The sequence below is a fragment of the Nansenia antarctica genome (assembly GCF_963989245.1).
Source record: "Nansenia antarctica genome assembly, chromosome: 5".
Taxonomy (NCBI): Eukaryota; Metazoa; Chordata; class Actinopteri; order Argentiniformes; family Microstomatidae; genus Nansenia; species Nansenia antarctica.
The window spans coordinates 56,733,784-56,805,872 of NC_137690.1; the positions used below are offsets into that span (position 1 = coordinate 56,733,784).

The 72,089-nt window shown below is 45.5% G+C and overlaps 2 protein-coding genes across 2 annotated transcripts in view; both read left to right on the plus strand.

Annotated features, from left to right (window-relative positions):
- Positions 1–2,552: 2,552 nt before the first annotated feature.
- arid1ab (AT-rich interactive domain 1Ab) lies at positions 2,553–55,674 on the plus strand (the record flags this gene model as incomplete). The annotated part of the gene is made up of 20 exons (XM_080532435.1): positions 2,553–3,530; positions 22,269–22,484; positions 23,314–24,009; positions 24,361–24,477; positions 42,274–42,514; positions 42,692–42,781; positions 42,945–43,112; positions 43,855–44,155; positions 44,842–44,981; positions 45,581–45,693; positions 45,812–46,021; positions 47,232–47,436; positions 49,335–49,467; positions 49,664–49,836; positions 49,950–50,091; positions 50,304–50,423; positions 50,787–50,883; positions 51,130–51,946; positions 52,070–52,200; positions 52,396–55,674. 20 exons carry the CDS (start codon positions 2,553–2,555, stop codon positions 54,298–54,300), a joined length of 6,993 nt encoding a protein of 2,330 aa, XP_080388561.1. The 3' UTR covers positions 54,301–55,674.
- An 11,737-nt stretch (positions 55,675–67,411) lies between these two features.
- The window catches only part of zdhhc18b (zDHHC palmitoyltransferase 18b), a gene marked incomplete at both ends in the record, with an annotated part of 8,830 nt that continues 4,152 nt past the window's right edge, over positions 67,412–72,089 (plus strand). Inside the window, 8 exons of the mRNA XM_080531768.1 lie at positions 67,412–67,668; positions 68,186–68,346; positions 69,505–69,654; positions 70,174–70,311; positions 71,276–71,340; positions 71,551–71,643; positions 71,763–71,875; positions 71,969–72,071. Coding sequence (XP_080387894.1) covers positions 67,412–67,668; positions 68,186–68,346; positions 69,505–69,654; positions 70,174–70,311; positions 71,276–71,340; positions 71,551–71,643; positions 71,763–71,875; positions 71,969–72,071 — 1,080 coding nt within the window. The remainder of the gene's footprint in view (positions 67,669–68,185; positions 68,347–69,504; positions 69,655–70,173; positions 70,312–71,275; positions 71,341–71,550; positions 71,644–71,762; positions 71,876–71,968; positions 72,072–72,089) is intronic.

Consider the following 72,089-nt stretch of genomic DNA (forward strand, 5'->3'; position numbering starts at 1 on the left):
TGCTTTGTTTATTGTTTCGTTTTTTTATCGAAGGCCCCCAATCAATCCTTCATATCAGGTAAAAAAAATAAAAGGTTACTGGCTGTATTCCTCTGGCATGGTTCCAGGGCTACTGCCGTGAAGATTGTGGAAAACCCACGGCACCAGGTTGAGGGTGATGCATCATGGTCAGTTTCGCAGGGAGGTGGCTGTGGTGTACAAAGTAAATACTCTTAAATCATCACCCTGGGACAGATGGCTATGTCACATGACCCACACAAAATAAGAGGTAATGTGACCAGAGAAGTCAAGCTGACAGAAAAGCATTTTCATAAGGTGACCAAAAGTAATTCTGACACTTTGAGTTCTGCATATACATGGAAGGAAATGTGACAGAAGACCTGAAGATGGCATTACAATGAGTTGTCTTCTTTTTGGCACAAATCTGCGATAACACCTTTGTCTGATTCAACCAGTGTTATTTTAGGGGGGTTGGTGGTTTGAGAGCCTATAGGAAGGTTCTAGAATTCATCCAAAGCAGAGTCATACCAAGGTGATCATACCAAAGCCTTCCTCTGCCTCATGTTAGTTGAGTCGTTCTTTGAATCAAACTCTCAATACTCCATAATGCTGCATCCTGGACAACAACCAGTATATGACTTTTGGAGGCTGATGATTTATTTTAAACAACAATCAAACGATCTATGAGGGATTGTATGTGATGTTTATGATTTTGTCTTAAATTCTTCCTGAATATGGATCTGACAAACTTGTTTTAGTCATTTCACTAAGGAGAAACTAAAGAAATGTTATTGAAAAAAACAAAAGGGTGCAGACAAAAGATATATATAATCAGGTTAAACAGGCAAGAACTCTGCTGAAATGGGGGAGGGTGGAAAATAGGAAAGGAGGAAAGGAGACAGGACCCCTTCCTTCATAATAAACACCAAGTTTATGCAGCTAAAGAGAAAGAAAGACCCCAACCCCCTCCCCTGTCTGCCTCAGCCTATATTCTGCCAGCACAGTACACTCCTCCCTTAGCCAATATATAGTCAACCGCTGACCCCCCACCCCCACACCTCTCTTTAAACATTCACAAGCTGTCCTTCCAACCTTCATACATGTTGGAAAAAAACTAAACTAAACTAAAACCAAGGGGATCCCTTTTCCATGCACTGAGAAATGTCAGCTTGGCCGCACCAGAAAGCTGCATTGCAAAGGGAAAAAGGGCTGTGCTGAGCTCTGTGCTGCGCTGTGCCCATCCCCCACGTTCAGATAGCAAAGTTCTGCTGCTTTTGCAAGCAGTGAGGCTGCTGCTGCTGCTGGGAGAGTACGAGAGGCAGGCAGGCAGGCAGGGAGAATGAGGAGAGGGGGTGGGGAGGGAGAGAGAGAGAGAGAGAGAGAGCAGCAGAGTGGGGGAGAGCCTGGTGTTCTCATTTTATTATTTACTTTCTACTTTCTCAAAATCTCCCTGGCTTCATACTAGGCTTTTCTATTGAACCACAAGCATCTTTTTAGGTTAATTTTGTTTTAGATATAGCATTCTATGTTGGATTTAAGTGGCCTACACTGTTTTTTTTCTCTCACTCTGCGTTTCTCTTTTTTTCTATCTTCACTTCCTGCTCTCTGACTGGCTCAGTCCATCCCCCATCCTTCTTCCTTTTCTATCCTCTCTCTCGCTCTCTCTCTCTCTGTCTCTCTCTCTCACACACACACACACACACACACACACACACACACACACACACACACACACACACACACACACACACACACACACACACACACACACACAGGCTATAATTTCATGCTTTCCCCTCCACAGATCAAGCCCTCTGCTGCTGTTTCTCCTCTCATTTGCTCTCAACACATGGAAGGAATCACTCCCACTCTCTGTACTCTCTGACTTTATGAATACAGTCACAGCACAATAAGCTGCACAATGAAATAAGTGTCTTCAATCCATCCTTACAAAAAATGTAAGAATAAGTATCTGAACATCTTGTAATATAAATGTATGGCCCCTCACAATAGGACGATTACAAGTTAGGTGGTCGTACAAAAGGCCCAGCATTTTAAATGTTATGAATCATATGCAATACAATATTTCTAATGTTATGTTTCAAGACTTATCAACTTCTAAATGAATCGTTCATCACAAAAAACGAGTTGCATACCACTGTTATAGTCCGCTCCCAGTGATGTCCCACTCCGGTCCGTCTTTTGCGTTCGACTGCGGGCTTCAGTAAAATGGCTGTGTCTCGCGGAGCCTCGTGCTGGTTCGGTCGGTTTCTTGCTCATACTCTCGTTCTGTAACAGAAAGCCCCCCCACATTTTGTGTCGGTTAATTTAATTCCCTGGAACCCGTATTTATATCCTTCCAGTACAACTTTTCAGTCAAATCGGAGTCGGGAGTGGATGCCGGATTAGGTCCGGAGGTAGGGGTAATGAACCGGGACACGGGTAGTACATTGTTATAAAGGAATTGTATTTAATGTGCAATGCTGTTCAGAGCTTGATTGTGGAGTGACTCGCTACTGTGAGAGAGAGAGAGGGAGAGAGAGAGGGATATCATGGCCGCTCAGGTCGCGGGTAGCGTCGCCACTCTCAACACTAGCCCGCCGTCCGAACTTAAAAAGCCGGACCGGGGGGAGACACAGGAGGAGTCGGTGTCGGTACCACCGGGAGGAGAGAAACAACATGAAAATAAGGAACCGGGATCTGACAGCGGCTCCCCGGGACAGAAGGAGCTGCCGGACGGGGCCGAGGCTGGGAATGTAGGGGGAGGTGGTGGAGGGGACCCTGACATGAAGAACGGGAACGGCAACTCGTCCAGGGTGAATAATAATAATAACAACAACCAGAATGATTCGGCGGGGGGACAAGAGGGGAATAATAGCCACCCCGGGATGGGCCACCACCACCACTCGGGGCCCTTCCCTCCACCTCCTTACGGTTACAACCAGCACTACAGCCGGGGCCCTTTTCATCAACATGGCGGACAACAAAGCCCTGGCATGGCAGCAGCTGCAGCGGCAGCGGGGCCGGCAGTGATGGACCCCGGCTACCCGCCCAACAACTCGCACGAACACGGCTTCCCCAATCATTTTAACAATTACAGCCCCTTCCCCAATCGGACTTCTTCTTCTTATCAGGGCCAAGGAGGGTACGCCGCCATGAACTCCCCGCGTAATACTAATAACCAGCCCCCGGCGGCTGGGGGGCAGCCAGGCAAGAGCCAACAGCCAGCGGGAGGAACCACAGCTAGTATGGCTGCCTCGTACAATAACCAGAGGTATAACATGGGAAACCCACAACCCACGTCTACCCCGACTTTAAACCAGCTCCTCACGTCTCCCAGCTCCACCAGGAGCTACCAGAACTACCCACAGGGAGACTATAGTAACCAGGAAGGGGCTAGCAGCAAGGGACCGGCAGCAGACATGGGCAGCAGCGGCCAGTATGGTGGGGGCCATCCGGGTTGGCAACAAAGGAGCCACCATCCTCCTATGAGCCCGGGAAACACTGGACAACCTCTGAACAGAAATCAGGTAAACTTTTCTGCTACTGTGTCTACTTTTGAAGAGAGTTGGAACCACGAAACAAGCTCTGGGGTAATGGTAGAGTCAGTGTTGCCTATTGCAATGGACCTGCCTGCCATTGTCTATCTGGCTCTCTAAAATGGCTGCCTCTCTGTTTCTCTCCTCCTACAAACCTCCTATAAGAGCATTTAAATAGTAACACAAACTGTGCTGGTATCCAAAGACTGAACTGTCAACATCCCCGGGTAAGATGTGTGAAACATTGCTTGGTTAAGGAGCGAAGGGGACAAGAGTTTGTGAGGAGGAATAAGGGGGTGAAATGTGATTTTTTTTCTTTGCAAAGCTTCTTGTGATGCTTCAGCCCCCAGACAGTACGAAGCGCAACGATACTGTTCATTCTTGAGCAATAAAACGAATCCCTGTTGTTGGAATAGTTTCTGTTGTTATTCACTTGATGTGATGTAGTAAGTCTCGCGTTTTGTTGGAGACTGTAATGCCAATTTGATTACCAACATGTACATAGCAAGATGTTAACGATAGAAGATGATGTTCGATTAAATCGGAATATTTGGTAAACAAGCGAATTGTATGGAAAAAGTACGACTCTTGACAGCAGTGAGTGACCATGGCCGATGTTTGTAAATGTAGCAAATAAGTAGAAACATTTGTATCGTCTGATAATGATTCCGATTGTTCGCTACATTGTAATGAAGAGGACTGTTTAATGTTGCCATGTAATTGGCAAAAGAGTTCTTCCCTGTGCCGCTTATAAACAGGGCCAGTGATTTGAGTAAAGTGCAGATTGCTTTGCTTTGGGATTTGAATTATGGAGGTAAAATCCTTCTGTCAAAGCCAGGAGACAGTTGGTCTTAGGTTGACATGCTAGCTGAGATCTGATTGGCTCCCCATCCTCTGCTCCTGGCCGTTTATAATTACATCTAATGTAAGGCTGCAGAAATCCCTGATTAGCTTCGCTAGTGTCAAAATGACAAATCATATTTTTCTTATCCACTTATCCATTTTCGGGGTGTACTGCATGCGATCCAAACACAATATTGATTTGGATTGTTATCGACACTCTGAACTATTACATTTCACTTGACTTGAGTGATGTTATTTGACATTTAAGATAAAGTCAACGAATGTGTGAGCAAATTATATTTGGGGGTTTCTTTTTTATTGAACACATCTTGTTGTATAAGTCCACCTGTCCTGCAGTCATTTGCATGATGTCTGTATGACTTGTTTCTCATTCTTATACACTGAATGGCTAACTAGCATCTTAGCAGTACGTTACATGTTGGTTCACAAACATAGGACCAAAGGCTGAACATCTTGCTAAACTGAGTACCACACTTCATGCTGATTCTGTTACAGCAGAGGGAGTAGTAGGTGTGGCCGTTTTCCCCTTGACCAGAATGCTGTTCCTCACTGATTCTGGAACAGTAGTTGTGGAAGTCAGAATGTCTTGAGTTCGGTGAGAGAATCAGACTGGCTGCAGTTGTTTACAAGCAGCCAAGGTGTCAGCCAAGTGTCACTGCTTTGTTCACTGGGTTACAATGATTAGGCCTCCTTTCTCATTGCAGAGTGGGTAACCATGTCAACAGTGGTACCCTGTATCCCTCTCTCTGAATATTAGCCATATGTATGCCTAGGTGTAGAGTTGTCCTGACACACCTGAAAAGTGATATATCCTTTGAAGTGTAGATGTGAAGTTTATACCTTTGAAGTGTAGATACATTTTCCAACATCATGAAGTCTGACAACGGTGTATCGTAGCCTAATTCTGAAGATTGTTTTGATTTGTTGGTCATTTTAAACAGGTTTTTATTTGTTGCTAACTGTCACTGCTCAATTTTGCATTCATGGGCCCCTGGATGTCTGTTCAATGTGTATTATTCTTCTCCAGGTGAGTTCACGCCACTGGAAATAACTGTTAACAATGTTATTCTTTCTCAGAGGTATTTCTAGACTGCCAATTCTTCTATAGATGTGGCCTGTCTAGTGGACTGGACAATTTAAAACTCAGGACTGCAATTTGCGATGAATTCAAGCACGGGTCTGCATGTGGAGAGAGGGCAAATAAATTGAAATTAGCCTATGCTGTGGCAATCTACTATGGAGAGCCTTGTGCAAATCAAGTTATTGTTAAATCCATTCAGTGATTTACATATTATTTTGGGAGATGTGTGCACACACTCATGTTCTTACACTGCTTACATTGGAATAATTGAACAAAATGCACACTCCTCAGCCTGTACATGCCCATACTCTGCTGTGCCTGCAATGCCACTATGTCACTCACCTGTATGTGGGCTCCCCGTCCGTGCTATGTTTTGACTTCCTATCAGAGAAAGGAAGCTTACACTGGTAAATTCTTTGGAAAATGTCTCAATCCCAAAATGTTTATTGTTATTTATATATTAATTTTTTTTACATTACTTGCCCTATACCTTTGCCCCTGCATGTTGTACAGAGCAGTATCTATAGCAATTAGTCTACTTTGTAATAATAACACAGATGTTTGTGTTAGGCTATAGGCCTAACTCAAGTCAAGTAGCCTATAATAAGGCCTGCTCCTTACTTCACCTGTCCATATAGCCTAGGCCTACCATGTAATTTCCTTTAGGCCTGCTAGTTAACATGTTAAGGTTAGTTACTATAGCTTAGTAATTACAGTGGTATTACACAGGTAAAGGGACCACTTAATGTGAAGTGTTACTGAAATGTTTTCGGTAGACTCATATCTGCCTGATCTGTGTGCATTTTCCTGTTCTCTGGCCAGGTTGTCAGAAGGTAGGCCTAGTTGTGAAGTGGTGTAGAGTTGAATGAGAAAGTGACTTGCCTAAGGTGCTTTAGAACAGACTTTGAGGCAAAGCTGAAGTAGGGAAATGCCTCACTGGGTGAACGTTCTGCTAATTGGCGCTATCTGTTGCAAAGTCTGCCTTTGAGTGTAACCGTTGCTGACAGAAACACTCTTTTCTGTGGGATAGAGAAGTCTGCTTTTGAGGTTGAAATGAAATCTCATTGGTGTCATGGAGATTCAAGTAAAGTGTCAATTTATTTGGTTACATTAGTAAGGAGGACAGATGTGATATTAGGCCATTGTTGTGTGGGCAGACATTTAGCCTAAATCTGGCTTTAGAAATGTTGTGTCTGTGTAGTATTGAAGTTTGACTTGGTGGACCTGATGTGGCAGCCAGCCGTCCAAAGTCCAGTAGAGGTTTTAGTTTGACAGGCGTTTTACTCAGTTTCTTCTTCACTCCAACTGCCCAGAATGGTATCTGTTGCAGTTTGTGTTCTTGTTTACGGCCTAAATCTGTTTTCATGGCATTGCCATGTGTTAAGGACTTGGTTTCCCAAGTCTGTAGTCAATTGTAGTCTGTAGATTACTGTAGAAGTTATATTTGTTAAAGGAGGCGTAATCTATGGATGTTCACCTAATTCTTGTTTGATGTGATGTGATCAGACAGTAAATAGTAGCATATTGGTTAATGATCATTGAATGGCTATTTGACAGTATTTTGGGTATAATTTCCGTCCAGGTGTTTCCCCCTAGCTCTATGTGATGAGTGAGAAAGTATTGACGTACCATAGTGGATGGTGGGAAGAGGTGTGCTGTTCACTCAAGAAAGCGCTCAACTACACTACACAAGAATTAGTCTCGTGACAAATCAGCTGGAGATGTTTTGATCCTTGGTAATTTTTTATGTATGTCTACAACATCCAGTGATCTGAGCGATTTGACAGTTGGGAGACACGATCAGAATCGGAACCAGGCCAGCTCTTTTTCATGTCAACTTTTGCAGAGACTTCAGCGACGTACCAAGAGAAGAATGTCTTGCTAGTTAGCTGCTGGATTGGCTAACATCTAGATTGTGTCTCCTGGTAGGAACGTCTCCAAGTGGAGGCGCAAGACAAGCAATGTCTCGAACTAAAATCGAGACTGGTGTGAATGTACAGTCAATTTGCAATGCTGAGTAATGATTCTCCACACGCTACATGGACAGCGTGCTGCATCACGGAGGTGTGTGTCTATGTGACAGGCTGGTGTGTGTGTGGGAAAGGGAGAGAAAGAGTGTCAGTGATATGGAGGGGGGATATTTTTTGTGAATGATTGTGTGTGCGCGCACTAACATTACTGTCTGTGTGTGTGTGTGTGTGTGTGGGAGGGGGGGGGGGGCGGGGGGTGGTGATGGGTGTGTGTTCCTGGTGGATGCCTCAGGAGCTGCTCTGACCTGCTCATGCTCCACGTGCCACCAGCCACCCGTCTCTTCAGTAACAGCAGGCTTTTCCATCCCTGAGACGACAGGCTATTGGGCAATGCAAAGGAGGACAGTCTCTCGCTCTCTCCATCTCTCTATCTTTCTATATCTCTTTGTCTCCCACCCCCCCACCCACCCAGTCCTGATCGTTACCTGCATTAGTGGATTAGCCTGTCCACTTTCCCCATCTCTTCTCTTCCAACTCACTCACTTCCTTTTTACTAAGCTGCTCTTCCCATAGCTGCATCAGTGGTTTATCTGAATATGGGGCAGGACTTGGAATACACCAGTGGTGTTCTATAGTGGACTGGATGCTGCATAATAGCTAAGAATGCTACCTAGCCCTACATATTCAAAAGTGCAAACACATTCACAAATACACAGAAAATTCTTCTTAACGTATGGACAAATGTCAGACTTGGGCATTTGCAATGAGCCACGTTGGAATGTAAGGGCAATTCATTTCTTTTGACATTTACATTTAAAATGTGCTAGATTAGCATAGTAATATCCCTCTCCAAGCTCATGCTAGACTGCAGACTTCATTTACATGATGTATCATGTGTATTTTATGGGAATAGTGTTTAACCTTTAAATGGGTGCTGCAGAGAGCGACTGAGGGTTCAGTTGTTGATCCTGGTAGGTAGAGATTGATGTTACCTCAAGGCTCTGGTAGGATAGGCTACACTGCTACAGTTTATGCCTATGCACAAACGTGTTTGTGGAGTCGAAGCAGGTAGTAAAGAGCATTGGGTCACTATCCCATCTCAGTGGTGGCACTCCATTAGCAGGCCCAGTGTTCTGACTTCATCCTATGCCAGCAGGAAATCCTTCCTTCCTTCCTTCCCCCTCATCCCAACCCTCACCTCCCTAATGAAGGTGTGGCAGCTCTATCTCATACCATGTGTATGCTTCTCTTTCACCTCAGGATTTGCATGCTTGACGCCTAGGCTAACTGTTTCTTCCATTTGAGGATACGTGCAAATTCACTAGTCCAATGGTTCTATGCCTCCTGAGGCAGTGGTCTGTTAGTAGTTCCTAAACTGTTCCCTGCTATGACCTACCCAACAAACAGTTACTTTTTTGGTACCAAAAAAAGAAAAAAAATATTTTTTCTTTTATCAGTGACCTATCAAGTAAACTAAGTCAATGATGTAGGTAAGACCCTACAAACATTGTTACAGTAACACTTAATGGTGTGAATCTTTCCCTTCAGACCGATTTGATACGCATCTAGATACATGGTCCACGATATGATACAGGAAAGATAGATTAAAACATCTAACGATTTGTTACAGCTCTGATTCGATACGACACAGTTCAATTCAAAATTAAAGTGAAAATATTTATCTTCCAAACAAGTCCCTTTGTTTATTTCCACACAAGTGTTCAGTACATTGCCGTGAACTTGCAAAAGCTTAGTTAGGCTTGGTATCGCCACTGATTTCCCAAAACGGTACGATTCCGATTCACAAGGTTTCGATTCACGATTTGATTCCGATTTGATTATTTAGTTACAATTTTGCTTGAATATGAAAGTGATTCTCAGAACTAATGCCATAAATGGTTCAAGGAGCCCTCTAACATGCATTGTTAAAAATATCAATGTTTACATTAAGAATTGACTCCAAAGCAGTTACATGAATGTAGGCATACTTTTTATTGGAACATAAATGACCATGACCAGCATTGGCCAAGTTGTGCAAAATCAGACGCTACAAAAAGTGCTTTCTTTACTGCAGCCAGTGTAAATAAATGAGCTACAAATATAGCCTACCTGTAAACAAGACATCACTTATCCCTCAGGAAAATTTGCTGTAGTGTGATTGTCGCAAATAGCTTATTTGCATTACAAATTAAAATGTGCAAAACACTGGAAATAGTGCAATAGATGAGGGTAAAAAAACTCTGGACTTTGTAAACCGTTAAGTCCATGAAAGCCCTTCATGACTGCTTTCTCACTTTTTGGAGATGGTAAGATTTTTCTGCAAGAAAAGGAGCTGATCTACATGTTGCAGAGTGATGCAGCTTCCATGTGCAGTAACGATATCGGCAGCGGTTGAGAGAACTCTCAGAAGGGACGCTGGTCCTGGGGACACACAGATACCGCTTTGCTTGGTATTGATATCGCAGGGCTCGACATTAAGCCATGTCCACTTATCCGGGACAAGTATGAGAAGGACTTCATCCCGCAGTTGTCCGACGGACAAGTCAGAACAAAAAAAGAAATCAATATGTATTAATATCTGCAAAAAATGAATTCCTCCTTCCGATCTGAATAGTACAAAATGTATTACAAGCGATGCCGCGCCTCATTCTCGCTGAGGCGATGTTATAGAGTAGAAGTTCATTCATAGTTCGTAAATTCGCTCTGAGAGCGCCAGACCGCACGTCATGCGTTCAACGTCATGAAGGGATCAAGTCATTTGATTGGACGAGGCATTCCATGAGTGCTGATCAGATTCCAGAGCGAGTTTACGAACGCAGCCATAATGTAGCTTACGTTGTGGGTCGCCTATCACTAGTGCCATTTGCATGAACGCGTATTTGCTTCTTCTCAATGCCGCTTATTTTCATGTCGTTCGATGCAGTTGTATATTTTAGGTTTGACGTTTTAAGACGAACACATCGCAATGCGTACTTCATAATGGCACTAATGATGGGCAACCAACAATGTACCAATAACATCCACAATAATGAACTACGAGAGCACTTAAATAGGCCGACATAGTAGTTAACAAGTAATACGAAGGGGGAGTCGGAAAACAGCACAACACCGGCAAAGGCATTATTTGAAGCTAAGAGGATGAGAACGTTTCTATTGAGTTGGACAATTTGTGACAGAAACGGCGGTCTGTAAGTGGTGGATCAGATTGCTTCCATTTGGGGAGGGGGGCGGGGTACTCACCCAAAGCATTTTTTGTAAATATTCGTAAATATTCATCACTTTTTGTGGCCAATCTTAATCTAAAAGAAATCACTGATTACCTCATTGCAGGGCTCGACATGAACGCCGTTTTACTTGTCCGGAGCAAGTAAAACTTTCGCCGGGTTTGTTTGTGCGAGCACGACGATGCTGCTAGATCCTGGATATTTGTACCTGTGTGCAGGAAGAACAACAGCGAAGAACAACGCGCGAGACTAGACTAGATGATCGTGAGTGAAGATATTATCAAAGCGTACGGGTGATCGACAGGCGAGTACGCTTTGATAATATCTTCACTCAAGATCATCTAGTCTAGTCTCGTTGTTCTTCCTGCACACAGGTAAAAATATCCAGGATCTAGCAGTGTCGTCGTGCTCGCGCAAACAAACCCGGCGGAAGTTTTACTTGCTCCGGACAAGTAAAACGGCGTTAATGTCGAGCCCTGCATTGTAATAATTTTTAATAATTACAAAATATTGTTTAATGAATACATTTTTAAATAAAGGATACATTATTATCAAATCAATAGTAGCAAAATGTGTTATTTGCACTAACATACACTCACCGGCCACTTCATTAGGCACACCTTGCTAGTACTGGGTTGGACCCCCTCTTTTGCCTTCAGAACTGCCTTAATTCTTCGTGGCATAGATTCAACAAGGTGCTGGAAACATTCCTCAGAGACTTTGGTCCATTTTGTCATTATAATATCACACAGTTGCTGAAGATTTGTTCCAAGAAAATATCCCCCACACCATTACACCACCACCACCATCATTTCCGCCCAGAGAACTGCTGCTCACTGGATATTTTCTCTTTTTCTGACCATTCTCTGTAAACCCTAGAGATGGTTGTGCAGGAAAATCCGAGTATATCAGCACTTTCAGAAATACTCAAAACAGTCCGCCTGGCACCAACAACCATGCCACGTTAAAAATCACTTAAATCACCTTTCTTTCCCATTCTGATGCTTGGTTTGAACTTCAGCAGATCGTCTTGACCATGTCTACATGCCTAAATACATTGAGTTGCTGCCACTGGCTGATTAGGTATTTGTGTTACCAATAGGGCTGGGTTCAAAAAAATCGATTTCCCGATTCTGAATCGATCTTCATTGAATGAGCGATTATCGATTCATAAATCCCGAGATCGATCTTTCATGCATTTTCCTGCTTGCAGCTTCAACCCGCAACGAGATCTCGTGGCCAGATCTCAAGCTACAAGAATTTATCATATCTCACGCAATGAGAGGTCTCAACACTGTAAAATCTAAAAACATGGCGATGGCAGGGACACTCAAGTCACCACCAGGCTTAAAGGCAGATGTCTGGGTGCATTTTGCATGTACAAATTATGACGATAGAGATGAGCAGGACAAAAGCAAAGCCATATGCAAGCTGTGCGCAGTGGAGGTTACATTTTGTGGAAACATCACAAATCTACGGAACCATTTATTGACGCATCACCCTGACGTGAAACATGAAAAAGCGGATCCGAAACAAGCCTCGCTGATAAAGACGTTTGGTTGCAAATTACAATCAAATTCTCCGCGTGCCCAACAAATTACAGAGGCTGTAGCAAATTGTATTTGCAAGGATATACGCCCGTACAGCGTTGTCGAAAATGCTGGCTTTCGAAGCCTCGTCAGTGTACTAGAACCACGCTACGTGTTACCGACACGCAAACAGTTGAGTGAAGTCCGCGCAGGTGAAACGTGACATCGCAACTTCACTTCAGCCAGCAGAGAGTTGCCATAACGTGTGACAGCTGGACATCCAGAGCAATGGACTCGATCCGTGTATGTTTTTGTCAGTTCGATATTCCTTTTGAAAACGAAAACGGATTGACTTGTCAGCTCGATATTCCTTTTGAAACCGAAGACGGCGTGACTATAATAGCAGTTTATTTTCTATTTCCAGAACACAAACAAGAACATAGATGGTCCCGTGTATGTTTTGTCAGTTCGATATTCCTTTTGAAAACGAAAACGGATTGACTTGTCAGTGACGTCATACGAGAGAATTCTATTTTCTGTTCCTCTTTGAATCGGCACACTCCAGCCAGGTGGCGTCCTAACGATTCCCACCCGAGTTGGGGTAGACCACGCCAACTTCTGGAATATGTAGGGGTGTTATTATTTTTTTTCCTCAAACACAATCACTGACACACAAGAATAGGCGCGCGTTCCAGCGCCGCCGAGTTGCATACAGAGATGGGTAACCTACCGTATTTTCCGGACTATAAGTCGCACCCGAGTATAAGTCGCAGCAGGCCAAAAATGGGTCATGAAGAGGAAAAAAACACATATAAGTCGCACTGGACTATAAGTCGCATGGTTCAAGGGAACGGGCTTGGCGGAATCAGCGGGGAAAGAAGACCCTGTTGAGCTTGACTCTAGTCTGGCACTGTGAAGAGACATGAGAGGATTTGTAAGCCCAGGAAGGACATAATTCACGTTAAAACTTCTTCTGAAAGGTTAGAAATACTTAAATTATCGAGTGTAAAGCCAGGGCTAGCTAGCGCGTTGCTAACGAAGGTTAGCAAAATGGCGTCGCGGGAGCAAGCAAACAGGATGGAACAGCCTCTGAAAGGTAATAAATGACTTTAATATCGTGTATAACGTTCATAATAGCGTGTATAACGTTCATAATATAGTGCTTAATGTCCACATTGTCGAGTGTAACGACTATTTATCGTGTATAAGGCCATGACAAAGATAGCTTGGTGAAAAACGGAAGTAGTTAGGATGAAGGGCGGCCTACAAACAATGCAACATTGAACAGCCTCTGAAAGGTAATAAATGACTTTAATATCGTGTATAACGTTCATAATATCGTGTATAAGGTCCATAATATCATGTTTAATGTCCACATTGTCGTGTGTAATGTCCACATTGTCGAGTATAATGGCTATTCTATCGCGTATGTGGCGCTAGCGGAAGTAGCAAAATAGCCTCGCGGGGGTTACTTAGCAACATAGAACAGTCTCTGGAAGGAATAAATGACTTTAATATCGTTTATAACGTCCATAACATTGTGTATAAGGTCCATAACATCATGTTTAATGTCCACATTGTCGTGTTTAATGTCCACATTGTCAAGTATAATGGCTATTCTATCGTGTATGAGGCGCTAGTGGAAGCTACTCCTTGGTTCATGTCAGTCAGAGATTACCGTATGTCAGTTCATGTCAGTCAGAGATTATGAATTATTGATATATAAGTCGCACCTGACTATAAGTCGCAGGACCAGCCAAAGTATGAAAAAAACCGCGACTTATAGTCCGGAAAATACGGTATATCTAATCGTGCACCCCGTGTTACGTCACAAGCTAAAATCCAATGGGGTTGCGAGGTACAACCCCTGTATTTTAACTTGGAAAAGTCCGAACGAACCCCCCTCCTTGTCAACGCCCACATGGCTGGAGTGTGCCGATTCAAAGAGGTTCTAAGTGGCTTGGAAGCCGAGATATTTGCACTTATAGATTTTACATGGCGGCCACCTTGGAAATCCAAGATGGCTGCCATCGACCATCTTGATGAAGTGGCTCCCACCAAAAATTGAAAGCTATGGTGATGTAGAGCACATGGAAAAAATGTGGTGCTTTTGTCCGGCGCGTCCCCATCATTTTGCTAAGCTGCCGCACTATATCTGCGATACCGATATCAATCCGATATTTGTATTTATTGTTTTACTCCTGAATAATAACAAATACTTCCCCGGTATATAGTTCACAACAACAGTTGGCTATTAAAGGCTGCCAGCCTTTATTCAAGCAACAAAAACAGTACTCTGCAGTACTCAGTGACCAACTGGTTTAAAGTTAAAAACAATTTAAACTGCAGCATTCAGCATTGTAGAAAAATAAAGAGTTACTGTCTGATTTCTAGTTTTAGTGCCTTCATGTTTTTATTCTATTTATCTTCTCTTACAAATGGCAAATCAATTATAGCAGCCTTTTTAAAAGTGTAGCCTAGTGACGCTGCTGGTGAGACCAGAAACCAGTCGCAGAATCAAAGGGGTGTCAACAATATCTGCTTTTCGTTTTTTTCATAACAGGCAACTTGAATGTTTAAAGTACCACTCGATATAATATACAACAGTTTAACGATCACTAAATACTTATAATCTGTGGGTTGGATTCACTGTTGCCAGAGGCTACCGGTAAGTGATACCTGGCTTGTAAACATACTTTCGTTTTAGAACGAAACGTTAGCCGCTAGCTGTTAGCAGCGTTTTTAGCAGTCACCATTCTTGAGCAAAACATTGATACAAACAAACATTCAAATACTCGTGTCGTCTTGAATTCTTTTCCGATTTCAATGTATGACGCATCATTTGAAAGCTTACCATCTGTAGTTTCAGACTATGTAAACAACCGAAAAATTACGTAAGCAAATGGTTTATGATTTCACCAGCTAGCATCATGACATTGTCAGACTCATTACACACAGGTAGCTACTAGCCAACTCTCGTGACCACTGACTACTACTGTTGTATCACGTGAGTGACACGCCGGATCGCGAGCCCCAGATCGCTGCCTATTTTTTCAGGACCAATATCGCGGCGATATCAATATCGGATCGGGACATCCCTAGTATATTGCTACAAAATCTTTATATTTGGACAGGTAACTTGACCTCTCGGACATGTAAAGGTAAGTTCACTTGCCCAAAGGACAAGTACCTGAAAAAGCTTAATGTCAAGCCCTGGATATCGCTATATATGTTGATATCGCTTTGCCTTGAGTGAAGCAGTGAAGCACCACCACCATGCTTTTAGATTTAACCGCGTTGAGACCAATTCTTGTTGCACGAGATCTGTCCACGAGATCTGGCCACGAGATCTGGCCATGAGATCTGGCCAAGAGATCTTGTTGCGGGTTGAAGCTCCAAGCAGGAAAAGGCATAAAAGATCGATCTCAGGATTTATTAATCCATAATCGCTCATTCAAATTAAGATTGATATTGAATCGGGAGATGGATTTTTAACATCTTAAAACAACTGCCAGTCACACACAAATTAATTGGATTGTGTTAGGGATTGGGGGAAATTGAAGATTGTTGGTATAGTAGAGACAGAGTTGCAGACAAATGGGTTGTGGAAAGACTAGGCAATACCTGTGGCCTCGGTCCACATGTTGGCTGAAGTTGAATCTACGCAACAGTGTGTTTCTCGGTTTCACTGACACCATGCTGTCTTTTCAAATGTGTTGAAAGGTTGGTGGTACTAACCCAGTCCAAAGTTTGCAAATCGCAACACTTCTGTCCAGATTGCTTTTTTTTAAAAATAGAATCCGAACTGTTTTCAAATGTTCTACTTCAGACTGGTTGGCACGTTAAACTCACTAACTGTGTCCTCTGACATTTTAGCAAGCTCAAAAGACAGTAGTTGTTTTGTTATTTTGAGTGTGGCTGGTGGGCGTAATGAACCGAACAGATACCGTAAAAGCTCACAATAAACGCCCAGTCTCCAATAACAGCCTGATTCTAAAATGCAAAAAGCCAAAACATGTGGGCTGTTATTGAACGTTCTACGGTTAATAGCAAAGACGTTGAAAGGCCCACTCCTATTTTGGCAAGAAGTAAGAGAATTGGGATGACTCTTCCCAAAATTAAACCAATTACTTTAATAATGCCGTATCAGTTTATGGCCGGTTTGTGACAGCCAAATTCCACCTACATTTGGATCAGTGATTTGCATCGACGTATCGGTGAATCGTTACACCCCTAGTAACACTACATAGGGTTGCCCTATGCTTTTATCTGTCTGATGAAGATGTTATTACTCAGTAACAATGTTTAGTTGTAACATAGTATTTAAGTCATTGCATGATGAAGTTGTGCAGTTTATACAATAACAAGACTTATGTCCTTTTCTAACAGGATGTTACACTTTCTGAGGAGGTTTCTTCACAGATCTATGATTATGAATACATTTGCATTAATATCATATGTTACATAATGTAGCACTTTGATATAATTATTTTTCGTAACATTACATTCCCCAGGCTGTTCAGACTTGCATGAATCACATCAGCAATGGTGGCGGTGCTCTGCGACTGATTGTGGCAGTGAGGCAGTGAACCAGGTCCTTAGGTGGCCTTCCTGCTTCATTCAGCAGCAGGGTATTCTTGGCGTGGTAGAGTGACACACTTATCGTAATGGGTCGTCCAGGGTGCTGGTGGTCAGGCTAAATAAGCATCCTCAGCGCAGCACCGTAGACTTGAGCCTACTCTGGGACATGGTGATTGTTTTGCCTCCACAGCTGGAATCGTGTCTCGGTCCGGTTGAGCTCAGTCAGACCTCACCACCAACTCTCTTCTCAGGATCGGAACTTGAAAACGGTGACCTGGAAGATGAATTTGTCTGACAGGTTGACATTCTGTAGTCAAGGGGAATGTTCAATCTCTTATATCTCTGACCTGACATCACACTTACAATAGTGGCAGCCGTGAGAATGTCCAAGGCAAGTTGCTCTCCTTGGCACTATCAAAGGGAAGATTTTTTTTTGTCACTGAATAATAGCATGCCTGGCAGTTGAGACTTCAACATTGTGAATCATTGTGTTTTCTAACCATATGAGAGAACAGTATTCACAAGGTTGCTGTCAAACTAAGTCATGTGCAAACTAGACAAAGTACAAGAAACAATCTACCTCGCCCTGTAGGGAAAGAGGTGAGCATGCAGAGTGGTCCCTCACTTCTCAGTCTTAACTTGTCTCAAGCCAACACAGTATGCTTATAAGTGCCCTATCTTTTATGTCTTTTTCAAGCTCAATTGGCCTGTTAGCTTAGTCGCATCCCGTAGCTTCCAGGATGCAAATTGAGAGTTTTTCATCGATGTGTGCGAGCTCCTTTATTTCGTCTCCCCCTCTAAATCTTAAGAATTCTTTAGAACAGCTGGGTGAACATCTGGGCGGTGAGTAGTGTGGTGCCTCCTCAGACTGAAAGAGAGATTTCTTTTTCTTTTCTTTTTTTTCTAGTTATGGAGCGGTCAGCTTTGAGTTGTAACCACTGCTTCTGTAAGCATTGCGGTTGATGTGTGAGAAGAGAAACAAATTGCCTAATTGAGAACATGGCATGGATTTAGCTTTTTGTTTAGATTAGCTCTTTACAGCCTACAGATCGTTCCAGCAAAACCCACCTGTGCAATTTACAACTTAGCCTCTAGCCATAATGTATACTTAAAGAAACAAAACAATGTAAAAAACACTTACACTTACTTCCTTACAGTGTGGTATGTGATATTAGTATGTTACATATGTTATTTATCAAAGTTGTCATGAAATGTATTATGAACATGTCATGTGTGTGACAGGAATCTGAGGATGGCCCAGTGTGTGTGAGTGCCGGTGTGCGTGTGGAGGGTTTACTGCAGAACAATGGTCTGTGCAGTGCCTAGGCCATGTGGCCATGTGGCGGATTAAATTAGCAGCAGTTGTTTATCGTCTGTCCCCAGTCCATCTGTTTGACTCGGCAGAGTCGGCGCAATCTCTCCTCAGGCACAACTCCAAGCCCCCCACTCCTCTACACACACACACACACACACACACACACACACACACACACACACACACACACACACACACAGACACCCCGCCCCGAATCAGTCCCCACCCCCTCCACCAGCCCAGCCATGAGACAATATACCCAGTGCAACCTTTTCTGCCAAGAGTGCTTTGGCTTTCCTCTATGCAGATTAGCCATGTGCTAATTGCATTTATTTATTTATTTATTTTCGGGAAAGAGAAAAAAGGGCAGGGGAGGAGTTTCCTCCAGCAATTGATTAGATGACTGGGCAGAAAGATTGCGCTGGATGAGTTGAGAAAGCATGGTTGGGTGTGTGTGTGTCTGCTATCTAATGGTTTTGCTCATAAAACTTTAAGCTTCATTCACTGTAAGTTTATATATTTGTTTTTTGTCTTCTCACCTGTCAGTAAAAAAATGAAAAATGCCATTGCAAGCTCATCTGAATTCTGTTTTTAGAAAAAGGCCTAAAAGCTTGAATGAATTGCCACAATTAGGGAAATTGCAGGATTTTAAAGAGGTGATTCACCAGGAAAAGTACATCTTTCAAAGCCGTGCTTTTAAGTACAGGCGTACATCTAATGATTGCAGGAATCATAATCAGAAGCGAATCCTGATTGAGCTTGTTTGATTACCTCCGAGACTCTTTATTCATAGAAGATGCACTGATCTACTGTACACTTCCACAGCTGAGTTAAGGAGTGGAAAGCCTGCCATAACAATCCTTGACCTCTATCCAGAATATAGACAAGGCAGCTTGCAAAGTGCCTCTGTCTCTGTCTCTCTCTTTTCTCTCACGCCTCGTTTTAGAGCAGCCCTCGGGAGGCTTTCCATGCAGTGTAGTCTGTGTCAGAGATTTGAACAACTTCAGCAAACAGATCAATGGAGACATTGAAGAAAAGCTTAAAAAAACACCTTACTGCTGTTTGATGACTGAATGGATGCTGTTCGACCTTTTGTTATTAATACAACAACACAATGGAACACTTAAATCAGTGGAATTACTAAATAAAATGTCATTCACTCATATATCGTTTTGTAGTAATAGTAGTACTATTCTTCTAATAGTAGAATACTCCCCATGGATACTATGGGTATGGACTAATTGAATCAGAATCAGAGTTCTTTTATTTGGCCATGTATATGAGCACATACAGGAAATTTACGTGGTGAAGTTTATTATGCAATTAGAATACATGCACACACCATTTTTCTCTGCTGGTGGTCTTTTTCATGGGATGATTGTGGCAGGCCAGAGCCTGCCCCCCAGGCACTGGTAGAGTCAAGGTTCTGTACACAAACGAGAGGGTTGTCAGGGGGACGTCAACACAGTGGTACAGTGGGAAAGAACAACAGGTTATACTGATTTAGTGGGTTCCAACAACTTCTAGCTCATTTTGGAGAGGGCTGTATCCTATGGTTGATGAGGTCAGGTAGCTAATGCTGTGCATTAGGGCTGGGCAAACGATAACAATTTCTTTTTCCGATAATCGCAAGAATTAACGATCAATTATCGATTAATCGATAAGCTTTTTTTCCATTTTTTTTCCATTTTTTTTTTTCCCTTGGGGAAAAAACTTTATTTGTGTTGCTATTGCACACATTCATTCATTCACATTCAAACTAGACACTACAGTCAGATAACAATCCTCTTAAACAAGGCAGTGAGTAGCTTAAATTGTTTAACTTAAAAACACATTTTACGTTATCAATAAAAATATAGAAAATAAGTAACTCACCATAGGAGCAGTAAAAAAAACAGTTACTCACAAATAGGAGGATGACTGAAAACGTTAGTGTCCTTAAGAGCGTCCAGCTTAACTTAAATTTAAACTCCAGCGAGAGACTGTAGGCGGCAGGCCTACTGGTTCTTGTTCAGAAAGATGATCATGTTAACATGTTCAGGGGTGAGAGACGAACGCAATCTGGTGACACGTGGACAATCTAATTTCCATTATTATTATATAAAAAAAATAAAAATATTAACGATTATCGAGCAAAATATTTTGTGATCGACCAAGATCCTTATCGATCAATTATCGATCGTCGATCATTGATGCCCACCCCTAATAGAGACAGTAAAGATTGACAAGAAGGATGGGTGAGAGAGAGGAGGGATGACATGCAGGATATGGCCGGAATCGAACTGGAGACCCTGCGATTACATGGCTGACGCCTTGGTGTGCTACGCCACCAAGCGCCCCATAACACTAATGACATTTAGGCTAGCAACATACTGTTACATAGTACATTAGTACGCAACCAAGTTAAGCAGGTAATGTTATTACAGAAAGCGGAATAAGGACCAATAATGCACTCTGCTTCCATGCTTTAACCAGCTCTCTTCAGTAGCTTTAAAGCAGCGTTTTACTATTACGAAGCAGGCTGTAGTGGGAGATGTGAAAGGTGGGGGATATCGTTTGGCTGGCTCTCTACCGTACAGCCACTCAGATGGGGTTAAAAGTGCATGAGAGGTCACAGGAGAATGACTACAGGGGCCTGTTACCTCTTCCCTGCAGCGTGGTCCGTAATGACCCAGGGGACCATAGTAACACCTCCCCTCTCCCCTCCCATTTTCCCATGCACACACAGAACACACACACACACACACACACACACACACACTGTCCATGAACCTGGAGGAGCTCAGGAGAGTGTGGCCTGGGGGAGGCTGTGCTGGAGGTAAATTGTGGAGTGGAATCTGTTATCTGGGATGATGTGACCCCCCTGACTGCCCAGAGGCCCTGTCACACACACACCCTCAGTGTAGTCCCTCAGCCTCCATACTGCCGGTGTCATTCATACCGTGCCAAGACTGCTTTATTAAAACCCAGGAAGAGCCGGGCCTGGCCCAGGTTCAAACAGCAGTGCAGCTGGGACCTGTTACATTTTCGGCAGACTGCCCTCAGTCTCGCAGGCTATAAATAGCTTTACTGGTTGTCTTCCTAAACCAATGAGTGAGCTTTTGTGGCGTGAGGGGAAAAAAAAGAAAAAGCTGATTAATAAATGTGGGAAAGAATGAAAGCTTTGTTGTCTACTGTCTATGCCCCCTGGTTGAGGATGCTTTAGGTGTTGGTGGTGCTTCAAAGAATTCATTGTAGGTAGCATCCGCTTTCACATTGTGCAGTGATGGCCTGGCATTTATGTACAAAGGTAGACACTGAGATGGAACAATATGAGATTGCCCTCGCTGATCTGTGTCTGAGTATCCCATCAACACTCTCTGTGTGTGTGTGTTTATGTTGGAAAGGCCCAGGTGGGATTTCTTCCTGCTCACTTCCTCATTCGCACACAGCCATTGGAGCTCTATGACCTTGGCTCCAGCTGTGGAACCGTCATACAAACCTGTGGGTTTGTCCCCTTACCTCCTGCTCCCCCTACCTCCCCTCTTCACCCTGCCCCAGCCATACCCTGCCCCAGCCAGCTGTATGACTGTGACACCAACCCAGCCATGTGGAGCTCCCCTTCCCCCCGCCCAGCCAGGCTCAGCCAAGGTCAGGCCTTTCCCCTGACAAGCCTCCAGCTGAGGGGTGGGCTCCACTCCAGCCACCGCAGACACTTCCAGTTCCTTGAGCTTATTTTCATAGAAACACTCCCAAACGTCTCCACGTAACAGTATCCACCCACTGGCACAATGATCTCCTGGGCAGGAAAACGGTCCTGACGGATATAGTGGGCTCATTCATTCATTCATGGCCAATTGTTTTCCCTTTTTAGTGGGAAACTAATCCAGCATACTGTTTTAAATGTAAATTTTTATTGTAGTATTTCTTAGGTGTATTTTCTTATTATTTTACGTCATTGGTTACACAGGAGTTTGCCGTGATATCCCATAAATTGTTCTTAGCTTTGATTCATGTTTTAAGTGTCTCCTAGGGTGACAATGTTCTGACAGTTGGTTTAAAAAACTGTTCTGACAGTTGGTTTCATCAGGAATAATTGGAAGATGTGCTTCTTTTATGCGTGCGTACCTTTTTGAACGCATCAGTCTATTCGTTTTTGGTTTCTAATGAGCCCTCTATTCTCCAGCCCCCCAGCCCGATGGACCAGGTAGGGAAGATGCGAGGCCAGCCGTATGGTGCTGCCAACCCCTACACCCAGCAGCAGCAGGGGCCCCCACCTGGGGCCCAACAGGGCGCCTCGTATCCAGGCCAGGGCTATGGACCCCCAGGTCCCCAGAGGTACCCCATGGGTATGCAGGGCCGCACCCCTGCCGGCATGGGCAGCATGCAGTATGGACAGCAGGTAAGCGACTCACACTTTCTCTCTCACTTATCAACTGTCGTCGTTTTCTTCAGATCAGATCAATGCAGATGAAGGACAAAGGTAGGAGGAAGCCACTTAAGCTTATAGAGAGGCAGCCTGTTGGCCCCTTCCTGTCCTCCATACCCTCACGTCTAGGCCACGTCGTCCTTATCCTGCTCTCACCTTCCTACTGTTAAGAGTCCCATCAGATCGCACAGAGCATTCCCTAAGTTAAACACTCGCATCAGAAACGTCCATGGAGACACTGCTTCCATGGATGGGTCTCGGGCACACTCAGGGGGAATCCAGACGAGCCTCTCCTGGGTTGGTGGCTCCATGTCCACTGTGTTGTGTGATTATCTCACACAGGCATGTCGCCCCGCTGTGGGCTCGATAAGCACCCCATAGAGAAGCGGCTCTCACAGAACAGAACCACGTCTTCCAGTGATTTTTGATGCATGTCTTTTCCGCTCCCCGTATTTTACTTGGAATTCTTGAGAGGGTAAGTGGTCCGCTAGACAACACACAGCGGTTTTTTTTTTTCCCTCTTCCTGCTGTACTCTCTCTCGCAAGGTCAGCATTTTCTCTTTTCACGCTTCTGGTGAGTAATGAAATGCAAGTACTGTAGAGTGGGAGAGACTTCATGTACACAATTGCAGGATGAAAAATCGGAAAAGCTTAAAATGCCCAGTGGACGGTTCGAGAGCATTTAAGAGGCTGTATTTTCTATTTTGTGTCTATTTAGATTTAATCGTTTATGTTGAAATGAAAATATTTCTGGATTTTTTTTTTGTTCTAACCGCTAGCTCTGATTGTATCCCTTTTGTAGATGGCAGCCTATGGACAGCAGGGGCCAGGGGGCTATGGCCAGCAGAGCCAAGGTTACTACGGCCAGCATGGCCCCCCACCGCATGCCGGCCAGCAGCAGTCACCCTACCCTGGACAGTCCCAGAGCACCCCTGGAGCCCAGGCACCCTACCCACAGCAAGCCCACCCATCCCAGCCCTCCTCTCAGCACGGCCAGGCAGGTGCTCCTTACCCTCAGCCCCAGGGTCCTCCCCAAGGCCAGCCTCCCTACAACCAGCCCCCGCCCGGCCAGCCACCCTACACCTCACCCCAGCCTCAGCAATCACAGCAACAGGGTCCCCAGGCCCAGCAGGGTTCCCAGGCCCAGCCCAGCTATTCTCAGCCTCCAGGCCCAGGACAGCCTCCACAGCAGCCCCCCTCGCAGCAGCAAGGTCCCCCACAGCAGCAACAGCAACAACAACAGCAGCAACAACAGCAACAGCAACAACAACAGCAGCAGCAACAACAGCAACAACAACAGCAGCAGCAGCAACAACAACAGCAACAACAACAACAGCAACAACAGCAGCAGCAGCAGCAAACGGCGGCGACCCCGCCACAGGCCCAGCAACCACCAGGGCATGGGCAGCCTCAGCAGGGCCAACCCTCGCCCTACTCCCAGACCCCTCCGCTGCAACAGCAGCAGTCGCCCTTCCAGCGGTTTCCTCCTCCTCCCCAGGTAAAACACCATCTCTGTCTGTCTCTCACAGCTCTGAGTCGGGTGAGCTTCTCAGGGTTGACTTTTAGGTTTTCAAGACTAGCTAATTCTCTAAACAGGATAGTTGCATTGGATCATGAATGTATTTAACATGACCCGAGGGTCAAAGTTGATTATTTATGTGTTATTTTAGCCAAACAGTATTAGCCGTAATGTGTTAACCGTGCAAGACCGTAGTGTTAGCTATTCCCTACTGTTCCGTATAGAACCATGAAACCTTGACCTAAGGGTGTCTGTTCATCTTGACTGATGCTTGAGTCTTCTTATCTCACACTTCTTGTTTTCCCTCACCCTCGGTCCTCCATCCCTCAGGAGCTATCCCAGGATTCCTTCAGCTCCCAGTCCAGTGCTCCCCCCTCCAACCAGCCCATGGCTTCCAACAAGAGTGGGCCAGAGGACACCATGCAGGGGCGGCCCTCCAGCCTGCCTGTAAGTCCCCCAACACACACTACTACCTTGAAAGACACTCTCTCTCTCTCTCTCTCTCTCTCGGTACCTCCGTGTCACTCAATCAACCACCCATCTTTCCACCACCTTTTGACAGTCTGTCCTCCCACAGGCCTCCTCCTGTGCTGACCTTGACTGTTCCCATGGTAATCAGCTGGAACGTACATGTCATGTTCTTTGTAGCCTCTGTATCTTGAGCGTGGGGAACGTCAGTGTTGTGAAGGTAACCCTCACCCCCGGCCCCTCCAGTTGTTCTGAAGGCAGGCAGGCAGGCAGGCAGGCAGGCAGGCTCCACAGGGGGGCTACAGTGAATCAGGTTTCTGAGGGGGTAGCTTTAATGAAGCTCAGGAAGGCGCTGAGGAGTGGATGGTGAAAGTTACCACATTAAAATCCCTTTTTGAAGAACAGGAGGAAAAGGTTATAAAGGATGCTTCAAAAATTGCCCTTTTTAAAAACAATTTCTTCACTTGAAATGCTTTTAATTCTGCTTATTCTATTTGCAAATGTGTACTGAATCTGTTCCTAAATTGGATGTGTGATGCGATTTGAGATGAGCGAGTTGACGCGTTCAGAACTTTCACTACTCCAGCTGAAAGAGTGTAACACGTTTCTGTTGGTGTGGTTGTGTTTATAGGTCAACGAATGGAGATAACCTCATTCAAGGCTTCAGGGAGCGAGAGTGAGAAATTAGATCATTAATGAGCCAGAATGAAAGTGAGAGAGAGGGGGAAGGATGAGGTGAGGGAGTGTAAGCAAATTACTTAAATAGAGTGAGTGATTGGGATGTGGGGGAGATGCACAAAAAGGGAGGACTGTCAGAGAGTGAGCGAGGCAGAGAGAGAGAGAGAGAGAGAGGCAGAGCTGTCTGTGCCAGTGGGGGATGCCCTCAGGATGTGTTTCCCTCCTCCTCTTTTATTTATTTCTGTTATTTATTTATACATTTCTCTCCAGGCTCAGCCATTGGCCGTTAAGGCTGGCCATGCAGGGTTATTTTTTTTCCCGGGGATTCCCCATCGGCTCTGTGCGATTGGCCGTGAGAGCCATTAATCTGGCTAAGGTCTGGATGAGCAGATTCCACACTGCCAGCCTCACCCCTCCCCCTCCCCCTCCCCCTCCTCCGTTCCCCGTGGAGCGCACATGACACAGTGTGCAGATTAGACCCCGCCAACTTTAGCCATGCTTTCACACACAGCCAGCCAGCCAGACAAACACCTCAGCTAGAGTAGCAGAGAGGCAACACTGGCATGTATTAAAGCCACTGGGCGTCAGAAAGCCTGCCAGCTACTAGCTACATTTGCAGGTTATGTTGGGTAGATAGTCTCAGACCACTTGAGGTTGACTGTCTTTTAGCAAAAGAGCTATGTGGGGGGGAAAAAGCCAGCCAGACGATACCTCAGCTACTGTACTGTAAATGATGACTGTTGTACCTCATTGAGTCTAGGTACTAAAACCAGTCTATGACGTTAAGTGTGCTGTTAGTCATGTGGGAATATAGAAGTCAAACAGCACAGTACAGCATCATCATTTACAGTACAGTAACTGTAGTAAGACTCTGAAAAACAACAGTCAGCTTGAGAAAGGGTATTGGATGAGGGGGGGGGGTGAAACAGCCCGCGAGGCTGAAACCAGCTGGGCGGGTTGAACTGGTTCCGTGTTTGTTTTCACCACGGATACAGGACACACACACTCACTCTCTAACTGTCAAGCTCAGCAAACTGTCTTCCCCTATTACTGCAGTTATGGTGTTCACTTGAATTCATCTTTTAATAACGTTTCCCTTTTCTGTTTGAAATGCGTCAGCCATATTATTCGTTCCCTCGGCGAGGAGAAATGGGCTCACACTCCCTTGTTTCTCATTTTTGGCTCTCCAAATTATGACTTTGAAAGCTTAGGATCTCAGCTCTTTCAAGTTTGTCAGGTCTGAAATTGGTCAGGACAAATCACTGTGATTGCCCGCTTTCTGAGTCTGAGTCAATTTCTTTTGGCTATTGCGACCTCCAGTAATCTAGATAGAGCCAACTAAGTGCACCAAAGTTCATTGTACTATTCGATTATACCCTCTGTTGATGAATTCCTCTGAGAAAGCCTTTGTCAAATCTGAATATATTAGAAAATGGTTAACAACCACCAACTTGTTTTAACCCCTACTGGCCTACTGTTTCTAACAATAAAAAATAAATAAAAAAGACATGTCAATATAGTAAAGACAAAAAAAAAAAAAATCCAGAAGTGCAGGGTGATTTTTATCTTTATCTTTTTATCTATGCCTTTAGCTAACAGCTAAACACAGCGCCGGATTTGGCTGAAACGGCGATGATCGGATATCGTTTGCACCTCACGGCTACACGACTCTCGACGTGACGAGACGATAACGCTTGGAGGGTGTTTTGGAGTCGTGTGGTTGGCGATTGGGTGCGTTTTTCGATAATGATGACGCGGACACCCACAAATGTATTGTGGTTTACTTAATACTGTTTAGCACTAGGTTACATTCGATGCATGACTTGTGCTATATAGGCTAAATAAAATTTGTTGTCGAAAGCGGCAAGTAACAAGTGTGACCATAGAGTTTAGGCATTAGGCACGTAACATCCATATGCTGTATAAATGTGCGCATTGCGTGCGACCCAACCATTCAGCGCAAGTCTTGTGCTATAAATAGCCTACACTTGATAAATCAGTGCTGTGATATTAATTATCGTCTTAGACACATCTTAGCAAGAGGCACGTATAAGAGAGTCTCAACCCTCCGATTCCTGGGGGTGCACATACAGGATGACCTGTCCTGGAAGAACAACACAGCAGCCATCATCATAGCCTTTATTTATGTAAACCAGCTCCTTTCCCTTCTTGTTTTTTTAGTTATTTTTTTTCTTTCCTAGCACCAGGGGAACCACCCCTCCCAAATTTCGTTGTTTGGTACCTGTACTATAGCAATGACAATAAAGACCATTCATTCATTCATTCAAGAAGGCACAACAGCGGCTCTTCTTCCTGAGAGTCCTCAGGAAGGACCACATCGGACAGGAGATGCTAGTGGCCTTCTACCGCTGCGCAGTGGAGAGCATCCTCACCTACTGCATCTGCAACTGGTTCTCCAGCTGCACAGCCGCAGAGAGGAATGCACTACAGAGAGTCGTGAGAACGGCCCAGAAGATCACCGGCGCCCCCCTCCCCTCTCTGGAAGAGCTGTACAACACACGCTGCCTCAGGAAGGCCTCCAAGATCTGCAGAGACCCATCCCACCCTGGGTACGAACACTTTGCTCGGCTGCCCTCGAACAGGCGGTACAGGACCATGTTCGCAAGGACAAACAGACTGAAGCTCAGCTTCTACCCCAGGGACATCCAGGCCCTGAACACAGCAAAGACCTAGGTTCTGGGCCCTGGACAGTCTGGACGGATTGATGGCAGCTGCTGGATTGAAAATCAGGTGTAGTGCTGAGGCACAAATGTGTACATTTCAAGCCTGCAAACTGCGACACTTTAAATGAATGTGCAATAACACTATGTGCAATATGACAACCCTAGGTACATAAGGTTGCAGAGAATAGGAAATGTTAGAATAGGTATAGCATAGCATAGAGTACAGCAATAGGTTAGAATAGGTATAGCATAGCATAGAGTACAGCACAGTGTTTTATTTGTACAGTATAGTATAGTGCAGGGGTCGGCAACCTATGGCACGCGACAGCTTAAACAGTGGCACGCAAGCAATAAGTGCGAGAATGGGAGAATGTTTTTATTTTATTTTTATGTTGGCCGCGTTCGTAAATTCGCGCACACTGGGTTCAACCTCACAATGGGACCAAGTAATTTGATTGGACTAGAGGCGGTCTCAGGGACGCTCCGGCGCTCTCAGGGCGAATTTACGAATGCAGCCCTAGTCTCTCATCCACTCCACGAGAGTCGTATTCTGGCGCCAATTTTCAAAGTAAAATTCTGAATTCGATTCGATACAAGTGTTATGGGGTGTTCACACTTGACGTCTTTTTTTAGAAAAAAGCGCCGTCTTCAGCGCCTTTTCGCCGTCTTTTTACATACAACCCATGGGAAAAAAGCGCAGCCACCGCCTTTTTCCCAGAATGCATTTCGCACCGGCTAGCAGCGGGCAATTTAAATCGTCCATTTTAACCTCCATTGGCTAAAAGCTGTAATTTTGGCAATACAAGTGTTAACATGTCATTTTATGAAGTTTTAATATGTTTTCAGGCGAGAAAGTAACCATATATATTCCCAAAATGTGTCCAGTTTATCAAAATAACCTGTTTATATATCTGATCTGACGGTTTTTTCGTGTTCTGTTCGCTAGCTGCGTTCGTAAATTCGCCCTGGAAATCTGATCAGCACTCATGGAATGCCTCTTGTCCAATCAAATTACCTGGTCCCTTTATGACGTTGAACCCAGTGTGCGGTTAGGTGGCTAAGCTGCGGGAAAGTTTTGGACCGGTTTGTCTTAAAGTGACCAAGTACCACCCCAGATAATGGAGTTGAGCAAAGGAAAACAGGGCCAGGGATCACATTGATTGTTAGGACTGTTTACATGGCTTTGCATACATAGCTCTTTGCAAAAAAACAAAAAAATGTTTGTTGTGGTTGGAATAAAAGAATAAAATGTAAGTAACAACCAAATAGATGTCTACTGTCACCCTTCTTGTTCCTCCTGGTCATAGACTGGATAATGAAGACCATCACAGCGGGCAAGAAGGAAGGCATACAGTGGACCCTCTGGTCACAGCTTGATGACCTTGATTTTGCTGACGACCTGGCACTCCTGTCACACAGCTATAACCACATGCAGGACAAGACCACCCAGCTTTCAATCACATCCCTTGCAGCAGGCCTCAGGATGAACAAGGAAAAGACCAAACTGATGAGGATTAACACCCCGAACACCACCCCCGTCATCATAGACGACAGACCCATCAGCGAAGTCGACTCCTTCACCTACCATGGCAGCGTCATTGACAAGCAGGGTGGCACAGACAGTGATGTCACTGCTAGGGTAGGCAAAGCCAGAGCAGCCTTTATCATCCTGAAGAACATCTGGGCCTCAAGGGAAATAGTTACTCCAACGAAGGTGCGCATCTTTAACTCTAATGTCAAAAGTGTCCTTCTCTATGGCTCAGAAACATGGAGAATGACAAAGAAAACATTGCAGAAAATCCAGACTTTCATCAACATCTGTCTGAGGCGCATCTTCAAAATCAGGTGGCCAGATAAAATCAGTAATAAGGAACTGTGGCAGAGAAGGAGCCTGGAGCCAGTAGAGAGCCAGATCAGGAGACGGAAGTGGGGATGGATTGGTCACACCCTGCGCAAACCAGCAGCTACCATCACACGACAGGCCCTGACATGGAACCCACAGGGAAAGCGGAAAAGAGGAAGGCCCAGAAACAGCTGGAGGCGGGACTCTGAGGCGGAGTTGAAGAGGCAGGGTACCAGCTGGGGAGAGGTGGAAAAGAAAGCCCAGAGCCGTGATGGATGGAGAAGAGTCGTTGATGGCCTTTGCTCTGCAAGAGATTCAACGGCATAAGTCAAGTAAGTCAACAACCAAATAATTATATAAATATAAATTATAATTCATACAAGTAAGACCCTTGTATAATCACCATCCAGCTACTTATTAAAATGATAACCATAGGGAGCGCAGTTAGCAACTTTGTTAGAAATTGAGCGCACCAATTTGCTTAAAGTTGTGCTACGCATCACAACGTTTTAGTTGTCTTAGATGTTATGTTGGTAATTTTGTTCAAGTTTCAGTTAGTTGACTGTTAGGCCTGTTTATTTAGCATACATGGCTTTGCATACATAGCTCTTTGCTGAAAATTGTTGTTCATGTTGTGGAATAAAATTGCAGATCTGTTGGTCTGTTTGGTTTGGTTTGATGTCGAGTCATAATTAATGTTGATATTGTGGTTGGCACACTGACTAACAAGAAAATAAAAAAATGGCACTTCATATAAAAAAGGTTGCCTACCCCTGGTATAGTGGATAGTGTACATAGCCTTTATTTATGTAAACCAGCTCCTTTCCCTTCTTGTTTTTTTCCAGTTTTTTTCTTTCCTAGCACCAGGGGAGCCCCCCCCCCTCCCAAATTTCGTTGTTTGGTACCTGTACTATATCAATGACAATAAAGACCATTCATTCATTCATAACAATTAGCAAAAAGTTTATTATGCATCAGCTCTTTTTAAAAAAACAAATTTTTACACAGATGAAATAAAGTATACATGCCATACCTTGGATGCAGACGTAATGTAAGTGGAGAGGAGATTGATTGGGAGTTGACAATACTACCGAATGAATGAAAATGAATTGATTTCTATTATTTTACGGTATTAAATCATTTTCTGGATTTACCAGTATGCACATGCCCAGTGTACCTGAATACGCGGTTCCATATGACCAGAGATTCTTTTGCGTCACAAAGAGAAAACGCTTGTGTGGCCAGAGATTAAAATTGTGTTTCGTCGTTGTGTAGCTTAGGCCTAAATACCTATCTGGTAAATGAGAAGCAGAGTGAGATCCAACTCATCTGTTGCAAATACCTTCTACCTACTATCTAGAAGAACTTTGGTTTTCCATAATGAGCAGAAGCATGTGGAGTGAAGTGAGCCAAGATTTTGTTCAAGCCCAGGGCAAGGCTGAGGTTTAACCCTACCTACCACGGTTTTCCCCAGGATCATTTGGTCCTCAGATTGGCCTCGGGTGGGTGGGTGGCTGGGTTGGGTGGCTGTGTGGGTTGCTGAGTGTTTGTCTGTGTCTTTGTGGATGGATGGGTGGACGGACCGACAAGGCGGTCAACTCGTAAGGCCATGGAGTCATATGACAGAGCCTTTTCAGAGAAGACCTTCTGCGTTAGTGTGCTTGCATACAGTATATCTCAAAAGTGAGTACACCCTTTAGATTTTTGCAAATATTCTGTTCTATCCTTTCAGGGGATAACATTATCCTACTGAAACTTTGATATAACTTAAAGTAGTCAGTGTGCTGCTTGAATAACAGTATAGATGTATTGTCCTTTGAAAATTACTCAGTACACAGCTGTTAATGTCTAAACAGCTGGCAACAAAAGTGAGTACACCCCATAGTGAACATGTCCTAATTGTGCCTGATGATGTTGTTTTCCCGCCCTGGTGTCATGTGACTCGTTAGTGTTACAAGGATTCAGGTGTAAATTATAAGCAGGGCTGTTAAATTTGGTGTTTTGGGCACAATTCTCTCTGAATGCTGGACAACATGGCACCTCATGGCAAGGAACTCTCTGAGCGGCTGAAAAAAATGATTATTGCGCATCACAAAGATGGCCTTGGCTATAAGAAGATTGCCAACACCCTGAAAATGAGTTGCAGCACAGGCTAAGATCATACAGAGGTTTTCCAGGACAGGTTCCACTCGGAACAGGCCTCACCAGGGTCGACCAAAGAAGTTGAGTCCACGTGCTCAGCGTCATATCCAGAGGTTGGTTTCCAAAAATAGATGTGCGTGTGCTTCCAGCATTGCTGCAGAGGTTGCAGAAGTGGGATGTCAGCCTGTCAGTGCCCAGACCATACGCCGCACACTGCATCAACTCGGTTTGTATGGCCGTCGCCCCAGACAGAAGCCTCTTCTGAAACCGATGCATAAGAAAGCCCGCAAACAGTTTGCTGAAGACAATGAATCCAAGAACTTGAGTTACTGGAACCATGTCCTGTGGTCTGATGAGACCAAAATAAACCTGTTTGGGTCAGATGGTGTCCGGCGTGTGTGGCGGCACCCTGGTGAGGAGTACCAAGACAAATGTGTTTTGCCGACAGTCAAGCATGGTGGTGGCAGCATCATGGTCTGGGGCTGCATGAGTGCTGCCGGCACTGGGAAGCTGCATTTCATTGAGGGACACATGAATTCCAATATATACTGTGACATCCTGCAGCAGAGCATGATCCCCTCTCTTCGGAAACTGGGCCGTAGGGCAGTTTTCCAACATGATAATGACCCTAAACACACCTCCAAGATGACAACGGCCTTGCTGAAGAAGCTGAAGGTTAAGGTGATGGACTGGCCAAGTATGTCTCCAGACCTAAACCCAATTGAGCACATGTGGGGCATCCTCAAGAGGAAGGTGGAGGAGTGCAAGGTGTCCAACATCCGTGGGCTCCGTGATGTCGTCATGGAGGAGTGGAAGAAGATTCCAGAAGCAACCTGTGCAGCTCTGGTGAATTCCATGCCCAGGAGGGTTAAAGCAGTGCTAGATAACAATGGTGGTCACACAAAATATTGACACTTTGGGCGCAATTTAGACATGTTCACTATGGGGTGTACTCACTTTTGTTGCCAGCTGTTTAGACATTAACAGCTGTGTACTGAGTAATTTTCAATGGACAATAAATCTATACTGTTATTCAAGCAGCACACTGACTACTTTAAGTTATATCAAAGTTTCATAAAGATAGTGTTATCCCCTGAAAGGATATGACAGAATATTTGCAAAAATCTAAAGGGTGTACTCACTTTTGAGATATACTGTATACTTCTTGGCTTAAATACCCCGATATGGGTTTCGAGCATGCACACTTCACAATTTCCACAGAAATTGTACCTCTCTAGTTTCATTAGTATTTTCCGATGCACAGATTTGACACTGAGCATTTATATCAAGTGTAGAGGGTGAATATTTTGTGTATAATTACAAATTATTTTAATTTACAAATTGTCTTTTTGTTTTTGTGTTTTGGCTTGTATGACATCCAACCCGGATCAGCCTCCCCTTTTTTAGAAGGGTTTGAGCGAAGGTGTAAGTGTGTCTGTTGTCACTGTGTGTGTGTGTGTGTGTGTGTGTTGGGGGGGGGGGGGGGGGGGGGGGGGGTAGGGCTGGTGCAGAAGGGGGAGGGGAGCAGCCTCTGTAAGTGCCTGTTTTGTCAGTGTCAGGCTTTCACTTTCCCTGGAAGTGACACTTCCTCTCCATGTCAGCCCGTGGGAATGGGAATGTCTGTCCCCCACTCCCCACCCGCTCCCTTTTTTTAATCTTCTCCTTGCCCTCTCAGAGCTCCTTTGTACCCCTTTCCCAATGTGGGGCTAATCCTACTCAGACCCGCCCATTTGGTTGTGGTCCTGTGCACCGCCAAGGATTCTGGGATCCATGAGCAAAGCGCGCTCCCTTTCTTTCTCTCTCTTGCTCTCTCTCCTCCACTGTTGATGTGTGGAGACTGACTGAATGCGCTCCGGACTTGAGAGGAAGGTCACATGTTGGTCACACACTCGCTCTGTTGTCCCCCCCCCCCCCCCCCACCCCTTTCTCTCTCCTTTTTTCCACACCAACAAGGTTTCATCTCAAGTATTTTAATTCAAAACGTTTACATGAGAGGGACTGTGTTGTCCAGTGTGTGTATGAGAATGTATGTGAGAGACTGAAACCCAAATGGGCCCCTCCCTTGGATTCTTTCACACACAAGAACTCCAGTGCCTTGCGTCACTGTGGACCACCCACATCTCCTAAACAGCCCCCCATGACCCATAAGCGTATGTGCCAAGACTCATGACCATGTGCCAAGCCCTCTCCCAGTCGCGCTAGCCAGCCCTCAATCCTCTACCCCCAGCCTGAGCACTGCTCTGCTTTCCTGCTGCAGCTCAGCTTGTTTGTGCGACACAGCTCTGGAGCAATCCCCGCCCCCCCTCCCTGCCCAGCCCCAACCCTTTTGCCTTTCGATATATAGGGTAGAAAACTCTTTCTCTTTTCTGTCTATCTTCTCCTTTTTGGTTTCTCTATCTCTCCTCTTTCTATTTCTTTTCTAATATTCACTTTCCCATGCCTTGTTCTCCCCCCCCCACCTCCTCCCCCTCTCTCTCCCTCTCATTGCCTCTCTGTAAATCAGCTTTCGTAACGCTGCTCGGCTCAACCTTGTTTTGCGAGGCTCTGCTGCTGATGCAGTATTCAGTGTCTGGGGCGTGTTTCCTGTTGCTATTCTGGGGCCTGCGCTTCCTGTGCGTACGTGTCTTATTCAGATTCCAGGGCCTCGGTCTCTCGTTGTCTCTCATTCTCGTTGTCCCCCCCCTCTCTCTCCTCTGCTCCATCTCACTCGCCTTCTCTCTCTCTTTCTTTCTCTCTCTCTCTCTCCCTCCCCCTCTCTATCTTTCCCTTTCCCTGTACGTGATTTTTAATTAACGTAGTTTCAAAAATTCAATCTGCTGACAATGTATTGTTTTGGATTTGCCTCAGTGAATTGTTTTGAGCTGGAAAATCCAGCCCTGCTTTGCTCTTGTGCGCACATACGCACAGCACACATTCTCTCCCTCTCACACACACACACATGCCCCTCCCCTCTCTCCTCCATTTCTGCTGGGCTGAGCTAGTTTTGCAGCACAAAGACCATGGCTGACTGCAGCACTGTCTGTCCTCTGCTCTCTCCTGCTCTGAGGGACTGGATAACTGTGTATGAAAACAGCTCTGTTTTTGGTGAAGTCACCTTTTTATTTTTCTGTTCTCAGAAATTCACTGGGTCAGAGTCTTTGGCAGAGCCCTCTAGATTGGGTTGCTGGGTGTCTCACTGTGGGAGGGGCGTTGCTCTGGTGAGCAGGCAGACTGGCTCTAGGGGTCTGGAGCCTCCCGCCCTGCCCCCAGCCTCCTCAGCTCTCTGTATCCCAGCACCCCTCACCTCGGCCTGGGCAGCTGTCTGCCTCACTTGGGCATCTGTGTGGTGCTCTGGGACTCCCCGCTACCATTGTGATCAGTACAAAAGGCCCCCCACACACACACTATCGCCCCATTATTCACAGCAATCAGACCGCCAACCCCCTCCTCCCTCCGCTCTGCTTTACACACAGACTGCTGCAGTGTGTGTGTGTGTGTGTGTGTGTGTGTGTGTGTGTGTGTGTGTGTGTGTGTGTGTGTGTGTGTGCTACTCAGAGAGCCTCAATTAAGCAAATGTTGAATGTGTATAAGCTACTGATATCCTAGCCACTTTCCTGACAAAAAGAAACCATTATAATGTTCTGCTAAAATAGGAAAATGTCAGCTTCGCAATATTGATTAGTTTGTTAGTATCTTAATAGTTTTTTAAATATATATTTTGTGTGTGTATATATCAATCTCAAATGTTTTTATTACCCCATTACACTTTCCTTCCCCTACTTTGTCCGTTAATTACATTTCCCATGCGCTGTCCTGCTGAAGTGGTGATTGTCTCAGGGGATCTGGGGCAGCTAAGGGATCTGGCCTGTTGAGGGAACAAACCTCTTTAATAGGAGGACTTCATCAGGACGCGGCCTGGTCCAGGAAGGGACACCTTCTTCTTTTTGGGGCCCAGTCAAAGTGTCACGTACCGCTCTGGAGTCGCTGGTATTAATTTGATTGTTTTTTTTCAATGTACTGAAATATCACCCAGCTAATTCGATTTTTTTTGTTGTTGGCGTGTTTTTGATGTCGGTGATCATCTGTCATTATGTGGGTTATAGGGTGTGTGTGTGTGTGTGTGTGTGTGTGTGTGTGTGTGTGTGTGTGTGTTAGACTATACCATTGGTGTCGTGAGTTTCTCATGAGCCTTGTGTTCTGGAACACTGTAATGGCTGCTGCTGTATGAGGCAGGGGCCTGCCTCTCCTCTCTTCTCCTCTCCCTCTCCTCCTCCACTGTGGGATGGGAGTGCCCCCTTATGGTTGAGCTCAGCCCTGCAAACCCAGAGCTGGGGCTGTGCTGCTCTGTCTTAACAGCCCAGAGTGGGCTTCCCAGAGCCCCCTACAGTTGATCCCAGTCCCTGTTTGGAGGGGACACCCCTGACATGATGGAGGGACCAGTACCCTAGTCTGTGCCCCTCACCTCCCCCCTCCACAACACTAGTAATAGGCCCCTGTCAGCAGTGGATGGAGTGACCATGCTCACCCATCGTCCATCTCTGAAAGGTCATGAGAGGAGCCATGTGCCCACTTGATGTAAAAAAGGGTTGTAAAATGTCATGGCATGACGACACGTGACAACTGTGAAATTAAATCTTTTGAAATGGTTGTGACTGCCATCTTTCAGTTCAGGTATTGAAAAAAAACAAAGAAGAAAGAAAGAAATCCCCTGGAAAGGGATACTGTCACATCTTTTCCATGACCCTCTGAATGTGAAAAGCATGCCTCTAACAAAATGACCCCTAACTAGAGCTAACTATGCTGTTCCTTCCTATTCACACTGCAGTCCATTACAACACAGGTAAACATAAATACTTTGATCTATGCAGTGGAGTGGTTAAAGTGTGTGTGTGTGTGTCTCTCAGGCTGCCTCAGCGGGCCCGGCGACTGAGTGTGTAATTAAAGTCACTGCAGAGCTGGGAGGATGGCTTTGGTCTGTCTGTGCTTCCTGTAACAATGACGGGCTCCTCTTTGTAGTAGCTGACTGCACCGTGACCCCGTGAGGCTCACAGGGAGGCCAGGGGAAGAGGAGAGAGAGGGGGGGGGGGGGGAGGGGGAGGGGCGGTGTCTGCACTAATGTGTCAACGCACGTGGAGCATGGTAACCATGGTAGCCCTAGAGACGCGGACAGTTTTTTTTTCCTGCAACCCCATCCCTCCCCCCTCCCATCACCTCTCTGGAGAGGATAAGAGTGCATATTATGTGCATGCGTGCGTATCTCTGTTCCGTAGCCTGTCTGTGTGGAGGGCTGGGAACAGGAAACCTGCCAGGGAGTAGATGAGGCAAGCCTGAGGGGGAGTGAGGGTCAGGGAGAGTCTGTGACTGGGAGCTGAACCCTGGACCCCCCGTTAGTCTCCAGATCCTGTTACACTACTGGCCACCGCTCACGGATTCCAGATAGGTTTCATTATCTCCCTCTTGATACAGCACGCTCACCACCTCTGTGTTCCACTTTCTGTATCTCGTGAAAAAAAAAAAAAACTAAGCTGGGCAGACTAATGGCTCCGGTCTGACTTGATTGATTCAGTGAAGTAATCTGCAAATGGAATACATTAGACGGGAGAGCCTGAGAGAGAAGCAGATGAGTAAAGGACAGCGTGGCACACTTGTGGTTGTAGAGACAAAAACATGCTTACGTTAGGCAATGTGGCAATCACCTTTTAAGATAGCATCTTTTATTCAATTTTTCTTTTATTTTTTAGGGATTTTTGGGTTTTGTTTATTTTGGGGGCATTTTTATTTGTCGAAAAAATGAGTGTTCATAAAAACCTATTTTAGTCTGGCTGTCCTACATTTTTTTCTTAAGGTTTGAATTCAGCTCTATTGAAGTTCCATGTTAGACAGTAGGAAACACAAAATGGCTGCCACATAGGGAAACATAGTGCTGTACAAAGCTGCAGTACTGGCTCTCCCTCGGTCTCTCTACAGTGTTGGGTCTCTGAGTAAGGTACACACTGCCTGGTTAATGCTCTGTGGTATATGTTTTTTGGCTATCTTAAATCTTATTCAAGTATACACTGCTCCCCCATCACACATACACACACACACACACACACACACACACACACAATCCATCCTACTCTCTCTACTCTCTCCCCTTTCCCTCGTTCTCCCCTCTGTCTCTCTCCCTCTGTGATGAGTGGCCAGTATGGTGAATGGCAGAGCCAGTCCAGTATTAAGCTCTCTCTCTGTCCAGCTCTGTGCAGTCAGCAGGAATAGGGCTAGGGCTCGCTGGCGCTGCTGTGCAATATTGAGCTGGGGAAAATCAATGACTGCAGAGTAGGAGTAGGTAAGAGGCTGCTGCTGCTGCCGGTGTGCGCATGGCAAGTCCCTGTACACATCTCTGGATCTACCCTGGGATCACAACTGACAGCTTTGGTTGAGTGAGATATCTGGGGCATTTATGTGTGTGTGTGTGTGTGTGTGTGTGTGCGTGCGCGTGTGTGTGTAGCACAAAAAAAAAGCTATTTCCTCCTCTTTGATGTCCACCGTCGGCTCCTGTCAAATCCAGACCTTTTCTTGTTCTGGTCACACTGCTTGTTTTAAGCCTCATTAGAATGCGGTTGTCTCTGTGACCTCTCAGTGAGGTGTGACTACTGGGCACGGCCTAGGGCAGGGGTCGGGAACCTTTTTGACTGTGAGAGCCATAAAAGCCAAATATTTCTAAATGTATTTCATTGAGAGCCATATAGTATTTTTAACATATAATAAATTAAATATGTCTTACTTTTAATGCGATTTCTGGTGCTGCATGGTTTTGCTGATGTCCTTGTAGTCTGGTTCATACGTGGTGAGGTTGAGCTTCATGCAGGCGTTGAGGCTTCCATCAGTTAAACGTGAGCGTAGGTTGGTCTTAATGTTCCTCATATGCGAGAATGACTGCTCACATACATATGTAGAGCCAAACATGGTCAATACGGCAATACTAACACGCTGCATTGTGTGGTATGTCACAGGAAGCTCGTTCCAAGTTTTCAGAATCAGCTGGTCTTCAGGTTGAAGTTTTTTCATTTCTGTCCACTTGTGTTCCCTCGCCAGCTCTGCTCGCTGTCGCGCAAGACTTTCCAACTCTCCATTAAGTGTCTTGAACTTACTCATCCACATGTCTGATGCCTTCAGGTCAGCAACTTCCAGCTCAAAGTCTCCCATAGAGACCCCAGGGATGCATGTCAGGTCGATTTTGTCCACTGCACACTCATGTGGATGAGTGATGAACTTGAAAAGACCAGTGCGCGCACGAAATTCTCCAAAACGTGCTTTGAATGACTGCAGGAGATTGGACGTAAAGCCAGCTAGCTGCTGGAGATCCAGATGTTGAGTGGAGTCACTTGCTAAGCATGCATCTCTAAATTGTTGCAGTGTTACAAAGTGCAGAAGACGACCTGTTTCAATGTCCCTGAGAAAGACTTCCAGCTTGCTTTCAAATGCAAACACTGCTTGTTGAAGGGATGAGATTGTATTTCCAATACCTTGCATTTTCACATTGAGCTGGTTCAGATGGCCTGTTATGTCCACGAGATAGTGAAACTGCAGGAGCCAGTCAGTGTTGTCTAGCTCAGGATGCTTGACGCCTTTCATTTGAAGAAAAGTCCGGATTTCACTCAGGCAAGCTGCAAAACGGCTGAGCACCTTTCCCCTTGACAACCAACGCACGTTGCTGTGTAAAAGCAGACTGGGATAATGATTCCCAACTTCTTCTAACAGAGCTTTAAACTGGCGATCATTTAAAGCTCGGGCAACAATGAAGTTGACCACTCGAATGACCAGCGACATCACCTCACCTAGCTCCTGGCCACACGTCTGAGAGCAAAGCGCCTCCTGGTGCAGGATGCAATGAAAACTTAGGATGGCTCTCTTTTCATGTTCACGGAGAAGCGCTACAAATCCTTTGTTCTTCCCCAACATACAGGGTGCACCATCAGTACAGACAGAAATAAGTTTATCCATCGGCAGTTTTTTTTCTTTAGCAAACTCCATGAAAGACGTGAATAAATCCTCTCCTCTGGTTGTCCCTTTCATTGGCAAAACAGCCAAGCTTTCCTCACGCAGTGTGTCACCTGCAGCATACCTGGCAAATATACTGAACTGAGATAGATGGCTAACATCTGTTGACTCATCTAACGCGAGAGAAAAGTATGTCCCGGCGTTTATGTCCTTAATTTGTGTTTCCTCAACTTGATTTGCCATCATGATGCTACGATCGTGAACAGTTCTTGCTGACAGAGGCATGTCTTTTATTCGTTTGATTATCTTGTCTTTATTTGGGAAGTCATCAAACAGTTCATTGGCCACATCAAGCATGAATGTTTTGGCATACTCGCCATCTGTGAATGGTTTTCCATTCCTGACTATTGCCAAAGCACCCGCAAAGCTAGCGGAATTCCCGTCACCTTGCTTGGTCCACCCACGCAGTTGCTGTTGACTCGTCTGCACTCTCCGTTGTAGCTCCTCGCATGCCTTTTTCCTGCTGTCCCCCGCTGGATATTTCGATGCAAATGAAGCATGATGCGTATCGAAGTGCCGCTTTATATTTGACCGTTTCATCGATGCAATTTTATCATTGCATATTAGACATACCGCAGATCCTGCGATCTCCACAAATGCAAATTCCTCTGTCCACGCAGCCTGGAATGCACGGTAATCATCGTCTTTTTTTCTTTTTGCCATCTTTCTCGTTACAAGGGTTGAAGCGTATAAGCTAGTTCACTATCTGATCAAATTGTTTTTTATTTATTCACCTTTACAACGACCTCTGACACTCTCGCGAGACATTGGTTCCCGACCCGACCCACGGGTCACGGGTCATGGGTCCCGTGAAGAGTCCCGTGAAATTTAACTTCAAAACTAATTTCTGTTTACTTTAAAATGACACAGTATTATTACGCAATATCACAAGTATTTTAAAATCAGTTCCAAACTGAACTTTTTTTTTTCAACTTTTTTTTTTTTTTTTTTACTTTTCAACCCAATTGTCTGGGAGCCATATGCCGTCACCGGAAGAGCCATATATGGCTCGCGAGCCATAGGTTCCCGACCGCTGGCCTAGGGGATTGACCTCTGCCCTGTGGCCCGGGGGGGGTGGAGAGGTGGGTGAGTCTCTCTGGGGTCGGCCCTGTGCTCTGACCCCTGGGGCTGCATCTCCGCTGAAGCGGTCATTGTGGCTGCTAGCCTGACATGCCCTGGCCATCAGATGACTGGTCTTGTGATGTCTGTGCTCAGCCCAGAGTGGGGGAGGGGGGGGAGGGGGGGTCAGCTGACACTGCTGGGTTTCTGCAGATCGCCCCACAGCTTTTTAAGGGGATTATTCACTTGCATCCCGGTTGCTCGTTCACCGTACCCCACTGCACTCCTCTGGGTTGCACACAGGCGGACACGCTAACACACAATCCAAGTGTCCTTTTTGGTAACACACACACACACACACACACACCCCAAAACCAAACACACTAAAATGAGCAATGCCACTGCTATGTGGGATGCACACAAACGCACACCTCAGCTCTCCTTTGGGTTACACATGGCATGGGGGGGAGGGGTACACAAACACATGCAGGCTTACAGTGTCACTGCTCCTGTGTGTGCTGGCAGAGAGGGAGTGAAGGAAGGAAGGAGGGAGAGAGAGAGGGTGAGGGAGCCTGAATCAGCGTCCTCCTCCTGTCGCTCCCTCCGGGGTTCCTCCGTCAGGTCACGTCCCAAAAATAGCAACGGGCGCCGTTTCAAGTGCAAAACCGCCAGCTTCGGGGCTGCAGCCAGCCTGCGAGTGTGAGATTTCTATGGGAATAGTTGGCCACCTTCCAGTGTGTGTGTGTGTGTGTGTGTGTGTGTGTCCCTCCTCCTCCCTCCACTTTTTTTCCCTCCCTCCCTCCCTCCTGATCTGACTGGCAGATGAGCTTGCATTTCTGAACAGCACATGGGATCCACGTGAGGATGGCCAGTGTGTAAACAGTCACCTTCTCACAAACATAATTATGCCTGCCTGCCTTTGTGTCATGACCAGCAGCACAGCTATTCCACTCAATAACAACACTACCACATGGTGCAAAAGGCCTGAGCTGGAAAATGTACCCAGTGGCAATGATTTATTATTTATGAATAATAATAATTTATGATTATTTCTTCCTGTCACCAGATAAATGTTTTGAGATCTTGTTTAATTTTTCAAGTTGTCCGCATGATTCGAGAGTCTGCTGAAATGGATCATCCTTACATCTATTGTTTCCTTTTCTAGGCCCTGGTCATGGAGGAGGCCTTCTTTATATATTTTTTACACAGATTTTTTTTTGCACCATGTAGTGAAACCCACAATGAATGAGAACCCACCGCAAGGGATATAAAGAACAGAATCCATCATAACAACAACCATACCGTGTTCGAAACCCTCTCTAACTCCTCTCTCCTCTTTTCTTCCAGGACTTGTCTGGCTCCATTGATGACCTGCCCACCGGTGCAGACGGTGCTCTGAGCCCAGGGGTCAGCACCTCGGGCGTGTCCAGCAGTCAGGGTGAGCAGAGCAACCCTGCCCAGTCGCCCTTCTCACCCCATACCTCGCCACACCTGCCGGGCATCCGTGGGCCCTCGCCCTCCCCCGTGGGCTCGCCCGCCAGCGTCACCCCTTCCCGCTCCGGCCCCCTGTCTCCTGCTGCTGTTCCAGGTGGGTGGATAAAGACACACACTCAACTATAACACACACAAAGGGTTGTAAAAACACTAGTAAAACACTAGTAAATGATGTCTTAATCGCAATGTTGTTTAAACACTAAGCTTTGTTGTACAAAAAGAAAAGCGACATCTCTCATGATGCAGAGCGTGTCTGACCTTCCTCTCTCAGGCAATCAGATGCCTCCCAGGCCGCCCAGCGTCCAGTCAGATGGAATCCTGCACTCTTCCATGACCCAGTCAGCCATGGGCCAGGACAGGGGTGAGTGCTGGAGAGACAGACATCCTCTCCACTTCTATGTTTGTCCAATATGTGTATAAACAAACGCAAAGGAAAGGTAGCGGCCAGAAATAGCATCATGTCTCAAGAGACAAGAGCGCACAACATCGAAGAGTGTAGCTAACCCCTGACCTGTTATCTCCAGTGTACATGCGGAACCCTGCGATGCCTCCGTACGGGTCCCCACAGCCTGGCTCCGCCTTATCCCCACGCCAGTCCTCGGGAGGCCAGATGCATGCTGGGATGGGTCCTTACCCTCAGAATAATTCCATGGGAACCTACGGGCCTCAGGGCGGGCAGTACGGCCCTCAAGGTGAGGCCTTTTACGGCTCGTAGACAGAAGGGAAGTGAAGGGGGGGGGGGAAGTTGGGAGGAAGAAAAAGAGGACAAAATGAAAGTGGAATTGATTATCACCCTGTCCTACAGAACAGATCAGAGCAGCGTAGCCATGTGCTCCTCTGCAGAGGAAAACGGCTGCTGCTGTAACAAAGCTCTTGATTGTCATGTGGAGTGCTGTCTCATTTCAAAAGGCTCGATTCGCTCTCTGCCCTGTTTGGAAAAGATGAATATTCTGTCTTTTTTTCAATTCTCATCCTAGTGCCATCACCAGGTTTCTTAGGTAGCCTAGATACAGAGAACCTTTGAAGCTGCTTTAATATGTAGCCTAGATGTATAAAAAAATATATAATTTTAACATTCCCCTCAGAGGCCCTTTTTTTCACGGGCTTTGAAGAAGTACTGAGATTAGTCATATCAGACACTCTCCAGCCAACATCTAGATCCTGCTTCATCAGCCAGCTTGTCAGAACAGAGTCGGTGTGGATTTAAATTTAGACCTGGATCTCTACAGTAAGGTTTTTGCTCTACACAAGGCTGGGTTTGAGTGCACCACACAGTAGACCCAGAAGCCGCAAGGTTCACCACAGGTCTCTCCTACACTCCACTCGTAAGTTATTTTCTAAAGGAACATTTTGAAGTCCTCATCTGGCCTTTGCCAAGGATGCTTGCTGTGTTTGCTCTGGTTCTGACATTTTTGGCTGTCCCTCTCCCCATAGGTTACCCCAGACAGCCAGGCTACAGCGGCATGCCCAACGCCAACTACCAGGGTCCTGGCATGGGTGGCTCTATGAACCCCGGCATGCCTGGTCAGGCCGGCGGCGCTCCGTATGCAGGCATGCCCCCCGGCAGGATGGCCCCGGGGCAGATGGGCGTGCGGCCCTACGGTCCTGGGATGGGCCCCAACATGGCCGGCATGCCCCCTCAGGTGGCCTCTGGGATGTGCCCTCCCCCGGGCATGAACAGGAAGGAGGCTGGCGCCGCCATGCACCACGGCCCCTCCAACTCCATACACAACAGGTGCTCTTCAATGACAACGGCCAGCATCAGTCAGTGTTTGAGTAGGAGACACGAGGGAGCAGTTTAGCGTTGAGGGTCGTTGACCTTCAGTGTACCTTCAGTGAAACTCCACTGAGCCAGACGATTAATCATCACGTTGCAGGATAAGAGCTGTGTGAGTGCGTGCGTGCGTGCATACATGCGTGCGTGCAAGTGTGTAAGAGCATGTGTGTGTCCGCGACCCTGAAAAGTCATTGTTTGGTTATTTCCACTCGCAGGCTCAGATTTGTGGTAAAGGTGTGAGCCAGCTGCAGGCTAGATGGAGCTAGTAGATCAGCCTACCAGCCGGGCAAGGGATGCAGGCTGTGAGTCACACTCTTATTCAGTGACTCTTATTCTGGGCTTTGGAGAAGGCTGCAGAAACCGATGCAAGAGGAGGTAAGGCAGTTGTCCTCTTGAGTCAGCTAAGCAGAGTGAAAATCAGGGAGGGACTGTTGAACAAGACTGAGGCTACAGTTAGAGAGGGAGGACTGAGGATGTTAGGGTTTGGGTTAGGACAGTAAAAGTAAGATGTTGTTATCAATCCCTTATGTCTGTTAAACTATTAACAAAGTTCAACATGTAGTATTTTTGAATATCCTTGTGGTGTTCGGAATGGTTCAGTGAAGTAATTGTTCTATAATGTTGTTGTGGTTGTCTTCCCCCAGGCCACCAGGTTACCCCAACATGGCCCAGGGCATGATGGGAGCAGGGTCCCCGTACGGCCCGGCCATGAACAGCATGCAGGGCATGATGAACCAGGGAGGACCCTACCCCATGGGGGGTAACATGGCCAACAACTCGGCTGGTGAGTGGCTGAGTAGGGCATGACATCAATATTACTTATTTTACTTTATTCTATTGTTGTTGATTTTGTATCCTGCTGCAATTCCAATGTGGAAGAACCTAAGCCTAAGAATGTTACTCTTGTGTACCTGTACATTGGATGTAATAAAAGCGATTCTGATTTACTCTTTGGTTGACCAGCCACGGTGTCTGGTGGATGAGCAAATTCATCAGCCACTCTTGATTCTTTTTTTTTTTTTTTTTTTTAACCAGCCACATTTGTTTTTTAAACCAATATACTCAATGCACAAAACAACTCCTGTGGGCTTTCACACCTGGCCTGTCAAAATGCCACTAAATATCTTCCCCTGCATGTTTTCTCATGCAGTCACGTCAGTTTTGTTTTTAAATTGACGCATAGTATTTGTGAACCTTTGTTGGCTAGCCTCCAAAGTGGCTGGTAAGATTTACAGGTTGACCTGCCAATGGCAAAATGTTCCTACTTTTGACGGGTGCTTAATGTTTTGCCCTGGTGCTGAGGGACACTGTTTGATAACAGTTTGCATTTTATTGCATTGACTAAAATCTGAAATGATTCCCCCCTCCTTCACTATCTGCCAGGTATGGCTCCTAGTCCTGAGTTTGGCATGGATGTGAAGCTAAACCCAGCCCAGAAGATGAACAATAAAGTGGAGGGGACGCCTAAACCTGAAACGACACCGACACCGAAAAAGGTACCTTGACGAGAGCAGTAGGTTTAAATACCGATCATTTGTACCACTGATTTGTATGGAGAGCGTGTACGTGTTTGGTGAAGCTCCTCCTGACTGTTTCTTCAATCCCCCGCTGTAGAAGTCGAGCTCTTCCACGACTACCAATGAGAAGATCACGCGGCTGTATGAGCTGGGCCCGGAGCCGGAGAGGAAAATGTGGGTGGACCGCTATCTGTCCTTCGCCGAGGAGAAAGCCATGGGCATGAACAACCTACCAGCCGTGGGCCGCAAGCCCCTCGACCTCTACCGACTCTATGTGTCCGTCAAGGAGATCGGAGGCCTCACCCAGGTATGTGGGATCCTCTTAGGCCCTGTACACACTACTCCGTTTTTTTTAAACCGGGCGTTTTTCTACCCGGTTTTGCCTTCCATCCACACGCACCCGGCGTTCGCGGTTACTGAAACCGTGCTTTCTTGAGAACTCCGGCCAGGGTGAACTTTTGTAGAAACTCCGGTTTCAGCGGAGAGGTGTATACGGGAAAACCGGGGTTTTCGGCTTGAACGTCAATTGTGCGAAATGGTATAAACAAACATAAAAGTGACCATAATTGTGAGTTAAATTTTCAAAGCAATGATTATATTTCCAGCAATGTGCTGCGTAATTTAGAGTGTCACGGTATGTTCGTTTATATTTGATGGAAGAGCCCAGACGGCAACGCTCCGAGCGAGGCGCATGCCTGGTGGCTCAAGATTTTAAGTTTCGCTTTCGATTCATCCTAAATGGTTCTACAAAGCCTATACAGCTGCAGTGTAATTGCGTGATCTCCATTTCGTGCCTGGGGAGCGTCGTTATTTACGAAGATGACAGAATCTGCAATAACAAAAATTATCTGTGCCAACCATGGATCAATGGACGTCAATGAATTAATTGTCAATTATTCCCATGTTTCGGTGCGGGATATTATTAAGAATCAAACAAAGTTTTCTGTCGCAGTTGTAAACGGGGAGCAACAGGTGATAGCCAAATGACCGGAAATGGTAGCTGTTTTCCAGACTTCTGATTCGCCAAGGGGCGCAGCCAGACGCTATTGGTTATTTTTGGCGCGGTTTAAACAATGTTCGCGGTTTTGTGTGGATGGTGTTTTTTTATAACTGTGATTGTGTGGACGCGATTCTTTTTTTAGGGAAAACCCCGGTTACAAAAAAAACGGTGTAGTGTGGACAAGGCCTTAAACTGCGTGTGTGTGTGTGTTTATGTGGGCGTGCATTGTGACTGCCAATGGCCCCTGGTCCTAGCATAGATTTATTTACTAATTACTTACTAGATACTTAAGATTCACTTACTTAGACAAAAAGTATTTGTTGTAAGTCGCTTTGGGTAAAGGTGTCTGCTAAAAGCCAAGAATTTAATGTTTTGGAACGTGTTTTTTGGTTCACCAATTAGTCATGAATCTTTGTCGGTTTTCATGATTTTCTGAGACATTTTATGTCTTAGCACATAGAGTTCTGAGTTCTGGATATGAATTTGTAAGTGATTCCTACTTTTTGCCGCCCACCAGGTGAACAAGAATAAGAAGTGGAGAGAGTTGGCCACCAACCTGAACGTGGGCACCTCCAGCAGCGCCGCCAGCTCTCTGAAGAAGCAGTACATCCAGTGTCTGTACGCCTTCGAGTGCAGGATCGAACGCGGGGAGGACCCACCCCCGGATATCTTTAACGCAGACGGCAAGAAGAACCAAACCAAGGTCCAGCCTCCCAGCCCAGGTCAGTGCTGGATTCCCCCCACATACGTTCTGTATTCAAATTGAGTTATGGATTAAATTACATGCAAATTGAATGAACAAAATAATATTTCATATACTCCCGAAGGTTGGTGTGGTAACTGCTATTTATCAAATCAGCTGCTTCCCTTGCCCAATATAATGTCCCCATAAACTAGTACGTTTTATTGTATCCTATTAATTGTGATGTTAAAAGGCAATCTAACACGATCGTTTGTCATCTCCTTCGAGCCGCCTTCCTCTATAAATCACTGGTGTTTTGGCTTGTGGTAAAGTAGCTGTAAATGATAGTGCCGTGGTAGTAAGTCATGGGTGTGTGCCTCGGTCGCTGTCCTCAGGACAGTTTCATGAGCATATCCGAGGGAATACTTCTTGGCATTTGCGAAGACGCGCTGGGGCTGAATCGACTTCTTCCTCTCGCTTCTGTTGGTCTTTGCTTTGGACGTTGACGCCCCCTCCCAGCAGACCGTTATCTTTATGAACCAACATTCAGAGTTTATTCTCATCAAACAGCTTACAAAGGCCATCCTGTAGTCTAAGCTAAACATTCTAGGCTCGCCGTGTCATGCGTTACTGCGTCTTGAGCAGGAGGTAAAAGGGTTTGCTCCCAGTGATCTGAACCCCTCCCCTGGGGGTGTGTGTGTATTTGTGTGTGTGTGTTCTTGCCTGAAAAAACAGTTTGTTTTGGAGAGGCTCCTCGCATATCCCTGCCTGGCGGAGCATGCCACTATCAGCCACGTGCTCAAGTCAGTTGTCCATGGCTGTCATATAAGGGGTGTGTGGAGTCAGTGCCAGGGGGGGCTGGGGAAGGTGGGGGCTGTATGAGGGTATCCCCTGTGATGTGAAGCATGTCTGCCGGGGGTGGGGGTTGGGACCCGGCTCGTCGGCTGATGCCCTTAGTATTACGCAGTACCATGCCTGATGATGCCTGGCCCTGGGCTTCAGAGGCACAACTCCCTGGAGATTTGTGCTGAGCCAGAAAATGATGAATGGGAAAAGGGGTTGGGTTGTGTGTGTAAAGTCACACGCTTTTTTTCCCTCCCTCCCCCTCCTGTCTTTTTTTTTTTTTTTTCCTGAGATTCCCCCTCTGCCCCCCTCCCCCTCTCTTCATCTCTAGTAGAGGGAAATCCTTGCCCAGAGGGAGGGAGGGAGAGAGGGGGAGGGCAGGCTGATGTGTATGAGAGTGCAAAGTGAGAATGTGAATAAATGTGACCTGCCAATGACCCCAGTGTGTCTGCCAGTTAATGAATGGAACACATGAGTCATCAGACGAGCGTGCTAATAGTGAGGAGTCCTGAGCCGGGGCTAAGGATGAGCGCCACACAACATGCGCTCTCACACTTGGGCATGGACGCCCACACATGTGGCCCTGCACACACACACACACGCGCGCGCACACATACACACACACACACACACACACACACACACACATCTCTGTCTCACTCTCTCTGGACCGTGGGATAATCTGATTGAGTCTGAGTTTGGATCATTGTTTTCCTGGTGGCTCCAGTGCTGGCGGTGGTGGTGGGGTGGCGGGGGTGGGGGGGGGGAGTTTGGCATGCTGAGATGAGCTGAAGGATTCTGTGCTCGCTGTGTGCTCAAAGCCAGCAAGCCTGACTCAAACTGCACTCCTCTGTGCAGCACATGGGAATTTCTTAATGGGATTTAAGAGTGCCAAAAGCAGCAAGCATTCCAGAGTCACCAGCGGTTACCTCAGGATCTAAACGCTGAAGTGATCTTGCCTTACTATGAACCATCTTCTTATCCTTGGGGTGGGGGAGAATACTTTATATTATATCTCAGTGTTATTCCTACAATAAGGGGGGATTGTATACTGTGTGTGCGCGTGTCTTTAACGTGTTTGTTTCTGTCTTGCAGCTGGGTCTGGGTCTCTGCAGGGCCCGCAGACGCCCCAGTCTACCAGTAGTTCCATGGCAGAGGGGGGAGACGTGAAGCCCCCCACTCCAGCCTCCACCCCTCACACCCAGATGCCCCCTATGCCAGGGGTCAGGTACGCCCCAGTTTCTCTGCATCCACCCTGCTACTACTGCCCTAGACCAGTCAATATTTTACTCTCCCTCAATGCACCCACAATTTAGAAAAGCCTTATTGATTTCTCCGTTCAAAGGGGACCCAAACTGATCAGCACAATTGAAAAATTGTTGTTGCTAATTTATCTCCTCTCTCGCTCTTTTTACCCTTCTTAGGAGTAGTGTGAATCTGCAGGACCCCTTCGCTGATGGTGGAGACCCCGCTTTTTCCCGACGGAACGCAATGACCCCTAACTCCGGCTATCAGCCTGGGATGGGAGGGCCTGAGATGATGGGGCGCATGGGCCCCTATGAGCCCAACAAAGACCCCTTCGGTGGCATGAGGAAAGGTGGGTGCAGGCTGCTGGGTCCGCTGGGCCTCTTATGTCCCTAGTATCCCAGGCATCATACAGCACAGAAGACGAGTGTTGAGTCTAAAGCAGTGTTGCCTGTGTGTTTGTAGCTGGAGAGCAGTTCATGACTCCAGGACCAGGTCCCAACAGTGGTATGGTAGAGCAGTTCAACCGTGGCCCTCCAGGACCCATGGGCAACATGCAGATGGGCCAGAGGCAGCAATACCCCTACGGACCGGGATACGACAGGAGGTAATGACCGCTCTCGGATCACTCGCAATCCACTGTTTGTTTTCATGTAGTACATGATAGTGCTCTCCTATCCTTTTTCCTCACTCTCTCACTTGCTGATTTCTCCTGAGGTGCTGTTATACTGATGCGTGGCGTCTCTCTCCGACCTACCGATGTTGAAAGCCTCTTTCGTACTGTATGCTGATGCCATCCTTCTTTGTTGTTCCTTACAGACAGGAGCCAGGGATGGGCCAGGACGGCAGCATGGGTCCCGGAGCTCCGCAGGCCAACCTGATGCCTTCCAGTGCCGAGTCGGGCTTATACTCGCCCAGCCGTCCGCAGCAGCAGCAGCGGTCAGTACCTCTCACTCTGGGCCAGTCACTTTCCTGTATACACATTCCACATTCCTAATAATTCATAATCATTCCTAATAATACACATTCCTGCTATGACGGATGGATAGATTCACTTACTTAGTGTGTAAGTCGCTTTGGATAAAGGTGTCGGAATGCCTAAATGTAAATGTAATACATTACACAGGATCCCACTCCATAGTGCACTGGTTACTATACTTAGAGTAGAGTTGTATAGCTTTTCTCTACTAGACATGTAAGTCCTTGTGAGATCTTTCTCTAATTTTCAGTCTGTTTTATTTATAATTCAATTCATTTCTGTGTCAATGTTTTGAAGTTGAGTTGTGTGTTGGCTGTTTCCAGGCATGATTCCTATGGTAATCAGTACCCTGGCCAAGGTGCGCCCCCTGGTGGACCGTATCCCAATCAGCAGCCAGGAATGTATCCACAGCAACAACCGGTAAGAACATTTTGTCCATTGGTAGCTGTGAACCCAATGATGCTTCATAGGCTTTTTAAATGTTTGCCAAGAAATAAAGATCAAACAAGGATGCACTTAGCAGTGCAACCTACATGTTTGTGGCATCTACATTTAAATCATGTAACTTGAAAATGTATAATGCCTTCGGTAATTCATAACCAATACATTTTAAATTAGATTTGTTTTTATATTGAAATGATGACAATGTTTCCTCTCTGTTTTCAGAACTACAAACGGCCTGTGGATGGGGCCTACGGCCCTCCTGCCAAGCGCCATGAAGGGGAGATGTACAACGTTCCCTTCAGCAGTCAGCAACAGCAGGGCCCCCAGTCCGCTGCACCCCAGGGCCAACAGGACATGTACAACCAGTACAATGCCTACCCCGGTGGTGACCGCCGACCCCCCGGCCCGCAGAGCCAGTTCCCCTTCCCCTTCGGCAGAGACCGGCCAGCCTCTGGAGGGCCGAACTCTCAGTCCCCCATGCCCCCCCAGATGATGGGCAGCCCGATGCAGTCTGCTCCCGACGGTCCCCAGGGCCCCATCTGGCAAGGCCGCAACGAGATGGGTTACAACTACCCCAACCGGCAGGGGCCTCCCGGAGTACCAGGCCAGGGCCCCGGCTACCACGGTATGAACCGCTCTGACGAGATGATGCCCTCAGACCAGCGCATGAACCACGAGGGCCAGTGGGCAGGCCATGTCAACCAGCGGCAGCCTCCCTACGGACCGGGCGGTTCCGGGCCCCCCATGTCCCGACCCCTGCAGTCCAACTACCAGTCCTCCCAGAACCACATTCCTCAAGTGTCCAGCCCTACCCCCATGCCCCGGCCCATCGAGAACAGGACGTCCCCCAGCAAGTCCCCCTACATGCACTCGGGCATCAAGATGCAGAAGGCTGGACCCCCTGTGCCCGCCTCGCACATTGGCCAGGCCCCTGTGCAGCCGCCTCTGATCAGACGAGACGTGGCCTTCCCCCCTGGGTCTGTGGAGGCCTCCCAACCCCTCCTCAAGCCCCGTCGACGGCTCACCATGAAAGATATTGGTACAGGACCTCTCTGACTCTTCAATGACGTGTTTTGCCATTGTTAGATGATGTAATGCTCATGGAGTCGTGCTGACATACTCCTTTGTAGCCACTCATGTGTCTTCTGTTGTGTTACCACAGGCACCCCAGAGGCTTGGAGAGTGATGATGTCCCTCAAATCAGGCTTATTAGCTGAAAGCACTTGGGCCTTGGACACCATTAATATTCTACTGTATGATGACAACAGCATTTCTACTTTCAACCTTTGCCAGGTGAGTCATAGAAACATTGACATTGGTTTGAGAGATGATAATGCTGAATATTGACATACTTGTACTAGTAAATGGTTGAACTATTCTGGTGTCTTCTCTAAAGAGCCCCCTCATAAGACTCTATACACTCAAGATTGAATGTCAATTAGAATATGTTGGTGGTGAGAATCTTATGCATGTCCTGTCCTGTTGCAGCTTCCTGGTTTCCTGGAGCTGGTGGTAGAGTACTTCAGACGCTGCCTCATCGAGATCTTTGGTATCCTGAAGGAGTATGAGGTGGGAGATCCTGGCCAGCGCACCCTGATAGACCCAGACGCTGTGGACGAAGACTGCTCAGATGAGGAGGGCACAGAGCCTGAGGTGGAGGACATGGACGAGGAGGAGGACGAGGACGAGGAAGAAGAAGAAGAGGATGAGAAGAGCAGCACGGACGCGTCGTCATCACTAGTCCAGGTGAAGCAAGAGAAGGATGAGAACCCACAGAAAGATCAAAAGTCTGCAGCAGACGAGGAGGAGAGGGAAGGAGAGTCATCCTCCAAGGAGCCCAGTTCATCCACATCAGCCCAGGACTCCAGTGTCCCCCAGGAGAGGCCCAAGCAGGCCAGCAAGTTCGACAAACTTCCCATCAAAATGGTGCGGAAGAAAGACCCCTACCCTGGGGGCCGCTCCAGCAAGTTTGGCCGGCGGCAGAGCTTCAACAGCGGCTTGATACACTGGAGCATTGGCGGCGGTGACACCACAGAACACATCCAGACTCACTTCGAGAGCAGGAAGGACCTCCTCAAGCAGCGGAAACGGGCGCCGGTGGCCACCGCGAGCCGGAAGAAAGTCACAGGGCTCGAGATGGTGACGGAGGACCCGGAGAAAGCCAAGTCCAGCGGGGAGGTGGAGCCGCAGCCCTCTGCGTCTCAACAGACGCCGTCAGAGAAGAGCTCCCATACCATGGGCACACCGGTCACGGCCACCATCGACGACGTGCTGTCTGCCCGCCCGGGCTCTGTGACGGAGGAGGCGGTGCGCGGCAGGGCCGAGGAACAGAAGGAGAACGGCAAGTTTCTCCTCAGCATCAGCCCGGAGCAGCAGAGCCGCCGCAACATCAAGATCCTGGAGGACGAGCCTCACAGTAAGGATGAGACCCCACTCAGCACCCTGTCGGACTGGCAGGACACGCTGTCCCGACGCTGCATCTGTGTGTCAAACATCGTCAGAAGCCTCTCCTTCATCCCCGGGAACGATCTGGAGATGTCAAAACACCCGGGCCTGCTGCTGCTGCTGGGCCGCCTGGTCCTGCTCCAACACAGGCACCCTGAGCGCAAACAGGCCCCTGTCACTTACGAGAAGGAGGAGGAGGAGGACGAGGGTGTCAGCTGTGAGAGAGACGAGTGGTGGTGGGACTGCCTGGAGGTGCTGAGGGAGAACTGCCTGGTCACTCTGGCCAACATCTCTGGCCAGTTGGACCTCTCCATCTACCCTGAGAGTATCTGCCTTCCTCTGCTGGATGGCCTGCTTCACTGGGCTGTGTGCCCCTCGGCCGAGGCCCTCGATCCCTTCCCCACACTGGGGCCCCATGCGGCGCTGTCCCCCCAGAGACTGGTACTCGAGACCCTCAGCAAGCTCAGCATCCAGGACAACAACGTCGACCTCATTCTGGCAACGCCACCCTTCAGCCGCCTGGAGAAGCTGTACGGGTCGCTGGTGCGCCTTGTCGGGGAGCGCAAGGTGGCCGTCTGCAGGGAGATGGCAGTGGTCCTACTGGCCAACCTGGCCCAGGGCGACAGCCTGGCGGCCCGAGCCATCGCGGTGCAAAAGAGCAGCGTGGGGAACCTACTATGCTTCCTGGAGGACAGCCTGGCAGCCACGCAGTACCAGCAGAGCCAGAGCTCCCTGCTGCACATGCAGGGGGCGCACTTTGAGCCCACGAGTGTGGACATGATGCGACGAGCAGCACGGGCTCTGCACGCCCTGGCCAAGGTGGAGGAGAACCACTCAGAGTTCACGCTGTACGAGTCACGGCTACTGGACATTTCTGTATCCCCCCTCATGAACTCGCTGGTGTCCCATGTGATCTGTGATGTACTGTTTCTAATCGGCCAGTCATGACAGCCGTGGGGTTTCAGCTCCACCTCTTTCCGTTCCCCTCCCCTTTTTTTCTTTTTTTTGTGTGTCTGTTGCGTGTGAGTGGAGAGAACTAAGAGCAAAACTGACTGTCCTTTTTTTAATTTATGCAAAATCACCTCGGATTCCACTGTCTGACCTTTCTACCCCTGCTTCTCACTAAAGGAAGGATTTCATGAAGTAGCTGTGGATTTAAAATTTCTGAAAAAGAGGAACTAACACGGATAAGACGAGCAGATCGGGACCCTTGCCTAGGAGAGAGTGTGTGCTGCCCTGCGGGATAGAACTTTTTTAATGAAAAGAAAAATCAACACAAAAAATAAAAACAAAAACTGTAACCAAAGTTGCTGTCTCGTTTACAGTGAGTTTGGGGGATACATGTACCCAGGTTCTCCCTTGGGGTTGGCAGGGGGGGGGGAAGGGCATGGAGAAAAACATTTTTTTGGTTCATGTTTGGAGGCTAAATAGACTCATGGACTCTCGTGTGGTATAATTGCTGTAACTTGGATGCTATATACTCAGCCCCACAGGAACCAGGTTATCGGCTGTGAACAGACATCTTTAATGGGAGGCCTGTGCAGTAGATTGTAGGACTTTTTTCTGTACTGTACACCTTAAAAAAACTGTAAACATACTGTAATAATACTGTTTCACACTGAGATACGCTGGCTTGGCAGCAAACTGTAGTTTTTAAAAATGATTTTAGTTAATGTTGAGAGAGAAAAAAAGGCTTTCCCCCCAAAGTATCGTGAACCTACAACACCCCGACCTCTTCTCTTTGTCCCTCGATTGTATGACTTGACCCTTAGAACAGAAGTCACCTTTTAGGACTGGTCCTCAACTCTAGATGCAGTCCAGGCTGCAGTGTATATATGATGTTGTACATTACACTCTCTCTCTCTTTCTCACCTTCTGTTGCTCTTCACCATTTTTAATCTTTGATGAATAAAAAGGTTACTCTCAAGTGAAATTCCCTGCATCAAGTACGCCATGTGATTACTTAACCTCTGTTCCCCCTGGCGCCTCACCCCGCCTGTCTCGCAAGAGGGGCGCGCAGCTGCTGTCCCTTGCAACCCCCCCCCCCCCATACACAGATCAAGTTTCAGTTTGTCTCCAGTACAGGTGTAGAGAACATAACATAACAAAATCATGTCTGCGGTTCCATTTGAGCTCCTTCAACAACAAAGCAAGACCCTGATGAAGAAACCGTTTGAATTTTGTTTTCTTTTTTTCCAGTGATATGGATTCTGCATATTTGTATTTCAGACGATGTAGCTAAAAACTTGATGTAAATTCCTCTTTTTTCCTTTTTTTGGCTTAATGAATATCATTTATTCAGTATGAAATCTTTATACTATATGTTCCACGTGTTAAGAATAAATGTACATTAAATCTTCGTAAGACGTTTGCGATGGATTTATTCATTGTGTGCCTTCCGCGTGGACTTGTCTCTGAATGAGTCCACTCTTCCACAAAGTTGCTTTATTTTAGATGCAAGGATCTCCACAGCAGTCTAGATAACAGGTTATATTTTGTGATGAAGTGTGTATTCTCACTGGTTATGACTTTGTATCTGACCCCTTGATGACATAATAAGTTGACCGGATCCAGGTACTGAAGGCCTATCTACTGAAACAGGGTGAGAGCCGACTGGTTACTTTCAAGACCACTTTTACTATAAGAGTTCTGTGATTATGCAGGAATGGGGCTTTCAAACACTTGGGGCGGCTGTGGCGCAGGAGGTAGAGTCGCCGTCTAATGATCACAAGGTTGGCAGATCAGCGGTTCGAATCCCGGCTGGCCACATGTCGAAGTGTCCTTGGGCAAGACACTGAACCCCAAAATTGCTCCCAATGAGCAGGCCGGCGCCTTGCATGGTAGCTTGCCGCCATTGGTGTGTGAATGTGTGTGTGAATGGGTGAATGAGAGGCCGTTGTAAAGCGCTTTTGGAAGGCGCTATATAAGCCATTTACCACTTGTCCAAGTGACACTAGTGCTGTGTAAATGAATAGTGACCCTGCCATCAATAATCCCCCATCCAGGCACCATTCACAGGACCTGCGCCAAATCCATTCCTCTAGATGAGGTTACTTATTTTTGTGTAGTACTGTACTGGTTACATAAGGCTACATCCTCATTAAATGACTTTTTGTAGCAACCTCAAATTGAGGTGAGCCATAAAGGGGGAAGGGGAGGGGGCCATAGTTTGCCATTAGGTATATTGTAGACAATTGGCGATATGATTCTGAAAGCCACAGCCATTTGTTGCAGACATTATGGTTAAGTATGGCTACTTGTGTATTCATCATTTGTACATGATTTGCTGAGTATGCATATGTTATGTTTTTCCTAATACACACAGGTTTGGATTCAGCTAAAAGTGCTATACAAATAAAGGTTATTATTATTATATGCACCATCTTGCATTGATTAACATGTCTGTTCCGTGAACACCGTTAAGCAACACGTTCCAACATTTAAGACTTCCGGTTTCGTTTTCGCGCATTCCCCCCCAAAAAGGTAAGGTAAGCGATGAATGGAAAATGATGGGATCACAATATTTTCTCATTTTTCATGAAATAAGAAATATTACGACTATATGCGATTTCAAAAAAGTAATTGTTATTATAATTTACATATTCATGCTATAAATTACATGTCACATGACATGGGCTAAAATGCATTTATCCACTCGGCAACAATGAGGGGCTGTCGTAAAATAAACTACAAATAAAGCCCCTTTCTCTGCTGTCAATATGCACATAAACCTGACCAATATATTACGGATTTCAAGCCATACATGGACAACCACTGCGTGTTCTTATTATATTGCTGGTGAAAGCAAACTCAAACATTCAGGCATCCCTACATGCTAATAATTATATCTATCCCATATCCAAATCCTAGGTCCTTGCTAAAATATTTTGATTACACATGCTGTCAACGATCAGCTCATACTGTTTACTTGATGACTAAATAATTATTTATCTTGTGGCGCTCTCTAGCGATAATTTGGTGGTAGCGGCATTTGGGAGTGCCCAACAGCAAATGTCCGATTCCCCGGCTCATTGTGAAGAAATAATTGCTTCGGAGTTCATAAAGCTATCATGACGCAGATTTGACTCCATGCTGTTATTTTTTGAAATTGTTAATTCTTTACCCGAGCTTTTGCTACTAACTGTCAATAACTTTTGAAGTAATGATCGGTACCGCACAGGTCTCTGATTCAGCTTCCAACATGTGAATCATTTGACTGATAAACATGGACCATACGGTAAAGTAGCATAGCCTGTATTCTATAAACTTTCCAAACAATAACTTGAATACTCACTGTCTGATTTTGTATTAGCAGCTAATTTCTACTTCTCCCACAGAATGATGGTAAACAGCATATTCCTCATCCTCTTGACCTGTCCACTCGAGTTAAGATCCCTGTTGTGTCTGGTGTCTCCAATGTCTTCCACACAACCCATCTATGTGAGAGGGTAAGCAGACGGCTAATTAGCATCTATGGCAATAATTTAGAGTAACAAACAAGTTGATGCAGCCTTTGTTTACAATGTGTCACACATTTGTTTTTACAATGTGTCACACTTTGTCCTTTGTAAGCTACATTGATGTATGTCTGTTATTTCCTATGCTGTCGGATACACTCCAATTCACTTGGAGAGAGGGCATAGAAACTGATGATTTTATGTCATGCTTCAGTTGGTCCAGCAAAAAAGTCATTTTGATCTGACTGACCCCAATGGATATCTGCTGAACTGTGAGTACAGCAGCCTGCATGACCCCAACCTTAGGAGCTACCTCCACCGCAAAGACATCCACCAGCGACTCATTGATGGTGGATTCATCACCAAGGATGACAAAGTGAAGTTTCAACCATTTTCATTATCACTGTTGTCTCATTTTTGCATAGACCCACCTAGCTATGTCTACTTACCCCATTCTCTCTCTTCCAGGTTATTTGTTCACTCAAGGAGTTAAACCGGTATAGAGATTACTTGGCAGATGTGGAGCTTGACTATACCCGCAGATTTAGGGAAGAACAGGTGAGAGTCTTGCCTGAGTTCAGCTTAAAGTACTTTAAAAATGCTACGTCTTAATAGATTCAGGGCCGGTTTCACAGACAAGGCTTAAGCCTAGCCCTGGACTAAATCACACTTTCAATGTAAAATCGCCATTGAAGATGCTTTTTAGGCTAGGATTATTCTTAAACCATGTCTGTGAAACTGGCCCTTTCTACTACAAAAAGAGCAAGGAGATAATATATTTCATATTTTCTTTCTGGTTATAGAAAGAGTTGCTGCGGAACTTCCTGACCCTACAGAAACAGGGCAAAATCCCAGACAATGTGGCCCTGTCTGATGTCACAGAATGGCTGCTGCAGAGAGGAAAAGCAGGCTTTAAGCAAAAGCAGGCAAACAGGTCAAGATGAGAGCAGGGAGCACATAGGTTATAGTAGAGCCTGTGACATACTGGGTACTATGTATAGAAGAAAGGGGAGAGGCGCATGAGAGAGGAGCAGACACAGGTTGAAGTAATGAAGACAGGACCAATTGACAAGTGCATGAGTATCAATGTGCACCTTACAATACAGTTGTGCAGATATTTCTCTAATATATTAATACAGCTAATATATTATTTCGCTAATAACAAATCAATGTTGTGTATATTAATTTGTTATGGGGATCTACAGTCTACAGGTCTAGCTGTTGATGAATGGAAGAAAACTGACACCTGTAACTTTGATTTGGGAAACACATGTAGCAGGCTCACTTCTAACTATGGACTGGAGGATGAATGCTGTTCCATGAGGCTGCCTAGCATCGCTATGACAAGCAACATGGTCAACTTAGCTTGCTGCCCAAGCTCCACCTGCAGGTCTGAGCTGGTAAGAGACAGAAATTAATGTTATCAGGTCCATCATCAACTGAATCGATACAATATGTGTGAATATCTAACATATTTTATTATTTAAAACATATTTAAAATAAATACATCTTTCTGTCACTTAAAGGTGTGGAAGACCAAGGGCCATCAGATGCTGGAGGAGGTGACCAAGGAGGTGAAGAGAGAGATGAGACTTGAACATCGCTGGGTCATCAAAAAGCAGGAGAAGGAAGAAATGGTATTGCTTTGTCTTGGTTTTCAACTTTCCTTAATTTGATCTTTTTGCCCTAATTCCTGTGTAATAACACAGTAATTACTTGAGTAACAAACAAAATATTGTGACATAGTCATTTGGTAATTATATGATATGGAGTTAAGCAATTTGTTTTATTATTGATTATTATTGATTATTAAGTGGAATAAGGAGCAGAGTTACTCTACTATGTTAGAGTAAGAGTTTCTAAAACATATAGGGACAACTTAAGGTAATGTGTTAACTTTGTGCAAAAAGTGTAAAAGAAACAAATACACATTCATCCGAACATAAAAGCATTGTCTTGTTCGCTCCCAGAAACGAAAAAGACAACAAAAGAGAATGGTTCTCAAATGGCAGAGGAAAGAGAGGCATTTTAAAACCAAGACAGATCCCCAAGACAACCCAGGGAACCGGGATAACATCCTCATATCAAATCCTGACAATGCACAAGGTGAGAGACAGTTTCCCTTAAGAGGTTTTCACTGTCAGCTAAGTTCACAAGGATAAGATCTCTTTGTAAAGACCTTTTTCTAGTAAGTGATATTTTGATGTTTTGTATTCCATCAGTGCACCTTGCTGCCTCCAGTAGCCTGCGTTTCTCTGAAATTCAACATTTGCTTGTTGAAACTGTACCAGTGGAGCCAAGAGCTGATGTAAAGAGAGTAAGGATCTTTGTTTATAGCTTCTGCTTTAGTGTAGAAGATGATCTATGTGTTTTTATGTTGCTGACATGTTTCTCATCAAAAGTTGCATTTCTGTTAAAGAAACTCTCAGCTCCGTGTCAAAACATATTGGTGGCAGAGACTCAGAAATCCATTATGTCTGCCCACAACCTTCACACATGTAAGTAAGAGACTTAGCCTCTTTTTTATTTAGCTATTTAAATATTTATTATATCATCATTAGGAAAAAGTAAGTTGAGGTGACTCCCCAGGGTTCTTTTTGCTTCTGTGTTTGTTCTGTCTACAACAGGCCAATTTGTTTGTAACAGCATCAACCTACTATTTGTGACAGGGTCTGGTTAAAGACTCCTCAAGTAGGGCAACGTCATTTTCCAGTTTTGGGGGGATTATGAAAGTGTAATTATGTGTGTTAATTAAGTGTGGATTATTGTAAGTGTTGAAAATAGTTGAAGACGATATGCTTATTGAATGTTGGTACACCTTAAACCAAATACTAGAGAATATCACACTGAATCAAAACACGCAAAACAGCTGCTAATAGCTAGCGGCAAAAAAGGAACATCGCTATGAACATCTTACTGCACATCACAAAACGCTGATAGAACATCAACATGCTGAAAACACATAACTACACATAATTACATAATCACACAGTCCTTGCTTTTGAACACGTCCTAAAACGTACGTTTGTTTACAAGCCATGTATCACTTACCCAGTAGCCTATGACAGATGAGACAGTGAAGTATTTAATGATCCGAAAGCTGTTGTTTGTTATATCGAGTGGGCTCTTCAACACTTGAACTTTCGTAATATGCAAAAAAACGAAAAACACATGTTTTTTTCCAATTTGCGTGGCTTTAGAATTGCCGACATGCGGCCCTTTTCACCAGACTGTGTCACATTTTTTACTTCTTTCATCGTCGGTTGTCTATAGTGTTTAGTGACTCTGAACTGTACCAACACATTTCCTTTTTCTTTTTTTTTGGGCTGACGAAGGCCACTCTGCTTCTTCCACACTGGCGACATGTGGTAGTCTGTTTGGGCAAGCTGGCTCCCTCCAGTCCATAACCCAGCAACTGACTGACATGTAAGTGTGCAAGCCAAAAAGAAAAACATATAACATATATGCATGTTCTACTGACTTTACAGCTTCTACTATATACCTGTAAGAGACCCTATTTACCTGTGCTTTATTTTGTTTTAATGTAGCACCAAAATGGGAAGGTTGTAGCTTTTTAGTGAATTCTTCATGTCTTTTTTTTTAGAGAACAGATACTACTGGAGGAGAATTTCAAAGGAACTGTACGTTTATTATTCATTTCATCATTAATTTCAACACTTTTGCTGAAGATTTTAAAAAAGAGCTTTGTTTGGACTTATACAGCACTCTTCACTTAGTGCTCTTCATCATGTGATCTCATACCTTGATGGCTACTGATTTATCATAGTCTTTTAGCACTATTGTAAGGCTAAAATGGACATACTGAACCTTTAATAGATCATGTAATAAGTTTCCTTTATTCTGTCACAAATACTGTTAGAGTTTGTCAAGTTACAGTAATCCAAGTAAATGAGGACACCTAGTGGTAGCTATCAAATAGAACTGCCAAACCATGTCTACTATAATATTGCATGGACCTTGAGTATTGTGTGCTTATATTATGTTCTCATTCTCTCTACCTAGATCACCACTGAGGAGCTACACACGATTATGCAGGATGTGGTGGCTACAGTTGTGAAGGAAGTAAATGGAATCCTTATCCCAGCCATTATGGCCTTTGAGTATGAGCTTCTAGTGGGCTCCACCAGCTCCAGTGACATACCCACCTACGGCAGCATTTCTTCATCTGATTCAGATGAGTCATCCGTCAATGCCGGCAGCATTTCTCCATCTTCATCTGGCAGCATTTCTCCATCTTCATCTGGCAACATTTCTTCATCTGATTGCTATCAGTCATCCGTCAGTGCCAGTATGCAGTCTGCCAGCTCCCAAACACTGTTGTCCAGCACAACCCCTCCTATGCCTTTTATACCTGCCTGGAGCATGGCCTCTTCTGAGGAGACTGAGAGAGAAGTGTCGCCCCTTAGGCCCCTGTGTTTGCAATCTCCAAGAGCCAGTCTGGTATCTAGAGTTGAGACTATCATACAGAAGGTTATCAAAGGAGCTGTGGATATATTGGAGGCTGAGGGTGACTCCAGCTGTGGATATAATATCATTGCTGAGAGTGACTCCAGGACACTGCAGACAGATGGAGTGTCCAAAATAAATGTCATAGATGATCATATGGATTCTCAGGGTGGTGATAAAAATGCACAGGCTGAGATGGGCTGGGGCGGCCATGAAAGCCCTGAGATATTTCAGTCAGATGAAGATGAGGAAGATGCTTTTAAACGATCCCCATTGATTAGCCGGCCGAAGAGCACTTCAGTGTCCTCTGATCAGGTGGATGAAATCTTGGACAAGGTGATAGATATCCTGACTGAGGAAAGACACGAGATCATCTTTGCAGAAGACAAGCCAACTAGCTCATCCAGTCCGAACCCCAGCATCTCAGCAGAGTCCAGGCCCAGCAGTGAGCCGCTGTGCTGTGTATCTGGTGGACAAGAGTTCTGTGTACAACACCCAGGGGAAGACACTGATCCCCCCTGCAAACTTCTAGGAGGACAGTCCAGCTCATTGCTGATGGAGAACGATGTGTCAGACGGGGAAATAATGCCCTATGCCAACAGCATCATTAATATTATCATGCAGAAAATGAAATATGACAATGACCTTTATAAGCCTAAGAGGGTGAAATCATACTTTCTGACGTCCACCTCCATGGTCCCTGTGGTTTATATCCCTAGGACGGTTCATCTCACGAGGTCACGGATAGGAGCCAATCCGAATTCCATTAGAGTAGTCAGGTGGGTTCTGCAGACTATCCAGAGGCGTCATGGATGGCTGGGTCAGGCTAATGTTGGTCACAGGCAGGATGCAGAGAGCCGCCATCTCTGTGAGGTCATCCAGATGTTGCTTGAGAAGTTAAACCACAGATATGCAGACACATACTCAACTGGAGATATGCGGGCACCCGCCCTATCCGATGTCCTACAGGCGGAGGATGTAAATGTGGTAACCCCCCTTAAAACCTTCAAGATAATGTTGGAGGAGGCCACAGTTGAACCCATAAGTGATATTCTTGAGCATCTCTCTGCTAATGTTGTGAGACCCAAGTCTTGCATAGTGCCCAATAGAAAGCCATTCAGCCCCCTCATCAAAAGCATTTCATTGACCAACCTGAGGTGCCGCACTCTGTCCTCGGCTGTAGCCATGGATATCAGCTCCTCTGTTGTTGAGAAGCTCACAGAGGCCTCAGGTTTCAGCAAAGCCAACAGCTCAATGACCAACCTTCGTGACTTTGTCAGAGCCATGATAAAGGGACACAGAGAGCACAGCCAGCAATTCTCGGGTGGGTCGAATATTGACCATGTTTTCAAGGTGATTCTTGAAATGGTTATAAACAAGCTGAAAGGTTTCATTGCTCAAGGACTATCTCACAAGCCAAGACATCAGCTAGTAGATAAGATGGCAGAAGGCTGCCACGAGGTAGAATGTGCCTTCATGGAGGTTCTTCAGACATTAAAGAATTACGGAACAGCAGGGAAGGCGTGTGGCACCCAGGCAGTTGATCAGCTGTCCACAGCTTTATCTGACACTATGTTTAAACATGTGTGTGAGGGTAATCCTCCTCAGGTGAATACACAGCATGCCCAGTCTGACTCTACAGCTCAGTGTAAGCCAGTAGAAAACAAGACAGATGGTCAACAGAATTACGCCATCAAAAAACCTACTACAGAGATCAAAGTCGAGCTGCCCCATAGCAGCTTGAATATAACCTCCCAAAAGAAGGCAGAGGATAGGCCTCTACCTAAAATCTGTAAGCATAATGTTGCCCTAGTGACAGGCTTGGGAAGCTGCCAGCGATGCCTTGTGAAGGCTAACATTTCGAGGTCTTCTGTGCACCTCTTACAAACCACTGTGAAGAAGTTTGTGATCAAGCTGATGGATGAGCGTGTGTCCTTCCCTGGTGGCGTGTCTGCTAGTTTTCAGCAGGGAAAGGACCAGCAGGAATCCGCAAATACTAAGAGCCTGCAGCAGTCACTGTCTCCTCAACTGGAATTCATGATGTCTCGTTCAGAGGCACCCAGACAGCCAAGATCAAGGAAGTGCTCGCCACAGAACATGCAGCGGGATCAAATGATTGGCACAATCTCTGAGTTGATGACCCAATCCATTGTTAGTTCATTACCCCTGGATAGTTCCTTTGAAGTTCCAGCAAGTGCAGATAAAGCATCAGGTAGGAATTTGGGGATGTAATCGGGGATCTATTTGAAAGATAATTATAATTAAATAAAATAATAAAAACATTTTCAAATTAGTGTTTGAACACTACCACTGCCAACACTAACTACTTATATGACCATGATTTTGTAATTATTATCATTATACTCATAGCCCTCATTGAATTTGGGTAAGATGAGTGTTGAATTTAGTGCAACATATGCTCTAATACACATATTATGATCCTGAATAATTTATCATTTTTATTTTCACAGATGCAAAGGAAAGCAGACTGTCCCCTGGAAAATTGGGTATAAAGTCCCAAATATTGGTGCCAACTCCCCCTCCACGGCCTATCATCACCAATGGTCAAAGAGATGAGAACATCCATCAGGATTCCCAGGAGAGCAATAGGAGGGCCCGATCCCTCCGCACTTTTCAGGCTGCCAAAAGAGTGGCCAACTCTATGACCTTGGATGTCCCCAGGCCTAGTATTTGCAAAAAAAGTGGCAGAAAGGCAGGTCCAGTCATTAGCAGTTATCATCTCCTTAATGAGCCTCTCACTTGTCTGAGGTCCCCTTCCAACACATCCCTGGCAGCCTCGGAGATCACTGAGGATGCTCTGAGCAAGCTCCTCCTTGGGGACTCTCCAGACCTAATATCATCCAGTCACACCAGCCCCAGTCCCAGAATGATCCCATAAGATCTGCTCATCTATATGGAATGGTAATATTCTAGGAGGGAAATAAAAGAGCTACTTTACAGTTGAGATATTCCTGCCAATCAAAGCATGTTTAATTTAAGCACTCGATTAAAGTCTAATTATCTCTTTATTTTCACTTGCAGGCAGCCCAGTTTCTAAACTGACTAACCCATGGAGACCTTTTAACATCTTGATTTATGAAAATGATTCTTACCCATTCATTTGCAGAAACCTAGTTTAGTGATGTTTTTAAAACATCAAAGCTAAATATCTATCTACCTTTCATCTATCAACCAACCAACCAACCAACTATCCATCCTTCCATCAAACCAACCAACCATTTTTAAAGTTATCCTCTACCATAATGATTTCAACTACCCACCAAATCTATCTTCCAAATCATCTTTAAACTTTTTCCACTACCAAAATAAAAAAATCTAGGTCTGTTTCTTCCCAATGTTTTAACTGTAACTTTAGGTTTTGATACCTTTTAAACTTTGTATAATATTTAGGTTATAAGTATAATATTTTGATTTTTGCAACTCAAAAATTCCTATCTTTTAATAAGGTGGAATGCTGATTTAGGCAAACATTCTGTGAGCTCCATTGTTACAGCAACTGCCAGGGAACTTTCAGGTCTCTAGAATAAAAACAGTATGCAACCTCATACCTGCACTCTCATAGCTACCAGTTCTACCCCACTAAAACCCACTATTATACATTTAACTACCCCCAAGCTCATCACATCTACAGTATCTTATCCTCTAACCTTCTCTCCTCTATCCTATCTTCTGACCATCTTTTAAATATCTGTCCATCCTACTATCTCTTTTTCTTTCCAATACTTAGCCCATCATAATGAATCATCTTCCTTTCACCGCTCACTACTGCTTTTTCTGTATTATCCATGCTGATTAACTGTATCTATCTCCCCTCTCCTCTGGTCTATCTATCCTCTAATCATTGATCCATCCATCCAACAAACCAATCAACCAAACCATCGTTAAACATGATCGGCTACAATAAGAAGACTATCTCACTTTCTTTCAACTAGCCCAACAAATATAATCTATCGTCCAAACCATTTGAACTTTTTCCACCCAAAAAGTTTCTTCTGGAACTTCGTTTTCTATTTAACACTAGAACAGCCGTGCCTTTTTTACCTAATAAAAGACCCCCTCTTTACAATGCTACGCTGCTACTTACACCCAACAACCACTAGTTGGCCGCCTTGTAAATTATCCTGCCTCCTACACAGAGAAACTGCAAAAATAGGTTAGGGTTAGGGTTATCCTGATGTGATTTTGAAAATGTAAGGATACTGGGTGGTAGAACGCACATATCTAGGAAAAGTCATGACATTTGATAGAGTGCAATGATAACATTTTTTTTTACTCACAGGGGTCAAATGACCCCACCCATGGCTTAAATCTGTCGTAAAGCGTTCCCTTCAGTTTGATGTTTGGAACAGTGGAAAACGGACATGCAGTAGGCTGTAGGGTGGTGAACACAAAAAAAGAAGATCAAACTGAATCAATATCAGAAGAACCCTGGTATGATACAAGATATTATTTGATCACAGTGTATTGGGCACATATTATACATTAGCTGTAGTACAGATTCAATGACAGCCGCTAGGGTTAGCTTTGAGAGCTACCAAGCTTATAGCTTCTTGAGCCAGTCTCTGTCTCGTTAGCTCAGCGGACACACACAGGGTTAGTGGTTTAGCTTCCTATCTAGTCAAACGCTGGCTAATGTCGACCCCGGCTTGTTTTGTTTTTTGGGCAGGTCTCTACATTGGCTCGTAGTTGGTATACGGACCCGTTTCGGTACGTTATTATCAGCAAGTAGGTAGCGTATAATCTATAATGTCGCCTACTGGCACTATACAATTACAGTAGTCAGTCAGCTTAAGCTACATTGTTTGGCTACTTGACTGACTGTATTTCAATCGTTGACATGATGCCTTGTAATAGATTTGATCGTAGCCGTTTTTTCCTCCAGAAGTGTATAGCTGTTTGTTCGAACACATTATTGGAGACGGAGGGTGCCGTTGTCGATTCGATTACAACCCGCGTCAGTCAACCGGAGCATGAGCGTAGCTAGCGCTAGTCTAGTGTGATATTAGTGTTACTAACCATGTTAGCGTGTATATAGCTAATTTTAGCAAGTCGCTGCCTGATGTAGCGAGTCTGCTGGAGATAGCAACGATATTCAACGTTGTTTTCATAAAATCATGAAAAATTGCGAATACCAGCAAATCGACCCGCAGGCTCTCTCGACGCCCACACCCACCCCGGCGCTGCCACCTCGACCGGTCGCCGAGAAGAACGAGAAGGTGGCAAAGGGGGCAGCGAGGAGAAAATGGGAAGTGTTCCCCGGCAAGAACCGCTTCTACTGCGACGGACGGATCATCGTGGCTCGCCAGAGTGGTGTCCTGCCACTCACTCTCACTCTCATTCTGGTCACCAGTGGACTGTTCTTTATGTTCGAGTAAGTTTTTTTGTTGCATGTAGCTCGGCTTGTTATTAACTTCAAATAAATATACCGAAGTTACAAAGCACAGATTTCCAAGGAGGAATAGGGTTTAATACTAGAAAATAAATGACATTCTTCCTCGCGATACTACAGTGGTGCCTTGGTAGTGCAATGTGTGTTGCATCTCTAGGGGATGAAGTGGTGATTAAAAACAGTGTTGAAAGTTGTTTAATATAGGATCCCCTGGGTGGTCTGAAAAACTGACTGCATTAGCTCACTACATTGTTGGAATAGGAACTGGCCCTTGAGTTGCAAGACAGGTGCTTTCAATACTGAAGGCAATTGATTTAACAAATGCTATGAACTGCCAGGTTATAATTATCCTCAGCTTTTTCCTAGACAGGTCAGTGTGGATTCAAGCATAGGTAGACCCTCAGGTTATGGAACATTTTAATATGGTCTGTGTACTGTCACTCACTGCAGTGCTCAAGAATCAATCATCTCCTCTTTTTTCCTTGTCCTGATGTTACAGCTGCCCTTTCCTGGTGAAGCACCTGACCAGCTGCATCCCTGTGATTGGAGCAGTGCTCTTTGTGTTTGTGGTCATCTCCCTCCTCCAGACCAGCTTCTCTGACCCGGGTATCCTGCCCAGGGCGACACCGGATGAGGCCGCAGACATTGAGAAGCAGATTGGTAGGTGTACAGAGGACGCAGGCCATCACTGATTTAAACATCATAGCACTCTCTTTCTTGTTCACTCACTCTTTCTCGGATGTGCAGGAGCTTACTGTCCCGTAGTTTGTACCTGCTCTGCTAAAGTGCATTTCTTCAGCTCTTCCATCACAAATGATTTACCGATCTTCAGATGCTGTAGCAGCTAGATTTTGGTTTGAACAATGGATTAGGCCTATTCAGACAGCAAATGATTAAACTGCGTAATTGCATTGACCACCCCTACTCCAGTCTCTTTTGACCAAGCATGGTGGATGGCAGTCTTCTGGTTTGGGGGGGTTGTTGCTCTTTTAATGAGCCCCTGGGCTTTGCCACTGGCATTTAATTGTGTGAAAAATTAAAGGACATTCTGCCCTAATTATGGTGGGTGACATTGGCATAATGGATCTCACATGGTCTGGCTCTCTTTAGAGTGCTCATTGTGGGTTGTGGCCTCACAGCTTAGGCAAGAGAGGGTGTTGTGTAAATGTAAGGAGTGAGTAGTCAACAATGGAAGTGATATTGCGACAGAACACGCCTAGTGTTTCACAATAACCCTAGCCGGTTCTTCCACTGTTGTGTTGTGAGAAAGAAAGTAGATTGGTAATGTTGGGAACTAAGACACGCATGACCTGAAAAAACACATGGACCTGACATGCTACTTTCCCCATGATGGAATGTCTAATGGATGCCATTCTGCCAGCAACTTACTTCACTTTACTTTGCTGACTCAGAAGTGTACTGTTCTCTGCCAAAGCTCATTTGTTATAGGCTATCTCCAACTTTTCCTGGGCTATTTCTAGACTATAAGATTTGTTATGCTTCAGACATGGACCTGTGCTATATTTGCCCCCATGTTCTACATTAGTTGATCACAGACCATGTCTAACTGATTATGTAGTATTTGTCACTGTCCCAGTGGCTGCAATGGCCATGCGTTATCGCCTCTGCTCTGTAGTGACACTCCCTGCTCTCTTGACTTAATCAGCCTGCTTACAGTGATGCCTTTGATAGCTGATTTTGCCCCAAGAAGTCCCTTTTAGAGTGAGTGCAAACACACAGAGAAACCTTGAAAGCTTGAAGATTATGTTGTCTTGTGACATGTCCATATCCTGCTAGATGTTTTTTCCCCTCCTACAGACAACTCCGGCTCCTCTACCTACCGCCCTCCGCCCCGCACCAAGGAGGTCCTCATCAACCAGCAGGTGGTGAAGCTCAAGTACTGTTTCACCTGCAAGATGTTCCGGCCTCCCCGGACCTCCCACTGCAGCCTGTGTGACAACTGTGTGGGTGAGCAGTGGGAACAGAGAGGGGGCTGTGACATTTACAGTACACACTGAATAATTCAGACATACTACATCCTGTTGAGATTGTTTTATGGTCTTTATCTGCCATATAAACAGGATTTATTTCCTGTTTTATCTGTTAAGATGAACTCTGAAGGTTTATTTACAAGTATCTACAAGTTTATTTTCTGTGCAGTGCTTTGTTTTGTTGTGCATAGTTGATTGCATCACATTCCAATAACCATTCCATTAACCTAGTTAATCTAATTGTGCTCTTTAATTGAATTGTGCCTGGTTGATTTGTTTAGAAAAATAGCTAACACAGTAGTTTACATAGATTTGTAGGGTAATCCTAATGCTCAGTGGTGTCCGTATTTAGGTTACTGAATTTCCTCTCTCTATGTCAGTCTGATCCTATTGAAAGGGACTAGGCTAAGATGGGAGCAATAGGAGTTAGGCTTCAATGTCATTGTCACTGTAACGGCTAACATTGCTTCCTGTTATCTCTCGTGTTGTCTTCCAGAGCGGTTTGATCACCACTGCCCTTGGGTTGGAAACTGCGTGGGGAAACGCAACTACCGTTTCTTCTATACCTTTATTGTGTCTCTCTCCTTTCTGACGGCCTTCATCTTCGGTTGTGTGACGACACATCTAGCACTGCGTATGTACTCTGCCTAGCTTGTTTTGTTAAAGCCTGTGTAACAGGCATTTGCCATGCCGTGTATTTTCTTTTTTTACCTGACTTCAGGATCCTAACCAAAATGATAGTATGGGATACTAGTCATGTCTATTATTGCTTACCACTTCCCAGACAATTTAGAACCTTTAAAAAAACATAAATGTTACCATAAATGCATGACTCAGTATTTACTTTGAAGTGTGCCGAAGATTACCTTTATCTATATGCTCGCGGGGTGCGGGGGCAGTGCGCTCTGCATGCATAGTGACGTGTGGCTAAACAATTGCTCACACGGTCTTGACAAGAAGGAGGACAGAGACGGATGGAAGCCGCAAGTGACGATGCTTGCCGTCTCTAGCTTGTTGATAAAAAAAAAAAATGCCAGAAGTGAAATCTGACCTGTTCCATCCCTGTACATTATTATTATTATTCTTATGAATTGAGTTAAATTAGGTTAAAATCTACATACCATAACTGAGATAATACCTGGGGGGTATTCCATCAATGTTGCTAAAGGAAAATCCATGCTTATTTTCATAAATGTTGCCAGACTTATCAAAAATAAATCTGGACTTTCCTTTAGCAACATTGATGGAATACCCCCCTGTGCCTGGATTATGGCCATATTGACAAATATGACCTTATATTTTGTATCATATTGAATGAATGTAAAAATTCATATAATTATTTTGTGCTCACTCATTTGTTCAGCATAGTATTCTGATTCAAATATCAGCTATCAAATCTCATTATGGATTCATTATGTTTTATTTGGTTGCCATGGTATCGCTTAAAAATCTAAATTGTGATACTTAAACTGGTATCGGTATCAAAGTTAAAATGTTGGTATCGAGACAACACTACTTGCAATGAAATCCCCCCCCCACACTTTTTTTGAGTCATGTTAGTCATATCTATAACAAGCCTCTTTTGCTCTTCCTCTCAGGGACGCAAGGTGGGAAAGGCCTAATCTTCGCTCTTCAGGAGAGTCCAGCCAGATATCCTTTCATTGTGTTTACTGTCCTTGTTGATCTGGAGGAGCTTACCTGACCTAATGCACCGCTACTCACCTGACCACTGCACATGGCCCCTTTACTCACTTAAGACTTCTAAACCCTTTAGAATTAGAATGTGTCTGTCAATCCTAACTGACATCACTGTTGACATTTGGATACATTTACCTTCAGTTATGTTGGCCTTGACCCTCCTACTGCCGTGGAGCTGGTGATCTGCTTCTTCTCAGTTTGGTCCATCTTGGGCCTCTCTGGCTTCCATACCTATCTGGTTGCTTCCAACCTGACAACCAATGAGGATGTGAGTACTGCTAATGAATGTGTGCCATGTTTCAGTTTACCTTTATGACAACTTCCAACGTTAGCCCTCAGTGATCTAGGATGGAGACTAGGTCAATCGTGTATGTCTCATGTTCCCAGATCAAAGGTTCGTGGTCAGGGAAGAGCGGGGCAGAGGACACTGACAACCCATACAGCTACAACAACATCTTCACAAACTGCTGTGCTGTTCTCTGTGGGCCTATGCCACCCAGGTAAGGCTGTAAAGGCTTTATTGTGCATTAAATCAGAAGACCATGTGTTATTACAGTCTGATCAACATGTTCCTTTGTCTTGTCCCATTGCAGTTTGATTGACAGGAGAGGCTTCTTGCCCACTGAGGAGTTGTCCCAGACCGCCACCACAGAGATCGAGCCGCCTGATCGAACTGCTAAACATGAGATAAACGTGGTAGGAGGATCCTCCCAG